The sequence below is a fragment of the Lontra canadensis genome, unplaced genomic scaffold (genome assembly GCF_010015895.1).
Source record: "Lontra canadensis isolate GAN:19392208 unplaced genomic scaffold, GSC_riverotter_1.0 scaffold103, whole genome shotgun sequence".
Taxonomy (NCBI): Eukaryota; Metazoa; Chordata; class Mammalia; order Carnivora; family Mustelidae; genus Lontra; species Lontra canadensis.
Window position 1 is genome coordinate 7,169,671 of NW_022631097.1, and position 71,580 is coordinate 7,241,250.

Below are 71,580 nucleotides of genomic sequence, written 5' to 3' on the forward strand. Positions count from 1 at the left end.
TCCCAGGAAAACTTGCCTGGTGTCTGCTCTATGGCTTATGAAATCCTCCTCGTACACATATTTTGAGTCTCACTTCCTTGCAAGCCAAGAACAGTGACCAACATGGGTACCCTTACTATCATAGTTACTTCAGCTTGACTTGGTAGAGTGAAGTAGTTTCCCAGTTCTCAATCCCAACAGATCTGATGAGGGCAATAAAATACTTCTGAACATAAACCCTAAGCACTGAACAAAAAATGCCCTCAAAAGGTGTACTTTGAGGCCTCCATGTTATAAGACTGCAGTTTTGATAACCATTAAAAGGACTTTCTATGAAAACAACAACTCTAGTAACTCCTATGTAATTGCACCAAATAACACAAAACAACCAATTAATGATACTGAATTTAAAAACAACTACAAGCCAACTCTTCCGTCAAATCTACATCTTCATGGCAGGAACTTGACCAAAGGAGGGATGCAGGACGCCAACACTGACACATTACGCTATTTTCAACAGAACTGAGCATTTCATAGACAGCAATTGGGAAAAAAGTAAAGTACTTATGCTTTCTGAAATAAAAATAACAAGGCCACCCTAACTGGCTTGGACCACCAAGCAATTAAAATATCGAATATCCTGTAAGCCTGGTTTCCAAACAAAAGCAATTCTACTGGTGATTTTGCTATGTTGCTATCTGAGAATATGCCTTGGTCTTTATGACTATAGTCATGTAAGTAAGTTGTCCATGGCCGGCACTAACACACTAGTATAAACTTGCAAACCTTGATAACTCTGTGGTTTATGTGATCAAATGTTTACTAGGTCCTCTATTTGGGGAGCCAATCCTTCTGAAGTCTGATTTCTCTGTTTTCTTTGCAAGTACTTTCCCTTTTAAAAATTGTGTCTCATTGGGGAGGGTATGTGCTATGGTGAGTGCTGTGAAGTGTGTAAACCTGGCGATTCACAGACCTGTACCCCTGGGGAAAAAAATATATGTTTATAAGAAATAAAATTTAAAAAAATTTAAAAAAAAATGAAAATTAAAAAATAAATAAATAAATAAATAATAAAAAAATTGTGTCTTGGAGCCCTCCTTGGCATTGTTCAGTCAGATGCTGCATTTGCTTCTTGGTCCTCTTTCTTGCTTAGTACTTCAAGCTCTCAGTGTGATGACGTTTTCTTTGTTCACAGCTCACCCACACACCTCATGTTTTGACTGGGAGTATTTTCATTGGCATTTTACACAGATTCATCCTGGATACTGTCCACAAATGAGCTCTTGGCTTCCTCCTAAAGCAGCAATCCATGGATATGTTCTCTCAGAAACATGTAAGAGGAAACAAAACCACACTTGTAATGTTTTTTGTTCTGTCTGAACCTAAGCAAAACCTTGCAGTTAGAATTAAGATAGTCATTAAATTAATGACTTATTTTAGCAATTTTTTTTTAAATCTGAAGGCTTCCTTATCAGTGGAAAAAAAAAAACACAGTATTTTCAACTTTATCAACACCTGTAATAATGAAAGATCTTGGGCCTATATGAGTCAGCAGTTTTCTCCCATTTGCTTTTTATTTTGGACAGAGTTTACTTGTCTTCTTAGGATGGCTGTGGCCAAACTGCAATATTTGTGGCTCCCTTGGGACAGATCTTCAAATTCTCACCCTTGCCTGGGGTCCTAGGACACAAGGTTGATGCAGATGCCCTAAGGTAGACACATTTTTGAATGTGTAGAGATGGAAACCGTTAGGGGCATCAAAAAATGAATTGGCTTTTAGGTCAAACCTGGAACATGTCCACCTTCTCCAAGTTTAGGTTCACGTAGAGAATGGTGCTGGGTTTAGATAACACAATTTCATATCCTTCTCTGAGGCTCACAACTCGGAATCCAAGCTCTGAAGACATAGGGAAGATTCCTTGACAATGGGCAGACTCCAAACACTTGTATCCCATTTCTATCCCACCCCAACATCTGACACCCCACATGTCTCAGAGAAAGTAAGACAACTAGTGGTTAGTGGATCCAAAATCATATCCCCATAAAATTTGAGCATATAGCATCAAATGCTTACCACAGGCATGAGCACCCTGGTCTCCGTCACCAGCCTCCCAAGGGCCATGTTAACCTGGGTCTTCTGTAGCTGAAAAATGTCAAGACACTGAGGACAAATGAATAGTCCATTCTGATTCTTTCTCACCAAATACTACAGGCAGGTGAAGCATAAGTTGTTTGCAAGATATCAAGCAGAGGTCTTCAAAAATAGTTAAGTAAAAGGAAGGGATAGATTCTTTTCTGAGTTTTCTGTTATGCTCACATAGAAGTTTGCCATCGTAAGGCCCCTGTTCAGGGATGTATTCTGGACTCCAACTCTGAAAAGGCTCACCAAGTGTCCCACTGCCAGGTTTTCCTGGACTTACTTATTCCAGGAGAACTGAAAGCACTTTGAGTGTGAAAAGCCTTTTGTCAGTCTGTATCACCAAGGCGTCAAGGCACCTTAGACAGAAACTATATGCACACATTATAGGACAGGGTTCTGAAAAGACTAAAAAGAGTTTTTAGTGTTGTTGTTGCTGTTGTTTGGCTCCGGGCATTAAAAGAAATCTTTGCCTAACCACTAGCTCACTAGTAAGCTAATGGGATAGAAACATAAGTGGCCACACAGAACAAAAAATATAGTTTAAGAATTAGTTCAGAAAAGTCATTTTAAAAAACAAGCAACAATAGTCACAGCAAACAGTAACAGCTCAGTTATGTCTTAGTGTGTATCTCTTAGATTTTATATTACTTGGGAGTTCATTGAGCTTCTTGGGTGAGAGCTTCATGTCTCTCATCAAATTTGGGAGTCTTGGCCCTTAGTTCTTCAAATGTTCTTTCTGATCCTTTCTCTTTCTTCTTACCTTCTGGGGATTCTGTGTATATTGGTATGTTTGATGGTATTCATATCATGGAGGGGGCAGTGATTTCTAAAGTTGCCACATTATAACATTCCAAATATCAAGTTTTCAATGAAAGATTATAAAATTACATGCAAAAGAAAGAAAGAACCATTCATAGGAAGAAATAAATTAATAGTTCTTGAGGAAGCCCAGACATTGGATTTAACATACAGAATTTAAATGAACTGTCTTAAATATGCTCAAATGGCTAAAGAAACCATTGGGGGGGGGGAACTAGGAGGATGATGTCTCACCAAGTGGAAAATATTAATAAAGACACAGAAATTAAAAAAAAAAATTCTGCAGTTCAAGAGTGCAATCACTGAAACGAAAAACTGACTAGAGAGTTTCATGAACTCATGACGGTTTCATGAATATTCTCCAAGTTCATAGCTAGTTATTTGCAGATGTAGCTCTTGAACACTCATATTCAACCCCAAGTAAGGAAGTTGTACTCTTTTGCCTTTCAACATGAAAATAATCCCCAATTTTCTTATGCTTCCTCTTATGCTTTTATGTTTATGCTTTCTTAGGCTTTATCTCTTTTTCAACTTGAACCAAATAGCCTTAATCCCCTGTTGTTTTAAGTCTTTAATTAAAATCAGAAAGATCTGAGTAGGCAGAAGAAAGAACCAGTAAATATGAGATTATCCAGCCTGAGGAGCATAAGGAAAAAAGAATGAAAAAAAATGGAGAGAGTCCATGAGACCTGTGGAATACCATTGAACATACCAATATACACAGAATAGGTATCCCCAGAAGCTAAGAAGAAAGAGAAAGGATCAGAAAGAAAATCTGAAGAAATAATGGCCAAGACTCCCAAATTTGATGAGAGACATGAAGTCTCACCCAAGAAGTTCAATGAACTCCAAGTAACATAAAATCCAAGAGATACATACTAAGACGTATCATAACCAAGTTATCAAAAGCCCAGGACTAAGAAAGAATCTTGAAAGCAGCAAGAGAGAGACAACTCCTCAGGTACAAGGGATTATCAATAAAAAAAATTAACAGCTGATTGCTCATGAGAAAAGATGCCATGTAAATCATAATCAAAAGAAGACTGGGTAGCTATACTAATATCAAATAAAGTAGAATTTTAAAAAAAGATTATTACAAAAGAAAAACAGACATTATATACTTATAAAAGCATCAAGCCATCAGGAAGATATAACAATTATATCTAATAAAAGATTCCCAATAAAAAAACCCCAAAATGTACAAGGACCTCCAGATATAAATTCTAATAAAATATCTTCAAAGCATATGAAGCACCTAATAAAAATGCCTAATAAGAGAGCCACAAGACATATGAAGCAAAAAACAGACAAAATTAAATGGAGAAATAGACAGTGCTATAATAATAGTTGGAGATTTCAATATACCATTTTCAATAATGGATAGAACAACTAGACAAAAGATCATCAATGAGGGGCGCCTGGGTGGCTCAGCGGGTTAAGCCTCTGCCTTCGGCTCAGGTCATGATCCCAGGGTCCTGGGATTGAGCCCCGCATTGGGCTCTCTGCTCAGCAGGGAACCTGCTTCCCTTCCTCTCTCTGCCTGCCTCTCTGCCTACTTGTGATCTGTCTGTCAAATAAATAAATAAATAAATCTTTAAAAAAAAAAAAAAAAAAGATCATCAATGAAATAGAAGACTTGAACAATGCTATAAACCAGCCAGAACAACCGACATATATAGAACACTCCATTCAAAAACAGTAGAATACACATTCTCTCAAGTGTACATAAAAAAATTCTCCAGAGTAGACTATATGTTAAGCCACAAAAGAAGTCTTAATAAATTTTAAAAGATTAAAATCAAACAAAGTATCTTATCTGATCATAATGGAATAAAACTTAAAATCAATAACAGAAGAAAATCTGAAAATTTTAAAATTACATGAAACATTTGGGTCAAAGAACAAATCACAAGACAAATTAGAAATTACTTTGAGGGGCGCCTGGGTGGCTCAGTGGGTTGAGCCTCTGCCTTCAGCTCGGGTCATGATCTCAGAGTCCTGGGATTGAGCCCCACATCGAGCTCTCTGCTCAGCAGGGTACCTGCTTCCCCCTCTCTCTCTGCCTGCCTCTCTGCCTACTTGTGATCTCTGTGTGTCAAATAAATAAATAAAATCTTAAAAAAAAAAAAAAGAAAGAAATTACTTCGAGACAAATGAAAATGACAACACAATATACCCCAAATTTATGGAATGAATTAATCAGCACCCAGAGGGGAATGTATAGCTGTGAATGCCTATCTTAAAAAAGAAAAAAGTTCTCAAATCAATAACCTAATTGCACACTTTAAGAAACTAGATAAATAAAAGCAAACTAGGGGCGCCTGGGTGGCTCAGTGGGTTAAGCCTCTGCCTTCGGCTCAGGTCATGATCCCAGGGTCCTGGGATCGAGTCCCACATCGGGCTGCTTGGCAGGGAGCCTGCTTCCTCCTCTCTTTCAGCCTGCCTCTTTGCCTACTTGTGATCTCTGTCTGTCAAATAAATAAATACAATCTTTTAAAAAAAATAATAAATAAATAAATAAATAAAAGCAAACTAAATCTAAAGCTGGAAGAAGAAGGGCGCCTGGGTGTCTCAGTGTGTAAAAGCCTCTACCTTCGTTCGGCTCAGGTCATAATCCCAGGGTCCGGGGATTGAGCCCTGCGTCAGGCTCCCTCTCTCTGCCTGCCTCTCTGCCTGCTTGTGACATCTGTCTGTCAAAAAAAAAAAAAAAAAAAAAAGCTGAAAGGAGAAAGGAAATAATAACAATTAGAGTGGAGATAAACCAAATAGAAAATAGAAAACAACAGGAAGAATCAAGGAAACCAAAGCCTAGTTCTTTAAAAAACGGTTCAACAAAAATGACAAATTTTTAAGCCAGAAGACCAAGAGAAAATGAGAGTAGACTCAGATTACTAAAATCAGAAATGAAAGTGGGGACCTAACTGCTGACACTGCAAGAATAAAAAGGATTAGAAAATACTATGAACAGCCACTCTGGGAAACAGTATGGAGGTTCCTCAAAAAGTTAAAAATAGACCTACCCTAGGACTCAGCAATTGTACTACTGGGTATTAATCCAAAAGATAACAACATAGTGATTCAAAGGGGCACCTGCACTCCAATGTTTATAGTAGCAATGCCCACAATAGCCAAACTATGGAAATAGCCCAGATGTCCACCAACAGATAAATATAAAAAATATGTGAGATTATATATATATATATGGAGAGAGAGAGAGAGAGAGAGAATATTACTCAGCCATCAAAAAGAATGAAACCTTGCCATTTGCAAAAACCTGGATAGAATTAGACGGTTTTATGCTAAGTGAAATAAATCAGAGAAAGACAAATACCATATGATTTCACTCATATGTGGAATTTAAGAAACAAAACAAATGAGCATAGGGGAAGGGAAGGAAAAATAAAATAAGATGAAAATTGAGAGGCAAACCATAAGGGACTCTGAACTCTGGGAAGCAAACTGAGAGTTGCTGGAGGGGAGGTGGGTCGGGGATGGGGTAACTGGGTGATGGGCATTAAGGAGAGCACTCGATGTAATGAGCACTGGGTATTATATGCAACTGATGAATCATTAAATTCTGCCTCTGAAACTACTAAAAAAAAATTATGAACAATCAGACTCTAGCAAAGTAGAGAACCCAGATGAAACTACCAAAACTGACTCAAGAAGAAATAGAGAATCTTAACGAATCTATAACAAGTGAAGAGATTTGATCAGTATTTAAGAGGTTTCCCAAAAAGAAAAGGCTAGGAACAGATGGCTCGTTTCACTGGTGAATTCTACCAAATATTTAAAAAAGAATTAACACCAATCCTTCCCAAAGTATTCCAAAAAATAGTACAGAACAGAACACTTGCTTATCCTTTTTATCAGGTAGCATTACCCTAATACCAAAGCCACACAGGGATATCACAAGACAGGGGCGCCTGGGTGGCTCAGCGGGTTAAGCCACTGCCTTCGGCTCAGGTCATGATCTCAGGATCCTGGGATCGAGCCCTGCATCGGGCTCTCTGCTCAGCGGGGAGCCTGCTTCACCCTCTCTCTCTGCCTGCCTCTCTGCCTACTTGTGATCTCTCTCTCTGTCAAATAAAAAAATAAAATTAAATTAAAAAAAAGGAAACTACAGACCAGTACCCTTTATGAATATAGATTCAAAAACTCAACAAACTACTAGAAAACAGAATCCAAACAGTCCTGGATTTCATTCATCCCAGGATTGCAAAAGTGGTTCAACATTTGAAAATGAATCAATAAGATATAGCACATAAATAGAATAAAGGGGGGAAAAAAACTTGATTATCTCAACTGACAAACAAAAAGTATCCAACACTATTCAGCATACTTTCATGATAAAAAAACTCATGAAAGTAGAAATAGAAGACAACTTCCTCAACACAGTAAAGGACATTTTAGAAAACCCTCAGCTAACATTATATACAGTGGTGAAAGTCTGAAGATTCCCCCTGTGATCAGGAGCAAGACAAAATTGCCCACTTTCCCCATCTTCTACTCAACATTGCACTAAAAGTCTTAGCCAAAGGAATGCAACAAGGAAAAGAAATAAAGGTATCCAAATAGGAAAGGAGCAAGTAAAACTACTCATAGATGACATCATCTTTTATACAGTATCTCATAAAGAATCCACACAAAAACGTTTCGAGCTAATGAATGACTTCAGCAAAGTTATGGGATTCCATACCAACATACAAGTTAGATGTATTTCTATGTCCCAGGAATGAACAATCCTAAAAGACAAAGTAAGGAAACAATTTCATTTATAAAACCATCAAAAAGAATAAAATATCTAGAAATAAATTTAATCATGGAGGTTCAAGATTTGCATGCCACAAAACTACAAAACATTCTTGAAAGAAATAAAAGCAGACCTAAATAAATGGAAAGTCATCTTGTGTTCATGAATTGGAAGATTTGACATTGTTAATATGGCAAAAATTCTCAAAGGGATCTACAAATGCAGTATGATTCTTATCAAAATTCCAACTGCCTTTTTCTCCAGAAACTGACAAGTTGATCCTAAAATCTTTAGGAAGTTTCAAGGGACTCTACATAGCCAAAATAATCATTAAAACTAAGGTCAAAGTTGAAAGACTCAGATTTTTCTGCTTCAAAACATAATGCAGGGGCGCCTGGGTGGCTCAGTGGGTTAAAGCCTCTGCCTTCAGCTCAAGTCATGATCTCAGGGTCCTGGGATCTAGCCCCGCACCAGGCTCTCTGCTCAGCAGGGAGCCTGCTTCTCCCTCTCCCTCTGCCTGCCTCTCTGCCTACTTGTGATCTCTGTCAAATAAATAAATAAAATATTAAAAAAAACATAATGCAAAGCCACAGTGATCAAAACAGTGTGGTACAGGTGTAAGGATAAACATGCATCAATGGAATAGAACTGAGCATCCAAATATAAGCCCAAACATCTCTGTCAACTGACTTTTGACATGAATGCCAAGATCATATAGTTGGGAAAAAAATCTCTCTTCAACAAATAGTGCTTGAACAATTAGATAGCTATTTGCAAAAAAATGAAATTGACTCCTACCTTACTTATACCACATGGAAAAATTATCACAAAATGTATTGAAATCCTCAGTGTAAGAGCTAAAACTATACAAGTATTAGAAAACATAAAGGCAAATCTTTGTGACCTTGGATTTGGCAATGGTTTCTTAGATACAAAACAAAAAGCACAGGCAATAACAGAAAAAAATAGATAAATTGGACCACATCAAAATTAAACTTTTCTGAATCTAAAAATACTATTAAGAAAGTGAAAAGACAGGTGGCGTTTGGTGACACTGACCATGCCCGCACTGTCACCTCCCACGAGGCACTGGCAGGTCGGGTGGAGTAGGCGGCCATGGGGAGCCTTGTGCGGCCTGCACAGACCGGTGGGAAGTTATTTTAGTTTATATGAAAGAGATGTTTCCTCATCTCTAAGGTTTACCAGAAATCTTGATTTGAAGACAATAAATGGATTTTGAACCAAACCACAAGAAAGACCAGAAGCTCCACCCTACACTTAGAGCTGCAGAGTGCCATTACACAAACCTATAAGTTGGGAGAGGAAGATCTTGATATCACCAGGTCGCTTCAAAAAGGAAGATGAGATCCCAGTGGCTATCTCGTTCAAGACAGTTGATGCTGCCAGGAACAAGATTTGGGGGAAGATCAGCTATGTAATGACTGCCCTGTGGCAGGACGCATCTTGGTGGTTACTGAGGGCAAGAAGGCTGTCATCAAAGGAAACGAGTCTTTAACAAGACTGAACTTGGAGCAGAAAACTTGCCTGAAAGAGGAAGCAGCCACAAAGGCCAAGACAGTAGCAGAGATATCCATGTTGGCTGGATTTTGAAAATGCAGGAATAACATTACAGCATTTAGCAGGATTAAAAAGAATATGGAATGAGGATCCATTTCAGGAAACAAGGCTTTGCACACACTTATAATTTCCCCATTTCTGCTCTGGAGATACACATACCTTTCCTTAAAGGGAAAAAAAGAAAGAAAGAAAGTGAAAGGACAACCCATGGATGGAAAGGGAGAAAATATTTTCAAATCATATATATCCAAAGTATGTGAGCACTTACCACCCAACAACGAAAAGACTAACAACCCAAATTTTAAAAACACGAAGGACTTGAATAGACATTTCTCCAACTAAGATATATATCCATGACCAATTAAGCCATGGGAAGATCTCCACAGCATCAGTCATTAGGGAAATGCAAACCAAAACCACAATGAGATACCATTTTATATCTTTAGCATGGATCTACCAAGAAAAAAATGGCAAATAATTGTTGGCCAGGATATAAAAATACATTGCTGGTGAAAGCATAAAATGACACCATTGCTGTGGAAAAGTTCGGTGGTTCCCCCAAAAATTAAACAAAGAAGTAACAAAAACCCCAGCAATTCCACTCCTATGTGAAATTCCAAAAGAACTGAAAACAGGAACTTGAACAGATTCTCATATGTCAATGTGAATTGCCGCAATATTTATGAGCCAAAAGGTGGGAGCAACCCCAATGTCCATCTGCTAATGAATGAATAAACAAAAATGGTACATCCATACAATGGGGTATTATTCAGCCATGAAAAGAACTGAAATTCTTACGTAGGAGGCAGCATGCATAGACCTTGAAAACATCATGCTAAGTGAAATAAGCCAGATCACAAAAGGACAAAAATTATACGATCCTATTTGTACCAGGCACCGGGAATAGTCAAATTCACAGAGACAGAGAGCAGAATGGTGGCTGGCAGGGGCTGGGGGGTGGGAGGAAATGGGAAGTTTCAATGGGGACAGAGTTTCAGTTTTGCAGGATGACAACATGCTGGAGATGGATGGTGATGACGGTTGCCCAACAATGTTAAATGTACTTAATGCCACTGAACTGTGCTCCTACAAATGCTTAAAATGGTAAATTTCATGTTGAGTATATTTCACGATCATAAAAAAATTATACCTTAGAATCTTCTTGAAAAACAGCTTCAAAAATATTTCAAGAATGACAATGCCAAGGACGCCTGGGTGTCTCAGTCATTCAGCATTTGCCTTTGGCTCAGGTCATGATCCCAGAGTCCTGGGATCAAGCCCCGCAATCCCATTGGGCTCCCTGCTCAGCGGGAAGCCTGCTTCTCCCTCTCGCACTCCCTCTGCTTGTGTTCCGTCTCTCACTGTCTCTCTGTTAAATACATAAATAAAATCTTAAAAAAAAAAAAAAAGAATGGCAATGTTGTTAGACTGAATATATAATTTTTGAGAGTAACCGCTTTTAAAAGTACAATGTTTATTTAAATGTACAATTCGGCTGCATTTAGTGTATTCAGGGTGTTGTACAACCATCACCCCTAAAAAACTACAATGTTTATTTAAATGTACACTTCAGGGGCACCTGGGTGGCTCAGTGGGTTAAAGCCTCTGTCTGCCTTGGGCTCAGGTCATCATCCCAAGGTCCTGGGATCAAGCCGCGCATGGCAGGGAGCCTGCTTCCTCCTCTCTCTCTGCCTGCCTCTCTGCCTACTTGTGATCTCTTGTGATCTCTGTCAAAAAAACACAAAAAACAAAAAACAAACAAAACAAAAAAAACTTTAAATGTACAATTCAGCTGCATTTAGTGTATGTACAACCATCACCACTATCTACTTCCAGAGCACCGCATCAACCCAAAAGGAAACCCTGTACTAGTTAAGTGGCCCCTGAAAATCCTTTTTATGCTTTCTGTCTCTGGATTTAGCTATTCTGGACATCTCATATGAATGGACTCGTACAATATAGGGCCTTTTGCGTCTGTCTTCTTCACTTAGCATAAAGTTTCTGAAGTTCATTCATGATGGAGCATGGATCAGTACTTCATTTCTTTTTCTTTTTCCTTTTTTCTTTTTGTCCGTTAAGGAGGGTGTTTACCTTTTTTATTTACCTTATTGTCAGACACATTATTTTGATAATTTTTAAAATGGTTTCTATGATCTATAATGGCTCCAACTACTGACTAATTGTTCCCTCACGAGCTTACTTCTTTTTCAAGATTCAATTTGAAATCTGATTCTTTTTTTTTTTAATGAAAAATTTTCAAACATACAGAAGGACTAGAATAATGACCACCTATATGCATTGCCTCATTTTAATAGTAACATCCTGCCATTGTTTCATCTGTTTTTCACCAAAGTTTTTGAAAGTAAATGAGGCAGAACATTTGGGTGATGTCCCAGTGTGTCCAAAGTTTCTGTTTCCTTACCTTCTCAGGGAAATCTCCTGACCTTCTTTTCTCCATTTACCTCACATAAAATGTCCAACACGAGTCCCTCATTCATCATTGACTCCTAGTCTCTCAGTAATCCCAGAAGAGATTCATATGTGATTGTTCCTAGGATTGCCTCCTTCTGAGAGCATATCCCCTTCATTCCACCCAGATTGTTCTCTCAGGAGCTACAGCTGTGGTACAACTTCACGCACACAGCTCTGCTGTGTCTGGTGGCCTAGAAGTCTGGTGGCCTAAGGAGCGCTTTCCTACTGATCTTGGACTTAGGGCCCAGAGGGTTGAAGTGGTTTTCCTTTAATTTGTGGTTCTGTATTTCATTTTCAACACAATGAAATACACATCTACATCCACACCAGAAATAAGAATATGTACCCATTTTACAAATTGTTAAACATACAAACACAATAAAAAACAATTAGCAAGCTGGAAAAATATCACCATACTGAAAAATTCAACATTTGTTATTTATATAGCAAATTCTTAAATATCTACCTAGCCCTAGAAATGTGTAGATCCTTTTGCTAGACCATATATTACTGAGTGAAAAGAATTTGTTCACAGTTTTGTAGCCTCTGATAAAATATACTTCTCAAGGGTAGGAACATAATCATGTAAATCAGGTAATAATTCAAAATGTGTTTGAGTACATGTGTCCCAAGAATGTTCTCTTACCTATTCCTAGAGCTTGATGCAGCCTCCTCTAGCAAGTCCTCCCTGATCTCCCAGACAAGGATCATGTGTTACTGATGTTCTCATAGTCTCGGCTGGTCATTCATGGTACAAAAAAAGATTATTGTTAAATAATCTAATGACTTGTTTAGTATCTGTTTCCCTGGAGAATACCTCATTTGCCTGAAGACAGACTTTGTTCCCCTCTCAGGAATGGGTCCCAGTATCAAGCAGGCACATAATTAAAGGCTTGGTAAAAGATTAATGAGTAAATATGTCACACTACAGAGAATTTTATAAATAACGGACTCCACAATTTTTTCTTTTTTTTTTTTTTTAAAGATTCATTTATTTATTTGACAGACAGAGATCACAAGTAGGCAGAGAGGCAGGCAGAGAGGGGGGTGGGGGAAGCAGGCTCCCTGCTGAGCAGAGAGCCATAACAGGACTCAATCCCAGGACCCTGAGATCATGACCCGAGCCGAAGGCAGAGGCTTTAACCCACTGAGCCACCCAGGCGCTCCAGACTCCACAATTTTTTTAAGTTGTCTTACTTCTGGTTTGTATAGAGAGTGAGAATGGAGAACGGGGTGTGCACTACTGAGGAAGGCATGAGCAAATGGAAGTTTCTAGCATTTGAGGCTTGCTTTCTCTCCCAGCTTCCAGTCAGATGTCAATTAGAGCAAAGTTTACTTTTTATTACATACAATCATAGTAATTTCTCATTTTGGTGTCCTGTGTTACAAAATCTTTAACGCTGTATGGTGACAGATGTTAACTAGACTGTTTGTGATCATTTCACAATGCATACAAAGACTGAATCATTATGTTGTGCACCTGAAACTAATATAATGTTACAAGTCAAATATACCTCAATATTTTTAAAAAAGAATTCAAGCTATAAGTCCCTCTATAAGCACTCTTTCATGGTATCTCATACATTTCGTAATATTTCATTTTCATTCATTTCAAAGTATTTTCTAATTTCTGTTGTGATTTCTTCTTTGACCAATTGGTAACTTTTGGTGTGTTATTTAATTTCCACATGATTATGATTTCCAGAATTTTCCTTGTGTTCTTCTGTGGACTGAGAACATACTTTGCATGATTTCAATTACTTTACATTTTTTGAACGTTGTTTTATGGCCGAGTATATGGTCTATCCTGGATAATGTTCTATGTCTACTCAAGAAGATGTCTATTTTGCTATTATTGTTTGAATGTCCTATAGGTGTCAGGTCTAGCTGACTGATAGTATTAAATGTTCTAAATGCTTGCTAATTTTGTCTGGTTGTTCTACCCACTATTGAGATGGGGTAATGAAGTCTCTATTATTTTTTGAATTGTCTGTTTCTCCTTTCAATTACCTTCTGTTCAATCAAACACCCCTGACCCAAGGTTGCTTAAACATGTCTGACACACTGTCCACAGGATCTTTGCACTTGCTATTCTTTCTGCTTGACACACTCTTCTCTCAGATACATGCATGACTCCCTTCCTCGAATTCTTCAGATCTTTGGGCAAATACCCTTCTCAGTGAGGTCTTCTCTAATCATTCTATTTTAAGTTGTAACATCTCACTTCCTCTTTCCTGCTTGATTTTTTTTTCTCCATAGCACTTGTCTCCATCTGCCATAATGTATATATAATAACATAATACTATAAATAGGGTACTCCTCAAAATCTTTCTCCTATTAGAATGTAAACTTCAAGAGCACAGGGATTTTGTCTGTTTTATTCCCCTGTATTCCAGCCCTAGATCAATGTTGCCACATAATAGGTGCTCAATGAATGTATACTCCATGAATGAATGAACAAATGCCCTGAGCATGGCTTGAGGAAACCAGTCAGCTGGGCAGCAGACTAAGTTGGATTCATTGTCAATTTCAAGTGGATCCTAGATATCAAATCATTCTATTACAAGACTCTGCAACTGTAAATGATCATTTCCTTAAAATTCCATTCATGTTATTAAAATTACCCATATTAACACTGATTTAGTTGGGTCAGCTTGTTGCTCCCTCCTATTTCCATCTTTTCCACCTGTCTCCAAATGTTTTTTGAGCCTTTACTACACTGTATGCTAAGCGCTGGATGCAAAGTGGTAAGCCTAGAGTGATGAAGTCCTTGCGCTTATGAAGCTTACATTATAGTTTTCTGAAATTGACTGTGCAAAAGTCAGCACACCCATCTCCGCAGTTTCAGTATTCCCCTAAACCAACTGAAATTAAGTAGAATTCTAACAAATGATTTCAACTGAACCTTATCAATTTCATGCACATAAATCAGCTTTCAATACTCCTGAAACCTAGCTTTAAGCACTACAGATACCTGAAAGCTAGTTCGAATAGGTGGCAATGGAATTGTATCTGTAGCATTTGAAAGCTGAGTGCAAATTAGCAGCATTAAACTGATGTCTGACAAAGGTTCTTCACATAATTTTATGTTTCAGTTACAAATCCCAGTGCTAGAACCTTTAAAAGCATTTGTATCAATTATTTTGCAAAAATACTTTGATGTCATTGTGGTTCATTATAATGGTTAAAGTTATTGTCAGCTCCCCCCAACCCTGCCCGAAAGCCTCTTTCAATAATTCCTGGCATAAATGAAACCATAGCCAGAGTAATTTTTCTAATGGCTAAAAATGTTTTAGTCTTTTGTCAGCAAGTACGGTAGTTAAAATACTTCAACCGCAGATTCTTATTATTGCATCAGAGAACAGCCAAGTACCTGAGTAATAGCTCAGAGGTTGAGACAGGACACTATGCCAGTCAGCAGAAAATTCTGAATCTCTCATAGGACAGAAGCCTAATTGCTCACCTATTTCATTTGACAACCAGAAAGACGGTTTCGAGAAAACTTTTGTGGGTTTCTTTTCAAAGTGTTTCCAAGATGAATTTTAACAAGCACAACCAAGTGCTAGTTCCCTACCTGATTTTCCATAAAATTTGACATGTTTGGCTAATAAGCAGTTGCACTGGCAATCTGGGGACATGACAGAGTAATAGTGAAGCAGAATCAGTTTAATTACGGGATAAATTAAAAATTGAAGACCGGCCACTCAAGGCAAGTCAGCAAAATTGTACCATGGCTTGTTCAGAATTTACAAAGTAAAATGGAAATAACCCCATGTGTCCGTGTTCTGGAATAACTCTGAAGAAGCAAGATTATGATGGGAACCTGCATATTTTAACCTGAGACCCACCCTAGTAGTATAATAGTCAAAGTTTGCTAAGAATGGAGATGAGTTCCAGAACTTACGGTGACATCCCTGGCTCTCCTCAGGGGTCAAGGCACACCCAGCAGTTGCTGAAGTAGGGGACTAGGACAGTATTCTTAAACTTTTTGGTCTTAGAACCCCTCTACCTCTTAAAAATGAATGGGGGCCAATTGGAACTTTTTGTTTATAAGAATTTTTGTCTATCGCTATTTACCATATTAGAAATTAAAATGAGCAATTTCTAAGAATATTCATCAATTTATTTAAAAATAGAAGCCTCATACATGATAACATGACATCTTTTTATGACAAATAACCGTATTTTCCACAGTAAACTTTTTTCATTACATTTCTTTTTCACTGCATCACTTGGTGAGAAGTGTGGCATTTTGTTACCTTTTGGGGATAATCTTAAGGTCTGCCTCAATCAAAAACAGCTGGACACTCATGTCTGCTTCTGCACTGAATCTACTGTCGTATATTATTTGTTTGAAGTACACGAAGAAAATCCAGTCTCTCACAGGTATGCTATAAGAGGGAGGAGCATTTTCATAACTTTTTCAGGTAATTGAGGCTAATCTTATTAGATACTACGTCAACACTCAACAAATGGCAGATTTTTTAAAAAAACAGTAGTTGCGGTGTGAATCTGAAATGCTATCGGTGACATTTTCACACTGGCACATTAAAATCTCTTGGTCTTACACTGCAAATGGTCTTTTCCCATTCCTTCCTTTGTAACATTATGTAACGGTCATCTGAAAATACGGCTCACTCAGGCAGATAATCTAAATGTTGACACATTTAATTACATAAAACCAACTCTACTTGTTCATATCACCAATGATCTAATCAGAAAGGTATCTTAGTTGTAGGAAGCTGTCAGGCTCACAGTGGTGGATACAAGTTTTCTAAAATGGTAATTTCTACTCAAAAGCTCAAGTTTTCATTGGCACTATTGTCAGCTGTTTCCCTTGGAGTAGTAAGAGTCTGGTTAAGTTCATGGATCAGAAAATGTCAGCCAAACATGCAACTCTGACTAGACACAGTTTATCTGTTGTTCTTCAAAGTACAAATAGTGTTCAGTGGCAAAAAGTGGTGGTGAGTTCAGCTTTCAATTCAAACAACAGAACAGGTGCTTTCCCTCCAGACAATTGTTGTACTGGTTTTATAGCAAAAATGTCTTATACGTGGTTCCCATTTTATGTCACATAATTTGTTAAAAAGATGTGTACTCAGGGATGGAGATCAATTAAAATTAATGATTTTTACTCCCCTTATCTAGCATATTATTAAGGGAACTGGCTTTTTTTCTTTTTTGACCCTAAGAGTGCATGGTGGTGAAAAGTACAATAACGACCAGTGCCACAGCCTTGATTCATAGTAAAACTCTAGGCTGTTTTTCCCATTATTGCTTTTGCATCATCAGAGTAATGTCGATGTAGTATCAAAGGCAAATAATGTCTCAACACTATTCTGAAAATAAATTTTGACCTCACACATCCCTTGCAAAGGTCTCAGAAACACCCAGGGGTCCACAGACCAGACTGTGAAAACACTTGGACTATGAGAGGAGAAGCTATAGAGGAAAGCAAGGGAGATGAGATGCTTTGTACGTACCAGTGTCAGTGCTGTACAAAATGGAAAAGATGTTCTACATTCATTATCTTGTGTGGGGTTATAAATATAAGCTCCTCCCAAATGATAACCTGTGTTTTCCCTTTAAGGACAAAGAAACAGACTTTAGGAAGAGACAGAATAAAGAATCTGGTCTGTCTGACTCCAAAACTCTTATTTCCTGCCCACCTCCACCCCGGTGGAAAAAGGTATCTTCTTTCTAGCTTTGATTTAGGGACCCTCTTGCAATGTGCCCACCCCTTCCCCATAATAAGCCACGTCCCCACACTATCTTCTAGCCTGTTTCCATGTCTGGGCCAGCCCTGGACTCTGCCAGTGAACTACTTCTCTTACTACCAGTTTTTTAAGCCAGAGGTAACAAGGACATGGCATAGGAGGTCTTTTTCTTCAGTGATCCCCCATTGGACATTAATAATCTTTGCTGTTCAGTAAGCCTGAAACTGGCCTCAGAAACATCTTAACTCAGGTCCAGGTAGCCATAATCAATCAATAAATCAATCAGAGCTAAAAAAAGACATGAAATTTATTTGTCAGCCCTCATCTCTAAATCATTATGAAGCATGTGCGCAGGAACAGAGCATGAACCTCCTCATTCGTTACAAAAACAAAATATAAGTTTGCCATGAAGAGATGTGGACAGCTCCAAGCGATGGAATTACCTAGAAACAATTAACATAATCATTCAGAGTAAGGATTTGTTGGCCCCAACTGATCAGTCTCCCTGAATTTACTACAAGTTCAACAGTCCACTAGATGTTTCTTACGTACCACAAAACTCTACATTGTATCGGTTTCCACTTTTCCAAATTGTGTTTTACAGTCTTAACATAATTGGGCTTCCATAAATCACTGCAATGGCTTTGCCAACCCGTACTGCAACACTTTCCTGTCTGCACACTTGATATCTGACTAGGTTCTTCCACAGGCTGCACTGGCCTTAACATCTAAGAGTGTTGAAGATATTTTAGAAGCTGGAGGAAAAAGCAGGATTTGGGAACAGAAAAATCTGGATGCAGACAATGAGGCCATTGTTTAGGGAGCTGAGATTCTATCTGAATGTCCACTCACATGGTCACAAGTCTGTTTATGCTTCACTATTTTCAGGTAGAAAATCAAACCGTGGAAGAGTGCAATCTTTCCCTCTTTGATTAAAAAAATAGATTTTATCTTGTTCATTACCCCACCCCCGGCTTCTGAGGATCTCAAATGAAAATTTTTATGGAAAAAAGATTATTTTATGTAATTATTCTTCACTATGTTTTTCAATTATTCATAGTATTTCAGTCCCCATTACTTATCATTACAATGACATTTCCCTGGAGACAAGAATTCTCATTACAGACTTTCTACACTAGAAATTCCTAATCAGTTCTCATTTGAAATTGTTCTCCTACCAGTCTACCAAGACAAAGGGCATATCAAAAGGAGTTGATTGATACTCCTATGGAGTTCCCCACCACAGCCTCACACAGAGAGGATGGATCCAGGTTTCCTTCTAGTTTAGAAAATCTGTCCTGCTGGAGTTAAACTGCCAATGTCCTCTGAAAACCAAAATAGAACAAAACATATACCTTATTAAAATCCCTTCCTTCATAGGAAGAAACACGAAAAGAGAAATAGAGATGTCACTTTAGCTTAATAACCAAAAGGTATGGGTTTTGTTTAGTATTTTATTCAAGCCTGCTACAAAAGTATTAATTTCCCTCATTTTAATAAGTCACATTCCTATTCATTTGTTGACCTTATTTTCTAAGGCTATTGGATGACTTTCATTTCTGAGTTTTTAAAATTGTCATTCACCTCTGTGCTCTAACAGAAGTTAAAATACCCTCTGCCTAAAATATTTTTGCCTAAAATACTCTTACTACTTGCTCTATGGTCAAAGAGTTACTCTTTCATCAAGTTCAGCCTCTCAGGGAAACTTTTTTTCTGTCCAGGGGTTCATCTCTCATCCATTCCCTTCCTCTAAGGTAGGTGCATGGCAACACCCGTGGAATGGCCATCCTGTTCATGTTCAGTGTCCTCTATTATACCATTTAGAATAGTGGAATGCACTCACTTCTGTCTTCCACCAAACTCTTTGTGGAGTCCTTGAGGGTGAGGGTCATGTTTTATTCATATTTATAGTCTCATCACTCAGGGCAGTAACCTGATGTAATCTAGACGCTAATAAATATTGAATGAATTTTGAATTTTCCTTCTTACCACATTTAATTTACTTCACATTTTTTCTTTTTAAGTTTCAATGCTTTTCTTATTATTTTTACACTAATGATCTCACAGTAGAGACAAACTGACTATTAGAGAGTCAGGGAACCACTCTGGTTTTCAGAGGTGTATGATAAGAGATAGTGACACAAACCGATTTTAAAAGCCTGTAGTAAAAGGCCTTACTCTCTTTAGAGGAAAATGTACTATAATGGGGGGGGGGGGTTCACTTTGAAAATCCATTTGGCAATTTTTTATGAAGTTAGACACACACCCACCTTACGGTTAAGCAATGTTAAATCTGGATATTTTCCCAATAGATTAAAACATATTCACAAAATGTTTACGACAGTTTCATTCATAGTATCAAAAAATTGCAAACAACCCAATTTCCATGAACAGAAGAATGTATACATAATTTGTAGTATATTCACATAGTGGAATACTACTTAGTATTAAAAAAGGAATTGAACTATTGGTACCTATGACATGATGGAATCTTAAAAACAGGCTGAACAAAAAGAGCCAGACAAACAAGAGTACACACTGTAAGGCCCCATTTATATGAAACTTAAGAATAGGCAAAATAAACCCACAATTATAAAAATCAAAATATTGGGCGGCTCTGATGAGGAAGAGGACCCGTTGAAAAGGTTGGAAAGGACAATCAGGGAATTTTCGATAGGGATGACAATGCCCTATACCTTTGTTGGAAATACTGGTTATAAAATTATAAAAGTTAGTCAAAAATTATCCACTTGGGATGTCTGGGTGGCTCAGTTGGTTAAGAGTCTGCCTTTGGTTTAGGTCATCATGATCCCAGGGTCCTGGGATGGAGTCCTGCATCAGGCTCCTTGCCCAGCCGGGAGCCTGCTTCTTCCTCTGCCTGCTGCTTCTCCTGCTTGTGTGCTTTCTCTCTCTCTGACAAATAAATAAAATTTTTAGAAAAAAATGTTTGGGGGAGCCTGGGTGGCTCGGTGGGTTAAAGCCTCTGCCTTCAGCTTGGGTCATGATCCCAGGGTCCTGGGATTGAGTCCCGTATCGGGCTCTCTGCTCGGCGGGGAGCCTGCTTCCCTCTCTCTCTCTGCCTACTTGTGATCTGTCAAATAAAATAAATAAAATCTTAAAAAAAAAAAAAAGAAACAAATGTTATAGTTAGGATCTGTACATTTTAGTGTGTATAATTAAAATATGTTTCTCTCATGTATACATACATACACGTCTATGTATATGTATGTATATATACATGTCTATGTATACGCATGTATAGACACATATATACACATCACACTAGGCTTCAAATATTTACTTATATTCAATTAAGTCAAGAAAAATGTACAAAGTCTAAAATGATGGGTCACAGCAAGGACACATTTAATTCTGGATTTGTTTATTATTTTTATTTTCTTAATTATGATTTTCTTAGGCTAAAAGTAATATGATTTTGGTTACACTTAGCCTGGACCAACTGATGAGTGGGTAAATAAAAGAATATGCTAAAAAACAGAACTACTTAGAATTGAATTTTTCCTATGACAAAGATTTTTTTTTAAGTTACCTAAAATAGAAGTAATTGCAAATATTTTGGTCACATTTGGATTTGCTTTATAACCTAAATATCTTTCTAAATTCCTAACCATGTAAATATATAAAGCAATGTAGTATGTTCATGTTTAGGAAACAAAAAGATGAGAAAGAATGAGCCATCTGAAAGGCAAGGGAAAAGTAGGCACAAAGCCCTTGAGGCTAGAAAGATCTGTTCAGGGTCAGGAAACTTCACAGAAGGCAGTGGGAGCTACAGTGAATTGGGGCAGGAACCAAGTGAACCTGAGAAGATAACCAAGAATTGGTTTATGCAGGACCTTGTAAACCAAGGTAATGAGTTTAGACTTTATTGTTAACAGAAAGTCTTTGGAAGACTTTAAGCAAAGTCATGACACAATCAGGTTTAGATTTTTTTTTTAATTTAATTTTTTCAGTGTTCCAAGATTCATTGTTTATGCACCACACCCAACGCTCCATGCAATATGTGCTCTCCTTAATACCCACCACCAGGCTCACTTATACCCCCCAAAACCCTCAGTTTGTTTCTCAGAGTCCACAGTCTTTCATGGTTTGTCTCTCTCTCTGATTTCCCCCAATTCACTTTTCCTTTCCTTCTCCTAATGTCCTCCACGTTATTCCTTATGCTTTGGCTACTATGTAGAAAATGCACAGAGCAGAAGAGAGAAAAAAGTGACCTTAATGGGTCCATTGCTAGTTCGAGCGAGAGATTCTAGTGGTGCTGGCAGAGATGGAAAGAGGCAGGCCATCTCTCAATACATTTTTGCAGGTGGAACTGGGACAAAATTTGCTGATGGCCTGGATATGGTAAGGGGGAAGGAAAACTTAAAAATGAAACCAAGGATTCTGGTTTATGTTATTTACTGACAAGGGAAACATTGGACTGAAAACCGGTATGGGAGTGGAAATCATAAGTTTTATTGTGGACACTAACTTTGAGATATTGAAGGGTATCCAAGAATAGTTGTTACTCTGAATAGTTTTGAGAAAAGTCCTGAATTTAAAAAATAAATCTGATAGTAAGCAGGATAAAGACAACATTTAAAATTATAGATATACATAGAATTCCCCAAGAAGAGAATGGAGAAATAGAAGAGCAGGGGAACTAGTTCCAAGTCCTGAGGTAGCCTATTATTTAGAAGACAAGAAGAGTAAAGAAAATCAGCAAAATAGGCTGTGAAGTGGTTAGAAAGGATAGTGTTTCAAGGAGGGAATGGCCAAAGGCTCTGAGAGGTGAAGAAAGACATGAAGAGAGAACCTTCTGGTTTTGGTAACGTGGAAGCTTTAGTGGCACAACCAGGGCAGAAATCAGATTAAACTGAAAACACAATAGGAGATAAGAAATAGTAATGTTCATGTATTAGGTTAACCATATGACCTTGCTGAAATCGGACAGTTTTTGTTGTACAAAAACAGCCATTTCAAATTATTCTTTTTTAAAAAGGTTGGTGGAAGAAAATATGGAGCAGTGTAGAAGGAAAGATGAGGTCAAGTAGAGCCAGGAAGGTGGAAGGAGAGAGTTGTGGGTTTTGGGTGGAAAGGCCAAAACGTGTTCATACAGGGATAAAAGTGAAGCAATTATCAGCTGAGAAAAAGGTGAAGAAAAGGGATGGAAGATTTGGTTATTGAAGAAAAAATGTGAGATAAACCTTACAGAGAGTAGGTAAGTAAACTAACTTGGGAACTGCAGTGGGGATGTTAGGCGCCACTTGAGAACTGTTGAGCATGAATGTGGCAGGGGGTTAAAGCTCAAATGCCACAGGGGCAAGACAAGGAAACAAGTGAAGTAGGCTCAGTGGTGATGAAACTCAAGAATATATATCCGATCTAAATGAGATGACCACTGGATTGCTACCACCCAAACTATCAATCCCATGTATGTCGCCACATCCCTTTTCAAGAGGAGCCAGAAATCTTGATTTTTATGTGACATATCTTAATTCTTAAAACTATGTGTTGAAGAAAACAGAGGTTGCTTTTACCCCAGGTAGTACATTTGTTAGGAGAGTGATAGGGAAGACTGACTTGAGTTAGTTGAGATGGAGTGACTGTAATAATGGCTACGAAAAATTAAGCCAGATAAAGAATATAGAAGCTAAAGGGAATTATTAGTTACAGTTAAGGAGGCGGAGTCAATGTACTAAAAGGAATTGATGAAGACTGGCTCCTGATTTCTCAAGTTCTTGAGAAAGTGAGCTCAAGGCTAAAGACTACAGTCACAGGATATTTAAAAATCAAAATTCTGGAGCCTATGCAGTTTTTAGAAATTACAAATCCAAATGCATCAGGAGAGTAAGTCAAATAAATGTGAAACATCAGTGGAGTAATATTATTTAAATTCAAACAGATTTTTTGTTGCTTAGCTTTTAGAAAATACGTCATAAAAATAACACAATGAGAAAAGCATCAGACGAATTCCAGTATTGGAACATGCTGTGAAATATCTGACCAGTACTCCTCAAACTGTCAAGCTTATCAAAAACAAGGCAAGTCTGAGGAAGCGCCACAGCATCAGAAGACATGATAATTACATATAATGCGGTATTCTGGATGGAATCCTAACAGAAAAAGAATATTAGGACGTCTGAATAAATGAAGGAAATCTGAATAAACAATGGATTTTAGTTATCAATAATGTACAAAATTGGTCCACTAACAGTAACAAATGTCCCATACTAATGTAAAATGTTAATAGGGGAAACTGGGTACCAGGTATACAGAAATTCTGTTACTATTTTCTCAAAAATTTTAAAAAATAAATCTTAACACTACTCTAAAAACATGCTTCTAAAAATACAAATCGGAATGCCTTGGCGGATCGGTCAGTTAGGTGTCGGCCTTTGGCTGGGGTCATGATCCTAGGGCCCTGGGATCGAATCCCCCATCAGGCTCCTTGCTCAGCAGGTAGCCTGCTTCTCCTCCTGCCTGCCGCTCCCCCGTTTGTGCTGTTTCTGACAAATAAATAGATAAAATCTTTAAAAGAAATACATATCAAAAAAGTGAATAAAACAAGGGCTACCTGTATTTCCTAATACTCAGCTTACTAACGGTCAAGATAGTAAAAACCTCTCTTATAGTTCCTTCTCTAGTGGACGTGAAATAGATTTCTAAATTCGATTTTTATCCTCTTTTATTTCTTGACGACTTCCACTACGTATGCACACACACCTAAACAACATATGGTACTGTTTCACATGTGTTAAGATTCTATGTATATAGATTGTCATACTATGTACGTTCTACGCCTTCCTCTTTTTGTCTCAAATTTCTGGGTCTAGTATTGATTTACTGACATATCCCATTATATGAACATCTCATTACTGTATTCTCTTCGGTGGATGTTGCTAATTTTCTGCTTTTACTGACAGTGGTGTTACGCACATCCTCATTTCCCTGTCAAAGTTTCTACCAGATATACACTTAGAAACAGAATACTAGGGTACAGTATTTAAAAATTTGCAGTTTTACTTTGTTTGCCAAACTGCTTTCAAAACGATGCAACATTTACGCACACACTAGCAAGAGCGTGGTATGTCTTGGCTCATAGGGAAAAAAGCTTTTGAAGACACAGAAAGCGGATAATATGCTTGCCTAATTAAAATTTCTATTTTGTGCCCACGTAATCATTTCTGCAAACAAACAGAGCAGTTAGAAGCCCCGCAAAACAATTAGACGCCGTCACACCAACCTCTCCCCGGCGCCCGGAGACGCCGACACAAGCGCTCTTCCGGCGAAGGCTCGACGCAAAGGCGAACGTCAGCACGCTTGGGACGTGGACGTCGTGATTGACGCCCTTGAAGGCCCCTTTCCGGGCTGTCCGGAAAGACCCAAGTGTCGTTTATAGCCTTTTTTTCACAAGAAAGAAAAATATTCTGCCAGCCTCCCCTTGTTCTCTGAGAAGATCCCCTTTCCCAGAGGAGTTGCTTTCTCCTGGCATTTCTTTCAGGCAGTGGTCCGGGCAGCCCGGAGGCCCTTGTAAGGCGCGAGCTGCGGCCCCGCCTCCTTCTTTTCGGCCGGAACCGCCATCTTCCAGGTAGGACTTGCGCGTGGCTCCTGGTGCCGCGTGTCCCACAGACTCGAGTACTGATCCTAAGGCCGCTGCGGTCGTGCATTCAGGTCCTAGAGAGACGGTCTAGTCTGTCCGGGGCCCACTGACCTAGGTGGTGGAGCTATGTTCGTCCAGAACAGGAGTGGCCTGGGCCGGGCGTCGGCCGGGGGCTGGGGACCGGACGGCAAGGCTGCGACCCTAAGAAGGGAGAGACCCGAGAAAAGCGAAGCCGAGTCACTGGGGGTGAGGCAATTCGGGTCAGTCTGAGAAAGAACTTGTTTTTCCTGTGTCCCCATGGCTTCAGCTTCAGTATTCTAGGTCTTCGGATAGGCTTTGTGCAGCCGCATGGCCCAGTGCTTTTCGAACTCTTCAGTACGGTGTTTTTGCTAGTCTTGTAAAGTCTAAACTTGTGATGCTGTTGGATAGGGGCTTATGGGGTAATAGGAATGATTTTACGGATGTAAAGACATGGACTTTAACCCGATGAGGCCTAGGGTTTGAAAACCTGGGCTCGTGGTCCCAGAACAGAGAGGATGCTTTTCATGATAAGAGCTGTAGACCATTTGGCTTTAATGTGTGAAATTAATCCTGTTTAAAGTTGGGGTCCCAGATCCCATTTGGACAAACGGAAAGTGCTTTCAGGCGCTTTCATGTTGCCACGAATACTGTTAACGCTGGGGTGGCATGGGAATAGCTAGGTGTTTCATTTGGAATCTTAGGGAGAAAGTCCTTGAATTGCCCTTTAATCACCCTTTTCTTTTTTTCTTCCTCATCCTTCCCCTTTCTCTTTTTCTTTAATTTCTTAATCTTGTTTGTAAGTGGTAGCTACCAGAGTTGAGCAAACTGCCGGTTGCATTTTACGGTGGGTCCTGTTACAGAATCCACAGCATTGCTGTGTCCTGCGTTAATTATTACTAGTGATTTGAGCCTGCAGAGCATCTCTCCTTGTTTATGAACTTGACACTTCGGTATGAGTTGACACAAATGTAGAGAATTTGAGGATCAAAGTAGAATATCTGCCACTTGATAGATGCTTAATTATCTTTTTAAAAAGTAATGGAAGCGTTTGTTGCATCAGTGATTTGGCTTTGGTGAGTTAGGTGAAACATTGTGTTTCCATACCTCTCAAGCTAATGACTAAGGTACTTTGGCGTCTCTCTTCTTTAAGAAATGTTGATAAAAGGGTACCTTGGTGGCTCAGGGCTTCTCCTCCTCCCTCTGCTGTTCCCCCTTCTTGTGCGCTCTCTCATTTTCCCTCAAATCTTTAAAAAAAAGAACTGTTAATAAGAGACTAAATTACGTTACAATCCAGTCCGGTTAAGCCTGATTTACATATATTTGCCTTGTGGTAGAAGTAATTTTCAGTAATGGTAGTTCTGCTCTTGAATGACCTAGAGCAATAAAACCTATTGTTTCAAACTTTTGAGAAACAGTGAAAGATTTGATGTGAGATGCCTGTATGTGAATTCTTAGATAATGATAATGAACTTACTGTGGTTCAGCAAATAGTCTAGAACTTCGTGAATGCTTTGTAGATTTTACCGCAGTTGATTAACTCCCATTTTGCGGATGAGGATCAGAGTTTAAATATAAATTTCCCAGGGGAGCAAGTGGCAGAATCTCAGTCAGAATTAGGTCAGAAGTTATAAAGCCTGTGTTTTTCCCCTTCAACTCTACATGTTTATTAGTGAGTGATGGAGTAAGTAGTCAGAAATAAATAGGAAGTGATTTGGATTCGTGACAGTTAACAGATGGTTGTGTAAGATACACTGTCACCAAAAAAGAAAAAAAAAGTCAGTAAGAGAAGGGGTTTAATCTACCGTATAAAAATGCAGGGCTGAGGGGTGCCTGGGTGGCTCAGTGGGTTAAAGCTTCTGCCTTCGGCTCTGGTCATGATCCCAGGGTCCTGGGATTGAGCCCTGCACTGGGCTCTGCTTATTGGGGAGCCTGCTTCCCCCTTTCTCTCTGCCTGCCTCTCTGCCTACTGTCAAATAAATAATAAATAAAATCTTTAAAAAAAAGACAGATGTCAGTTTTGCATTTGCATTTGACTGTTTTATACTTTCTGTTTTCAGTAATTTGCCAAAATGACCAACACAAAGGGAAAGAGGAGAGGTACCCGGTACATGTTCTCCAGGCCTTTTAGAAAACATGGTAAGTAAATTTACCCTCCTATGAGAGCAAACATGGCATACATTTATACATTGCATTCTTAATAGATGGCAGTAATTAACCAGCACTTCAAGATGTTTTTGTAATAAATAAAAAGCATAAATTTCATATAGTAGTTTCTTACAAACAAGATTTAAAAATAAAACTGTCAAAGATAAAATATGTTGAAAGCTAGTAAGCTTACATTTTTTTTTAATAAGGTAGACTTCAATCTTGATACTGACGATACTGATTTTTTTGGGTGCAGGAGTTGTTCCTTTGGCCACATACATGCGAATCTACAAGAAAGGTGATATTGTGGACATCAAGGTAAATTCTAAAATTAGGTGAATAACCTACAGAATAATATTAGAAGGTAGAAAAGTTTAATCTAATATTGGAATTCAAATGTGTGTTGCATCTGTTGGCTTTTTATTCTCCTGAATGGGAAAAATCTTTGGTCTGAATAAGAGCTCTTAAGTGTAGAATGGCTCATTTAACTCAGAAACCAGAGTCTCTGAAGTGCTATTCCAGAATCTAAGAATTTTCTCCTAACTTGTTTGTTAACGGGTTATGAAAAAAATGAGGAGTTTGTTGATAACAGAAAGGGATAATACTTTGGTGCAAAATGTAATTGTTGATGGAGACGGAGATGGAGATTGTTATTTTTTTAAATAAACAGTAAAAAGTTCTTTTGTGACCGGTATTTAAATGTATCCTGGTACTCTGGAGCTTAATGATGATTGTCTTTTTGATTGCTTGAAGCAGTGTGAAAAACACATTTCACCGGCTCTGAAGGCTCTTGAGTTACCATTTGAAAGAAAAAATTTGTAGACTATCTTAGTTACTTAAATAAGAGCCAGGATGTAAAAGGAAGGGGAAATGCTGGCATAACTTTCATCTCCTTTCTTAACAGGGAATGGGCACTGTTCAAAAGGGAATGCCCCACAAATGTTACCATGGCAAAACTGGAAGAGTCTACAATGTTACTCAGCATGCTGTTGGTATTGTTGTAAACAAACAAGTTAAGTAAGTAATGTCAGAGTTCTTTTTAGCAGATTAGTATTCCCTCATACCCCCTTTTCACTTTGCCAATTTGACTTATGTCTTTATTGGTCATTCAAGTGGGGCAAAGGAAACATCCTTTCAAAACTCAAGCAAACTGGGTGTTTGCCTTGTATCCTGTCAGAGGAAACACATTGAACTAGACTTAATGGAAAGTTTTATTAGGGTTTGGTATTAAGCAGTTCTAGTTTTCAAAGTATAAAAAGAAGTGTAAGTGGTAAATTCAGTTAGTGATTTGGTTTTGGCTTATGGTACTTCAAGGTCTGTCACCTCATCAAAAGGAGGCTTGAGGGGCACCTGGGTGGCTCAGTGGGTTAAAGCCTCTGCCTTCGGCTCAGGTCATGATCCCAGAGTCCTGGGATCATTTGCTCCGCTTCCGGCTCTCTGCTCAGCAGGGAACCTGTCCCCGCCCCGGCCTGCTTGTGATCTGTCAAATAAATAAATAAAATCTTTAAATAAAAGGGGGGGAGGCTTGAAAGTGGAGATGTTTGGTGACGTATGGGTGCACAGTCCATTAAGTATCTAACTCTTGGTTTCGGCTTGGCTTGTGGGATGGAGCCCCGAGTCAGGCTCCACAATCAGCATGGAGTCTGCTTAAGACTCTCCCTGCCCCCAATAAACCTTTTATTTTTAGAGAGACCGTCAGCAGCGTGGGGAGGGGCAGAGGGAGAAAAGAGACAATCTCCAGCATACACCCTGCTGAGTGTAGATCCCGAAAACGGCTCAGTCCCATGACACTGGGATGGTGACCTGAGCCAAAACCCAAGAGTGGGATGCTCAACGGCTGAGCCACCCAGGCACCCCAGTGAATAAATGTTTAAAAAAAAAAAAAAAGTGGAGGTGTTTGCTTCAAGTTTTCTTCTAGTACAATTAAAGATTATAAATTAGCCATCACCTTGCTGTGTAATCCTATTTGTAGGTAAAAGGTTTATGGTTTATTTAATAAATGAAATTGCCAAGTAAAATTGGACTTTGTTAAATTTTTGCTGAAGCATTTATAGTAATGTTGATTCTCCCCAGGGGCAAGATTCTTGCCAAGAGAATTAATGTCCGCATTGAGCATATTAAACATTCAAAGAGCCGAGATAGCTTCCTGAAGCGTGTAAAGGAAAATGATCAGAAAAAGAAGGAAGCCAAAGAGAAAGGTACTTGGGTTCAGCTGAAGCGTCAGGTGAGTGCTTGACAGATGGTTTTTGTTATTAATCTTCGGAATTTTAAAACTTGCTCAGTAGTAATTTCTTTTTCATATAAAGGCGAATGAATTAAGTATTTTATTTCTTTGTTTCTGAGAACACTTCAAAACAGATCACGTCCCTGTTGTAATTGTTCCCTTGGTGTTTTTTTTTTTTTTTTTTTCCCAATAGCCTGCTCCACCCAGAGAAGCACATTTCGTGAGAACCAATGGAAAGGAGCCCGAACTGCTGGAACCCATTCCCTATGAATTCATGGCATGATAAATATAAAGAAAATAAAAGACCTCAAGACTGTAAAATTGTTTCTCTTAATTGAGTAGAAGTGTAGTGTCCTTTCCCCAAAAAAATACTTAAAGCAAACTTTGTGTCCTAATTCTTTGGGTGATATCTTTATTCAAACTTAGTGGCTTTTTTTCTTGCTGAAAGATCTGAGGTGGTTTATCATAGAAAAGAACATACTCAGTTGGTTAGAAAACTGCCAGATATTACTTTAAAAATATTTATGGTTGGCAAATAGTCTCTCCAAATCCCAAAGAAAAAAATGTAAAAAATACGTGAAAGATTATCTGTTGCATTGCATTTAAGCTTAGGGAAAGTTGAGTCTTGGAATTGTATCCTGCCTTAAATAGCTGTTGTGAGGTTAAAGAACTTGCCTTTGAAGAGTACTATTTAAAAATAGATGGTTTAAAGCACTCTGTTTGGTTCCTCCTAAATTGTTTTCCTTATCATTTCCTGTTATGGTTTTCCTGTATGTTGCTCTGGCTCTTGGGAAAATTTTGGTTCTTGGAATTGCTTGCTTTCCCCAGTTCCTTTGTACTTGTATCTTTCCCTGAAATACCTATACTTTAAGTTGGTGAATTCCTGATAGTTCTTTGTTCACCTTGAGTGTCATAGGTGAACCTTCCCTGATAAAAGTAATTTATGGAGAGGAATGAATGGAAGTGCTTGGAATCAGAGAAGAGAAATTATGGTTTGGGATGGTAGAATAAATCCCTTATGCCTGTTCCCACTACAGGTGTGTTCATAATTTTTAAAAACTTGATCTTCACATTAGATCTGGGTTTAAAAAACTCTTAGTATGTCCTCCTGGGTCCTGGCACATAGTAAATATTTCTTTTATTTATTTTTAAAGATTTTATTTATTTGACAGAGATCACAAGTAGGCAGGGAGGCAGGCAGAGAGGGGGAAACAGGCTCCCCGCCAAGCAGAGAGCCCGACACAGGACTTGATTCCAGGACCCCGAGATCATGACCCAAGCTGAAGGCAGAGGCTTAACCCACTGAGCCACCCAGGCACCCAATAAGTATTTCATAATTTTTTTTTTTAAAGATTTTATTTATTTGACAGATCACAAGTAGGCAGAGAGAGGAGGAAGCAGGCTCCCTGCTGAGCAGAGAGCCTGATGGACGATGGATGCCGGGCTGGATCCCAAGACCCTGAGATCATGGCCTGAGCCAAAGGCAGAGGCTTAACCCTCTGAGCCACACAGGTGCCCCTTCATAAATGTTTTTTGAATTGAGGAAAGCACTGCCTTTTTTTCTTTTTTAACGTTTTTTGTTTTAGATTTTTGTTTTGTTTTGTTTTAGATTTTTAAAATTTATTTGAGAGAGGTAGCACAAGCTGGGAGAAGGAGAAGCTGGCTCCCTGCCAGCAGGGAACCTGATGGGCTCAGTCTCCGGACCCTGGGATCATGATCTGAGCCAAAGGCAAATGCTTAACCAGTTGAGCCACCCAAGTGCGCCAGACACATTTTCTAATTTCTGTATGTATGCTTAATTTTGTTTTCCTAGGACTTCACCAAACTAGAGTGATTTGGATTTTAAAGGTCTCAAAACAATTTTGTTCATGTGTAATTGAGATTTAATATTAAGTCTCCTACATGATGTAGAAAGATCGGGAAACCTCAAACTTTGTTCATTTTTCAGCAGTTCGTATTAACCTTACTGTTGACCCATGTAAAATGAGGGTATTGTCTATATGTGTATAGAGATTGGACCAAATGATTCCCAGAGGTCCTTTATGCACATAGGACCTGTGACTCCATATTCCTATGACACCAGATGACAATTGTGACAAAAGACATGGCAGAGGATCTGGTCCCTAAATTCAGGAGGGCTGGTGAAGGTGAATATTGAGATAAAAGGGCTGTAAATATAACTAGTTTAGGGGAGTTCTTAGGGCAGGTCACCATAAAGTGAACTCTTTCAACTGATGTATGGTGTGGCGATTTTCTAATGCACTATGAATGGCGATAGTGGTACTGTGAATGTACATAAACCATTTTTAGTATTGGAGTGCAGTCCGACTTGGTTTTGGCTTAGGTCTCAGTGTCATGAGGTCAGGCTTTGCTGTAGGCTCCAATGGTTGTCAAGTATGGTTCCTCACCTGACATCAACATTTTGGGGGAACTTGTTAAAGATGTGGGCCTACTAAACCAAATTCTAGGGATGAGCCCTACACTTCAGAACCTCTCTGGGTGACTGATGCTTGCTCAAGTTTGAGAACCACTGATCTATGTATTTAGTCATCTCTAATATACTTGAGACTCAAATTTCAGAACTCATGTTCTCTGAACCTCTATTTCCAGCTCCCTCTTGGGCAGCTCCATCTGGATATCCTGGAAATACACAGATTGGAGAAACAAATTGCATCAAACTCCCTAGCTTTGAGTAATGTGTGTGTGCTGATAAATTACGTGCCTGCCTTGAAGTGCAGGTCCTTTTAAATAATGAGAAATTGTTACAGATTGTAGAATTAGAAAAGAATCTCTTACTGTACAATTCCCTTTTCTACACTTGGTGAGGATGAAGAAAAATGTTCTAAATTTTAACCTTTCTGCCCAATTCATTTACCGTAAATGAAGGTAATGAAGTAAATGAAGGTGCATGGCTCCTTGAACTTTCGATTCTATCTTTTCTGATCTAGCCAGGTACATTTTGAGAACTTCTGTTTTTGTTGAGTTGAGCATGATCCCAAGGGCTGAATGAAATTAACATTCTCAATGTTGTGGCAGAAAAAAAACCAGTTTCATATCCACTGTATTCTCACTAGAGTCAACCTTTCCCTGTACTATGATAGGGGAAAAAAGTAGAAAAAAAAAACAATTTTGCTAAAACTTAGAAATAAAAGTTGATAAGAATGAAGTAGGTTTATCTTTTTGAGCACAAGAGAAATAAAACAATTAGATTTGGAATACACGTGTTTATCCCATCCCCACTTAAAAGGAAAACAGTTGGTATTGTTGATACAAAAGCTTTCCCAGAATCTGTGAGACAAGTTACTCGGTTATGAGTAATAGCAGTGAGGCAGCATCTGCAGCTCGTATTGCTGAGGCAGAAAGTGTTTACAGAGGAGTGAATAAGCGAAGGGTTTCTGTATTGTTCTTTCCAAACTGCAAATGTGTGTGGTGAGGATTAACTGACAGGCTAGCTCATAAAGCCCCAAGTGAGAAAAGCATAGAGAAAATGCTTTGATACCTACTTCCTTGCAAGATTGGGATTTATGGAAATCATTTGATTGGGAAAAGAATGCAGTGAGGTACTCTATTCTAAATGAGGTGATGGCCTAGCTCAAGTTGAGGATGTGATTGAACTTCTTGCTCCTGAGTGAGGAGGTTCAAAATAATTGCTTATGGAAGATGAATAAGGAAACAGTTCTAAGATCTAGAGAGCAAGATGATACTCTGTTCATTAAATGCTCATAACACTGACCCTATTACAGTCAGGGTTACCCTCATTAAGAGTTCAGTGGCTTTACATAACCTCTAGATAAATCCCTGAGCATATAATGCATTGCCATCCACAGTTTGGTCCCCAACTTTTTGGACCATCCACCCCATCCTTTCTAATGTTTGGTACTACTCATAGCTCCCCAGACTTGTATCATACTTCTACTTTGAGGATTTTGCTCATGCTGTTCCTTCAACTTGACATGCCATCTCCCACCTTCTGTTTCCACCTACCAAATATTACTCATGCTCAGAGACCAGGCCAATTCTTCCTGTAGCTTTCCCTGATTACCACCACCTCCCTCCCCCATTCAGATTTAATTCTTCCTATCCCAGCTCTGTTGGGAGTTGGCACCCCGACCTGCTTTGTCATTCCTTTTACATGACCAGAGTGTTTTCATCCTGCTTTCTGCATCAATGGAAAATGCCAAGATGAGAAATCAGAGGGGTTGGAGTGTCTCCTACGGAATGGCTCAGTGACTTCGGGTAAGTAACTAACCTTGTCTGAACCTCAATTTAGGAGATAGTTAACCCACTTTACAGGTTTAGATTAAAAAAGAAATGGAATTTTTTGACAAATTTATGAAGAATAATGAATTTTGGGGCACCTGGGTGGCTCAGTGGGTTGAGCCTCTGCCTTCAGCTTGGTCCTGGGATTGAGCCCCGCATCGGGCTCTCTGCTCAGCGGGGAGCCTGCTTCCCCCTCTTTCTGCCTGCCTCTCTGCCTACTTGTGATCTCTCTCTCTGTCAAATAAAATCTTTTAAAAAAATAATTAATTTCACTATGGAGATGTCTGTGAAGGCAGGCAGGAATGTCTTAGACCTTGTCATCCCCCTCAGTAGATGATTGGTAATAGAAAATTAGCTGTTCTTTGTATTCTGTACCAGCACTTAGAGGAGCCTTGCAGTGAGTAGATTTTCAGTAATTTTGACTGTTGAAATAAACTAGGGAGCTAGTAGGAAAGCACAATTTTTATTCTGGTGAAATTACCTAAAGGTAGTCTGTGAGTCTCCAGAAAGTTCATTGTTCAAGGATTTAGGATACACACAAAGAGTTGGTATTAGGAGGGGATGGATGGTGGAGAGGGGTTATTGAACCGGAGGAGGACCCTTGGCAGCTTTGCCTCAGGACTAGCAATCAAGCTTATTTAGCTGGTAAAGGGTTAATAACTTCCCAAGGCTGTTATTGGCAAATACCGAATTCTGCCCTTCATACTCATTCTGAACACCCACAGGATTTGTGTATCCATATCTGTGCCTACGCATTTCCATTATCATTTTAAAACCACTTCAGTATGCCTGTATTACATTGGTTGCAGTACACTTTTACATAACTCTGGACACAAAGAAATCCAAGATGAAATAGAACTCAAGCAGCAACAATTTAGGCAATACTATTTATAATGTTCAGTAACTGTTCAGTAACATACTGTCTATTAAAAGGTCATGGATTCTCTTGTCTATTTGCAAATGCAAAGAGCTTTCCAAGGGGAATAAAATAACATTTTGAGCTCTGAGCAAAGGTGCGAATGTGCATGCAAAATGGAATGTAATTATCAGTGGACAGAGAACAGTCGTAGGAATCTTACTTATTGGGTGATCTTAAACTAAAATGATCTTACTCCTGACAGGGAATGTAGGGTATGGAATGAGGTGTAGCGGTAAGTCCAAGATTGAGCCAAGAAAGTGCTCTCTTTTCCCTTGAGAGTTCTGCATTTTAATCCCAGGAGAGTGAAAGGTGTTTGTGGCAGAGTTGGGTGATTCCTGCTCAACGGTGATCTGTTCTTCTATTTCTTGATTTTTAATGGGGGAGCAAGTTGTCTGCTAGCTCCTGGGGAGGAGTTAGGGTTGTTTTAAGGTAGTGACAATCCCAGTCTTCTTTGCTAGTACTTGGATAAACTCTCAGCTTCTCGGTACTGGAGACTGAGAGGTAAGAGAAAGTCTGCTGGGTTCTGAGAATTATTTTATTTCATAATGGAGATGAATAGAGTCCCACTCTCCCTTGCTTTAGTGAGGACTTGGTGTTTGATGAAACGGGCCATTTTGTGTTCAAAGAGAGCCAAGAGCATCTGGGACCCAACGACTTGGGCCCCTATCACTGAAGAGCTGAAGGATCCCTGGAGCCTAATAGTTTCATGGTTGTTCTATAAATAGTAACTGTCTTTATGGTTCTCTCTCTCCTGTCAAGGAATGAGGTGCCCTGCTTTAAGTCTTTCCAGTTAAACTGAAGTTGAACAGAAGGGGATTGCCTTGTAAGCTGCCAAAAGTCAGTGCAACTGAAATACAGCAGTTCATCTCAGGACATTTCCTGGAACACTTTCTCTCGAGAGTAGGTTGCTCTCAAAACCAAGCTATTGGGATGATGGTTACACACATGACTCCTGTCTTTTCCAGTTCACACAGTGAAGACATCATTTATTCATTTATTCATTCAGAAAGTTGGTCAATGAACAAAGAACCACCTAAGTCCAGGGTGCCACTATGTGCTGGTGCTAAAGACACAAGCTAGAGTCTCTGCCCCTGGGCCCCTCCCCACCCCCGCTGAGACACTCTCGAAACAAATTTAACAGAAAGTGACAGTTGAGATCAGTGGTGCTAAGAGTGTCCTAAGAGGGAGAAACTGGGAGATAGAGGTGGGGATGGGTGATCGAAGAAAGCTTCCAAGAGAGGAGCAAATAAACAAGTCCTCATCTAGTCCTAGTCTACAGCGGGAGTCCTGAAGAATTCACCTGAGAGGTGAAGAGAGCAGTGGGGCTGGAAAAGGGGAGATGTCAAGGGGTGTAGGCAATAGAAATGGTGGAACTTGAAGTGAGAGTGGTTGGAGTCAAGGATGGCTCCTAGGTTGCTGGTCTGGAATTCTGAGTAGATGGAAACATGCGTTAGTGTAGCTGGTTGCTGAAAGTGGATTCCATTCTCTATCCCTCTCTGCATCCCACCCAGCCCTTTCTTTTTTCTTTAAAATATTTATTTCAGAGAGGTAGGTAGTGCAAGAGCCGGGAGGAGGGGAGGGGAGGACAGAAGGAGAGGAAGCAGACTTCCCACTGAGGGGTGAGCCCAAGGCAGGGCTCCATCTCCCAACCCAGAGATAATGACCTGAGCCCCTGAGCGGAGACCAAGAGCTCAATGCGTAACCGACTGAGCCACCCAGCCCTTTCAAAGGTGATTTCAGTGCCCTCCGCTGAGGAGTGGAGTGGATCCCTTCCCCTCTCCTTGAATTTGGGCTGGAATTGTGACTGCAGCAGAGGTTATGGTTTCCACCCTGGAGTAGGGCTCAAGAGGCCTTTTCACTCTGAAACCTGCTCAGCCACCAGGAGAGCAAACCTTAGCCAGCCAGTGTGTGTGGGTGGGTGGGTGGACTCAGACTTGTGAATCTGCCACTGCCCCTCCCCCATCACTGCTGACAGCTGGCCAGCTACCATCCCCCCTCTCCCAGCTCTTTGCAGATACATGAAAGGGCCCAGCCTAGGTCAACTGAGTCTAGCCTAGATTAGGATAACATAACCACTGACCTATAGAGGTAAGCAACTAAGGGGGATTGCTGTTTTAAGCCATTAAGTTTTGAGCAGTTTGCAGCAAAAGCTAACTAATACAACCAAGACAGAAAGCAATAAGGATGGGGCCCTCCATTAGGCAATTAGACATATGAGGCTGGTATACTGGAGGCCAGAAGCATGGAGTTCTAACCTGTAAGGATCAAATCCCAAGCCTTCTGCCATACTATGGTGGGCTCCCCAAACCCAAGACCAGGCCATTTTTCTCTTTTGTGTCCCCTTCTTCCACTACCCCATCCTTATCCTAAACTTCATTTTACACTTAGAAGTAAATACTTGGGGGCGTCTGGGTGGCTCAGTTGGTTAAGAGTCTGCCTTCGGCTCAGATCATGATCCCAGTGAGGTCCTGGGATGCAGCCCCTTATCAGGCTACCTGTTCAGTGGGAAGCCTGCTTCTCCCTCTCCGTCTCCCTCTCCCTCTCCCCTGCTTGTGTTGTCTCTGTTGCTGTGTCTCTCTGTCAAATAAATAAATAAATAAAATCTTAAAAAAAGTACGTGAATAATAAAAGCAAATGCATGACTCAAGTGCATAGGACAGTATTAATGACAGAGAATTAGTCCAAAGAGCCAAAGCTCCCAGAGGATGGAATGTGTATTGAGTGTTCACTAATGAGCGGATTAAACCAAGGCCAGCCTCTAGGGTCTGAGGTTGGAGGCTGAGCAGCAAACAATTACTGCCCCGAGGCTTCGCAAACCTGGAGCAAGGTCACAGTGACTGCAGTTCCCTTATACCGCTACTAATTCACGGCTTTACCCTCCTCCTTTTTCCTTAGTAATGTCACCCCTCAGCATCTTATGAAAATAAAAAGGGCAACAGACCCATCAGGAATTTATCCCTCCCATTGTTGCAGAAATATCCGACTGATGGCACTTTTTCCTCTTTCTTCCCTCCCGCAGCTCATAACTGATCTCGGGTTCACCCACTGGTCTAGTGACCCGGGCTAGTCTCTGCGGGGTGGAGGGGCCCCCAGGGCGGCGCCGGCACAGCCTGACCAGAGGCCTCCCACGCGCTCGCGGAACGGTGGCTGTCCTTCTGGGGCCCGGGGCGGAGCGCTGCAGGCGGTGAGGCTGTGCGCCCGCCCCCGGCGCCCGGCCACTCGGCTCTCCAGCGCCGGCCTTGCGGGCCCCAGCGGGAAGGGGCGGGAAGGGGCGGGAAGGGGGCGGGGCCGGAGGTGGCCGCCCCGCCCTCACGGCGCGCGCCCAGCCCTTTAAAAACCGCCCACCCTGACAGCTCGGTCGGCCGCTGCGGTCCCCGAGCACTGCTCGCGAGTTCCTCCGCTGCGCCTGAGGCCGGGCTCGGCGGGCTTGCGCTCTCGGTGGCGGGACCCGCTCGACAGACGCGCTCTCAATGCGGCCGCCAACCATGTCTGGGCACTGTTTGCTCGCGCCCATCCCCGAGTCCTCCTCCGACTGCCTCCTGCCCAAGGACATCAAGCTGGCCGTGCTGGGCGCCGGCCGGGTGGGGAAGAGCGGTGAGTACCCAGGGGGTTGCGCGGGGACGACCGGGCGTTGGGGAAGAGCCGGAGCTCTGGGCGGAGGGGAGGAGGCTGGAGCGCCAGGAAGAACCTGGAAGTTTCCGCGCCAGCCACGGCTCTCCCCCGCCAGCCCGCTTTCCCCGCTGCTTCCCCGGGGCGTCTACTCCTGGGCTCGCGCCTGACTTGCCCCCTGCAGGAGGAGGGGGACTGGCGCGGCAGGTGGATACCTGCGGTCACACCCGCCGCAAAACCCGTGGGAGACTGCCACGGCCGCACCCTTGGCTTTGCAGAGCCTTGCAACGTGGGCAATACCCGTTGTTCTGCGGTCCGGCGCCCTCTCCTTTTCCAAGAGAGCGTCCCGGCTTTACTGTTCTGTCCTAGTCCTTTAATTGATTTTCCTATTTTTCCTTTTCAGCAATGATCGTGCGCTTCCTGACCAAGAGATTCATCGGTGATTATGAACCGAATACAGGTTAGAATAATTTCGTGCTCTCTGCTTTTATGGCCGCATGCTCCGATTTTCTTTTTTCTGATACGTATGTAGGAATTTTAAAGCAAACTCTCCTTCATCCTTCAGGCAAATTGTATTCACGGCTGGTCTACATAGAGGGAGACCAGCTATCCCTGCAGATCCAGGACACCCCCGGGGGCATCCAGGTAAGGACAGCGGGAAGCAAAACAGCTCACCACCTCCCACACACCCGGGGGCTCCCCAGCAGGAGCAAGATGTGTAAACACACCTGTTTCGCATTTCCGTGAAGGCCGGGCTGTCCGCAGGGGGGCTGTTAGAAACCCTCCTGGTAGGGACAGGGTGAGTGGATGGTTAGACTGGCAGCTTCCTCCAGTCCAGCATCTCCAAAGGGGAGAGATAGTTAACAGTCTCTTTGCAGCTCTGGCTGAGACATCACTCACAATTTGCAGGGTTGGGGCTCACCGCTTTTTTCAGAGCGGGGCCATGAACCCATTAACCGAACTGTTGGTGGTGGGATTCCTGAGCCAGTCCTCTCCGCTAGCAAGGACAGCAAGAGTGCTTCTGTTTGTAACTGTTCCCTCAAGTCAGTTAATTGCAACCAGATAGCCCCCTGGCAAGCAGTCAGGAATTTAACTTGATTAACAAGTTATTAATTGCTCTCCCTTGGAGGGAGGAAAGGTCTTGTGGAAGAACAGAAAAAAGGAATTTGTTTCTGTAACATTCTCAAAAGGACATGCTAAAAATATTTTTATGGGCTTGGGAAAAGATATTTATCTTGGCTTATTTTCAAGGTTTTGTTTATTCTCAGTTCCCTAAAGATTGCGCCATTCTTCTTTGAAAGTTCTCACTGAAGTCCTTCTGCAGTCAGCCAGGGCTCGCCACAGAATACCCGCCAAGCAGGGGTTTAAGGATAATGCATTGGCAACAGCTGTAAAATAACCCAGGCAGGGAGCTTGCTCTTCCTGCATCCAAAGCCTCCTCCTGCAGAAGCTAGGTAGCGTCTGCAAACTGTATTTAAGATTTCTCTTTTGAATGTTTTTTTGCAAGCGTTGCTCTGATGTTATTTTGAGTCCTCTCCCACTGAGGGCTTCCTTGATCCAGACTCGTTTTGATCTTTCTCAGGTCCAAGACAACCTGACCCAGTTAGTTGATTCCCTGTCCAAGTGTGTGCAGTGGGCAGAGGGCTTTCTGCTGGTCTACTCCATCACAGACTACGACAGCTACCAGTCCATCCGCCCCCTTTACCACCACATCCGGAAGGTCCACCCTGACTCTAGGGCCCCTGTCATCATCGTGGGCAACAAAGGGGACCTTCTCCATGCCCGTCAGGTGCAAACGCATGATGGCATTCAACTGGCCAATGAACTGGGCAGCCTGTTCCTTGAAATTTCCACCAGTGAAAACTATGAGGACGTCTGTGATGTGTTTCAGCATCTCTGTAAAGAGGTGAGCAAGCTGCACAGCCTCAGCGGGGAGAGGAGGAGGGCCTCCATCATTCCCCGGCCGCGCTCTCCCAACATGCAAGACCTCAAGAGGCGCTTCAAACAGGCTCTGTCTTCCAAAGTGAAATCCCCCTCTGCACTGGGGTAAACCCATCTCACACCGACTTGGCTCCTTTTTACTGTGCATTTGTGCAGCTGAAAAAGACTGGGGACCTCCCTTTTTAATTGCACATTCAAAGTTTATTTTTATACAGACTATTGGTTTTCAAGTGTATGTGTATTTCTGAAAACCCAGTGATTGCCTAGAAGTTGGTAGAGATTTTTTTAAATAAAATGATTTTTTTTTTTTTACTGTAACTGCTAGCCACTTTTCCATTAAAGGCAAAATGGCAACATTGCTCCTTGTTTTCTAAATGTCTTTTTATAGAAATCAGACTTGCACCAGAGCCCAGAACGGCTCCATGCTTGCCCTCAGTCTGAACTCCTGTTGGTGTCTTGTGGTACTAGGGGGGCCGATGTAGAGGGAATCTGTTGTGGGAGAAAGGAAAGAATGTGGAAGAGAAAAGATTTGAGCAACTGCAGGATGTCTGTCAACTAGGGCACTTTGCCACCGGCATGAAATTGATACCATGTGATTTTCAAGGAAAGGGGTTCATAGTATGCTGGTGTTAACAAGTTGGAAACATGAATGGCTATTTTATTTATTGGTGCAAATGGAAGTCTACCCTCTCTACCTGCATTAGAAAACAGAAATTTTTCATGTCAATAAGTACACCCTACCTAGAGTTGCTTAAACATTCTCCTTCCCGGGGTGCCAGGGTGGCTCAGTCCCTTAAGTGTCGGACTCTTGATTTTGGCTCTGGTCATGATTTCAGGGTCGCGGGATTGAGCCCCACGTTGGAACCTGTATCGGGCTCCATGCTGGGCATGGAACCTGCTTAAGAGTCTCCCTCTCCCTGTGCTCCTCCCCCCTCCCCGCCCCCCAAATTCTCCTTCCTGCTCTTTCTCCCTGACCCTTGAATCCAACAGGGCACCTGATCTGTCAGTTCTCTCTCCTGTTTTTCTCTGAAACATCACTCTGCCAGAGTCCAGGCCTGTATAGCTCTCTTGCCCTGACTGGCAGGCAAGTGCAGGTGAGACCGGTTTCTTGGCCTCTGGACTCATACCCCTCTAATTCTTTCTTTAGACCAGAACAACCCACCTAAAACCAACCCTAATCATTTATTTCCCTGATTGAAAAACCTCAGCTGTGTTCCCCTTAGCCGCCGGATAAAATATAAATGAGGCATGGCGTCAAGATTCTTTACCACCTCAGGGTGCCTGGGTGGCTCTGGTTAAGCGTCTGCCTTCAGCTTAGATCATGATCCCAGGGTCCTGGGATCGAGTCCCGCATTGGGCTCCCTGCTCATCGGGAAGCCTGCTTCTCCCTCTCCTACTCCCCCTGCTTGTATTCCCTCTCTTGCTGTTAATCTCTCTCTCTCTCTGTCAAATAAATAAAATTTTAAAAACAAAAAGATTCTCTACCACCTCTCCAGCCTTATCATCCCCTCCAACAAACACACTCACACACGTTTACACAACACCTCACACAGTGGGGCTGAAGGCCCATTCAACAGAACAGTCTGCTGTTCTCCATATATGCCAGGCTCTTGCAGGCCTTCCTGCCTTCGCAGGAACTATTCCCTGTGCCTGCAATATTTTTCCTCTTATCTCCTAAAAGATCACTAACTCATTTTTCAAGACTCAAGTCATGTGCTCTGTTTAGCCCCCCAGGCTGCCCGCTCCGAGGCCTCCTCTACAGCATTTCTGGGACACTCGACCCATGTCCCGGGGCTAGTTGTCACCCCCGTTGGAAGGACCACTGCTCGTGGCTGTAACTGCACATCATTTTTTTTTTTTAAGATTTTATTTATTTGACAGAGACATAATGGGAGAGGGAGCACAAGCAAGGGGAGTGGGAGAGGGAGAACCAGGCTTCCCACCGAGCAGAGAGCCCGATGTGGGTCTCGATCCCAGGATCCTGGGATCATGACCTGATCCAAAGGCAGACACTTAATCACTGAGCCACCCAGGTGCCCCTGTAACTGCATTTCATGACTTTGTACCCAGGCTTCCGGCCTAGTGCTTGAACCCAGAGTGGTAGGTTTCCAGTAAAAATTCGATGAATAATATGATAGCTGAATTCGTTATTTTTTGGTGCCAAGGGACAGTAACAGGAGGTTGCATGAAACAACTTGTCACATCTGCAGAACAAGGACAAGAGATATTCTGAGTAGTTAAAGTACTTGATGAGCAGTGACAGAGAGGAAATGACACATATCTAGCTTCTGGCCATTGTGGACCATTACCCCCACCTTCCAAGGACACCTGTGTCCATGTTTATGCTGTTAACACCATTCTTCCCTATGGTTGATGAGTGTCTACCTGTGCAAAATGGCATAAAGGATTACAAAAATGAGATAATTCACGTTTAAAGCAGTGTCCAAATAATTAAGGAAAAATACGATTTTGAGTTCCATTATCTTTGAAAGAGTGCCTAATTCTTCTTCCTCAAAACAAAAGCAGTTCTTCCTATGATCAGCCATTCCCTCTGTTACCGTACATCTTAACTTTGTAGGAGAGGACAGGAAGCAACAGGCTGATGCAATCATTGCCACACCCCCAGCACGCCCAGACTGCCACCCAGTGCCCAGGGCTCCTTTGCCTCTAAGGAGTGGAGATCAGACATCCCATGGGAAAAGTCATCACGAAAAAGCTAAAAAGAACAATATAAGAGATGTCCCAAGGCAGCCTGTCATGAAGTTCCAAGTGACAATGGTAAGGACAGGAAGTACCCTTGAACTCTCCAGCAGGGAGCACAGTGGGGACCAGAGGGGTCAAAAGATGAGTCACAGGGCAGTTCCAAAGGGGTAGCAGCCTCTTGGGGCTCAGGCAGGCTGGAAGGCCAAGCAGAACGCACTCCCCATGGTATTTTTTCCTGTCCTCAGCATCACAAATAACTGACCTCCTCCGGGACCTCAAAGCTTCCTTTATTTCTGGTCCCCAGAACGGACCCAACATACATACTGGATCTCTGGTGTCAGAAGGACCCCAATTCCCTTTCCCCAGGCCTCCTGCTGATGGGGGTGTGGTGCATGGGATGCATCTGGAAGGAACCCTGGGATGGTAGCCCTGAAGATGGGACAGGGGAGCCTGGAGTTACCAGGAGGGAGTTAGGGTGGAAAGCTGTCAGATTTGCGGGTAGGAAAGAGGGTCTGAGGATTTGAGCTTGACTGGGTGCTGAGGACGCCCTTTGAGGAAGCTGAGCTCTGAGCCCACTTCCCCTTCCTGCAGAAGTGGGGTGGGCAGAGCCATCAGAGCCCTGGGTGGGTCACAGCTCATTGGGCAGGATATTGGAAAGGTGGGCAGGTGGGTAAGAATATCCCCACATCTTTATCACAGTTTCACCTTACCTCTGCAGTGTCATCCCCAGTGTCATCTCCATCCTCACGGCCCCTCCTCAGTCTGTGCCCCCTTCCCTGCCTCCTGCCTCTGTTTCTGAGACCACCCTACCCCCCACCCCTGTCTCCATCTCCACAGCCGCCACTCATCCTCCTTCTGGTCGAGGCTCTGTTCTAATTCTGTTCTGAAACTGCGGCATGATTTAATTAACATGCCTATGTGGTGTGATCCCAGAGATACAGATGAAACCCAAATGGCTAAACTGTACATCCTGCAACATTCTGTGCCTCCCATGCCCCTCACGAAAAGCAAACTCGAATAATGGGAAAATCAATCTATCATAGCATAAGAAAATAAACTTGTTTCGCTTGTGTCGAGGCAAAGGGCACAACGGAAGTTCTAAAGTTTATTAATATCTCTTTAGAGAACTGGATTAAAATAAATAGCTGTGGAAGGCGGCAGCAAACAATAGAGCAAATGGAAAAGACAAGATGACTGTTTAGTCATGAACTTGGGGCTCGAATAGCTTTTTTGTTCTGTGCATGTGTTGTAATTTCTACTTCTCACTATGCAATATTACTGATTCAGATTTACAATGTGATGATATTTTGTATGATTAATAATTTTTTCTTACCATTTGATCTGTCTCCAAAAGGTGGGATATTTTTAAAGACTTTGTTAAAATGAGTCTTAAGCTATCTTGACACTTAATAAGAAAGGCATGATAGGGGGCGCCTGGGTGGCTTAGTGGGTTAAAGCCTCTGCCTTCAGCTAGGGTCATGATCTCAGGGTCCTGGGATCGAGCCCTGCTTCAGGCTCTCCGCTCAGTGGGAGCCTGCTTCTTCCTCTCTCTCTGCCTGCCTCTCTACCCACTTGTGATCTCTCTCTCTGTCAAATTAAATAAATAAATAAATAAAATCTTAAAAAAAAGAGAAAGGGATGATATATAAAACTCAGACACCATGAAGTGAGCTAGGGGTTCGAGGAAAAAAATGACCCGATATAAGCAATGATTAGTTTGCAACAGCAAAAACAGAGCAGAAATTTGCTATCCTAGATAGCACAGCCAGCCCTCATGTCTGGATGCCCCCATGTTATTTGTCATTGTTCTTCTCCTCCTCCTTCTTCTTTTTAAAGATTTTATTCATTTATTAGAGAGAGAGCACACAAGCAGGACGAGTGGCAGGCTGAGGGAGAAGCCAGCTCCCCGGTGAGCTAGGAGCTGATGTGGGACTCGATCCTTGGACCCTGGGATCATGACCTGAGCCGAAGGCAGACACTCAAGTGACTGAGCCACTCAGGGGTCCCACCCCCATGTCGTTCTGCCTCAGGAGAGAGTGAGCTCCATAGGGGCTGGACAGGTCCTCAACCATCTTTGGCTCTACAGCACCTGCTGGAGTGTTCGCTATAAGACAGGATCCCCAGAAACATTTGCTAAGGCAAACTATTAGAAAACTCAAGGAGTCCGTCCCTCCAATCGCTTCTGTATGGCTGTGAGTGCAGAGCTGCGCATCTATGTGCGGAGTTCCCTTTGTCCGGCTAGCAGAGTTGGCTTTCCCATTCTCCACAGCAGGGCTGCTTGCACAAATAGGTATTATTGCTTTGGCTTATTATTGCTTCACATGTGTCTAAAGGCTGCCTCAATAGTGATTTGCTTGGTTTTGAACCATATTTGATGAGAATTTGCTTCCTACAAAGCTCTGTGCTAAATGTGATCAAGATAGCGCTCTCTTTCCAGAAATTCAGTCCTGTGGGAGTTCTGGGGGCTCGGCCTCGAGGACGGGATTCTGTGGGATGAAAGGCAAAGTACGATTCCGACCCAAATCTGGGGGTGTTGACAAAATCAGGGGAGGGGACAGATCACAGAGCTGAGCGGGGGGTGGGGGGGTGGAAGCAAATATTCCACACGGGGCAAAAGCACCCTTCCAAAGAAAATGACATTTCTTACTTTACAAACTAGAAAGGATTTTTTTTTTTTTGAACATTATTTGCTCAGATGAGGATGAATGAATTAAAACTGTAAAATATTTAACGCCACTTTTTTGGTTGGCATTCTTTGTTTAAACTGGAAGAACATTGTTAATAGCAATGTTTACTTACATAAACAAATTTTGCCTGGAAATACTAACATGTATTTATGACTGTGGAAAAACAGGGAAATTTCAGGAAGTCCTGCTGAGGAGACAGTCACTTGCCAGCTTTATGAAGGCAGCCGAGTGTGAGTTCCAGACTGAGATTAGGTTCAAGTCCCACTTTACCTGGGGCAAAGAGCACTATAAGTCTCCATCTCTGAAAATGGATGTAATACTGCTCATCAGGCAGAACTGTTGACAAAGCTGACACACAGAAGGTGTTCAGTAAGTAGTCGTTTTAAAAGTACCTTGGTACACTATGAAGCTGTTTTTGGAAAAAGAATGCTTTTCGAACTTGCTTGTATAGTCTAAAAATTATAGTCGTTGCTTGGCAAGATATGACTTTCTCCATGTCACATGTGAGAAAAAGAAAGTTTTCTGGGGAGCAGTTATTTCCTCACAGTTATTGATCCTTTACTTTGTGCTGGGCATTTTATTTTCTCAATAATATCTTTGGGGTAGAGCTATCCTCACTCCCATCTTTCAGACATGGAAACTGAGGCTCAGAGAAATCAGGCCATGGGCAAAAAGCACAGAAACCAGAAACCAGGAGGTCTGGCTCCAAGAATGGGAAAGGGCTCCCTTCAGCTCAGGACTCTTTCCCCTGGCCAGACATGAGCCTGCCAATGTCTTCTGGAGAACTTGTTAAAAAGGAAGATTCTGGGGCAGAGTCCCAGGGATTCTGTTGCTCTGTGTTCCAGCTGTGGAGGAGGAGTCGGCCTTCTAAAAAGCTCCCTGAGTGATACTGAGGCCGGATGCCTCATATTTGGAGCTTTCAGCAAGATCGCAGTCTGGGCTCCCCCATGCTTCCTGTTTATCCAGAGGAATGTCTGACTGGGAGGGGGAAAGGCAGGAGTGCCACACCAGAGGGGTGGGAGCCCCTGTGTCTGGCCCCGGGGGCTGGGGTGGGCTACTCTCACTGAGCTGCACCCAGGAGTCTTCAGCACATCTGGTAGAGTGCAGTCATCTTTGGCGGGGTTGGGGGGGCTGTCTCTCCCTGAGTCACTGCTTTGAAAGCCATTGGGGGGATGGGCAGTGGGCACTGTCTAAGTCAGTGGGGTCTGGGACATCCCCATCCTCCAGCTGCACTCTCCTCAGACTTTTCTCTGACCCACCCAGAGAAGCAGCCTCCACAGTGGCCCCCAGAATGTCAGGCATTCTCTTTTCTCCTGGAGCACCTGGCGAAGGAGGAGGGGGACAACCGAATGTCACTGTCCCCGAGGGGCTTTGGGAGCCGATGGCACACTACAGGGAGGGAAGGTGCCAGAGCAGAAGTTGCTGATGCACATCTAAGAGCTAAAGATGTCTCCCCAGTCCAACTCAGTGTGGTCCAGGGAATCTCCAGGAATTGAATGCTGTGTGTGTGTGTGTGTGTGTGTGTGTCTATGTGAGGGAGGTGGGGTGGGAAGAGAGAGGGAACAGGTTCAGGGTTTATAGAGAAAGGTCAATGAATTTCTCCAGATGGGGGGAATATGAGGATGCTACCATGGTGTCTGAGGGGCCTTTGCTGAGGGCCATGTGCTGGCTTTGTCATTTGTCGCATAATAAAATTCACACGGCAAATAGCTACCATAATTACTGAGTATGTGCTATTGTTCCATGTATTCCCATGTAATGTATTAGTTAGGGCTCTCCAGAGAAATAGAATCAACTGGAAAATTATATATATATAGGGGCACCTGGGTGGCTCAGTGGGTTAAGGCCTCTGCCTTCGGCTTGGGTCGTGATCCCAGAGTCCTGGGATCAAGCCCTGCGTAGGACTCTCTGCTTGGCAGGGAGACTGCTTCCTCCTCTCTCTCTGCCTGTCTCTCTGCCTACTTCTGATTTCTGTCTGTCAAATAAATAAATAAATAAATAAAAAAGAAAATTATATATATATATAAAGAGATTTGTTATAAGGAATTGGCTCACGTGATTATGGAGGCTGAGAAGTCCCAAGATGGAGACCCAGGAGAGCAGATGGTGAACTTCCAGTCTGAAAGCTGGCAGGCTCAGGATACGAGAAGAGCCAGTGATACAGTCTGACTTCAAAGGCAGGAGAAGATCCCAGCTCAAGGCACGCAAGCTGCGCGAACTCCTTTGAACTTGAGGGAGGGTCAGCCTTTCTATCTTATGCAGGAGCCTCTCAGATTGGATGAGACCCCTGCATATCAAGGAGGGCGGTCTGCTCGCCTTGCTTCACTGGGTCCAGTGTTGACCTCATGTAGGAACACTCTCACAGACACCCAGAATAACATTTGACCAAATCTCCCGGTAGCCCATGGCTTGGTCAAGTTGAAGGTCCACATAACCGTTATATACAATAAGAGTCTCAGCTGTATTATCTCACTGAATCTTCCCAAACAGCTCCAGCGGCTTATTGTTACCACCACCACTGGACAGAGCAGGAAAATGAGGCCTTGAGAGGTTCATTAACTTCCTTATCATCTCTCGGCTAATAAGGGACATGGGGGAGATCCCAGTCCATATCTCTCTGGAAGGCCACCAGACCGTATCGCGTCCCATGCCAATTGTCAGAGGTCATCTGGAAGCTGCTACCATTCTCCTAATCCACCATTTTGGCCTTGAAAAGTACATGGTGTCTTGGTCAAGGCTATCATTTACAAGCAATAGGAAAGGTTCTGCCTGGTTAATAAAAAAGGATTTTATTAAAGGGTTATTGAGGGGCTGCCTGGGTGGCTTAGTCAGTTAAACATCTGCCTTCAGCTCAGGTCATGACCTGAGGGTCCCAGGATCGAGCCCCACCTTGGCTCCCTGCTCATTGGTGAGTCTGCTTCTCCTTCTTCCTCTCCTCCCTGCTCTCTCTTGCTATCTCTCTCTCTCCCTCAAATAAATACATAAAATCATTTAAAAAAAAACATAAAAGGCTACTAAGTAGCTTGCAACATCAGCGGCTGAGCGGGAGAAACCCATCTGGTGCTGCACAGCGTTTTCAGCCTCTGCTGAAACCACGGCTGGCATTTTTGGCATCTGCCGTGGTGGATGGTCCCAGCCTCCCACCCAGCCCTGTAGGGCGCAGTCTTTCCCCGACACTGGAAAGGGGTTCAGAGACTGAGCAGGCAGAGAAGGTGGCAAAGGCCACTACACCCATCTAACAATGCCTGGATGACAGGAAGAGATGCCTGTCCTCCACTGCAGATGTGACACTGGCAAAGGCCAGATCTAAGGCACATCCCAGGGACTTGCTAAATACTAGACCCCGAGAATACGTATAAATCTGACATTGGGGAAACTGAGGTTCTCAGACATTAGGTAAACACCCAAATTATTAGCGAAGAGAGTTAGTATTAAGGGTGGAAACATGTTCCTCCCAAAAACCATATGCTGGACTCCTGGTACCTCAGAATGTGACCTTATTAGGAAATAGGGTCTTTACAGAGATAATCACATTAAAATCACATTTAGGATGAACCCAAATCAGTATGGCTGGTGTCCTTATGAAAGGGGGGAAATTTGGTGCCTGGCTGGCTAAGTCAGTAGAGCACACAACTCTCAATCTCAGGGTTGCGAGTTCAAGTCCCACATTAGGAATAGAGTTTACTTTAGGAAAAAAAATAGTTAAAAAGTGGGGGTATATTTGGACACAGATACAGATATGTGCAGAGGGAAGGTGACAGACAAGAAGAAATGCAGAGAGAAGTCCACAGGAGGACGAAGGCAGACATTGGGGTGATGTACCACATGCCAAGGAACTGCCAGAAGCTGGAGAGTGGCCGGGGACAGATTTTTCCATAGAATCTGGTGGGTGTGGCTCCATCCACAGCTTGACCTGCTCCTTCTAGCCTCCAGAAGCAGGAGACAGTCCATTTCGGTGGTTTAAGCCTCCTGGCTGGGGCGCTTGGCTGTGGCAGCCCAAACTGACTAGTTTGGTTAAAAAAACGACTGGGCCTATATTTGAGTCTGAACCTAAAGCCAGAGCTCTACCCACTGCACATCTTGCCCCAGGAATGGCAGCCCAGAGCAGAGGAAATGTGACCCTGTCTTCCATTCTTGACCTCTGTATCAGGATGTGGGCTTAGCCAACATGAAGTCCAAATGGCCCAGTGTGAGAGAATTTGCTTCCCCAAATATGTGGTTCAAGCTGGGTGTGCAGTTCTGCTCTGAGGTTCTGTTGGGGGCCCGGGCTCCCCACTCTGTCACTCTGTCTTTTCTAGTGTCACCCTATTTCTAGGGTCTAAGATAGCTCTCAGCCAGTTTGCAGCTAGAGAGCGCAAAGGCACTGGGAAGCACGAGACAAGGGGAGGCTCCTTCCCTTTAAGATGGAGACCCAAAAGTTGAGTCCTTCCCCTCCGCTCACCTTCCATGCTGGGACTGAGGGATGCTGTCTTCCACTGGGCAGCTTGCTCCCTGCTAAAAATTCTACTGCCATTTATTATTAAGGGGCAAGAGAATGGATATTGGAGACAACCAGCAGTCACTAGCACCGAACCCATCTCTAGACAGATTCATTGTCTTGGTTTTCACAAGTTTCCTTCATGTCTGGCTGACAAAGAAAGGGGAAGTTTGTCCCAGAATGGGTCTTCCCATCTAGGCCGGTTCTATAGCCTCTGGTCTCCTTGGGGCTGCCCACAAGATTAAAAACACCCCTTTTAATCTGGTGGGGAATGCATCTGAAAACCAACACAAGTTGTCTCCTTGGGTTTGTTCAAGCCCCTGAATGAAGAAAGATAGACTAGACAGTGGCTTGTGCGGGTCCTGGCTGAGCCTGGGTGACTCATTGTCCCCTCCCTGGTCTTTAAACTCCTCGGTTATAAATCGAGAGGTCTGCATTTCATTAGTGGTCCAAAAGTTCCAGCCTGCGGTAGGCTCACCTCGAGATGTGCACTGAAAATGCAGTCTCCTGGGCCCATTCCCAGACACACGGCCAAGGAAATCACCCAAGAAAAATGCCTAAAACCTATTGAGGGCTTGGCACCTGCCAAACGCTGTTCTGAAGAGTTTTTTGTGGATTAACTAATTTTATCCCACAAGGATCCTGTGCCATGTACTATTATTAGTACACTGGTACTAATTAGTGTTCCTAATACATTATTAACAGCATGTACTATTTAACATGCCCAGAGTGCAAACAGGGGCCCACCACTGCTGCAAGGCTTTTCCTAGGTCGAGCAGTTGGGAGAGACAGAGCTGTGATCCAGTCCCAGCCAACCTTGGCTGTGGGTCCCTGGGTCTCTGCTAAGACTTTCCCAAGAGGCTGTCATCAGCCACGACCCAGCCATTCTGCTGGTGGCTTAAATAAACAGTCTCCCTGATAGGACTCGCACTTTCGTAAAGAAGATAAGATAGACAAGCATCTCACAGAGTTCAGAGCAAACTCAGGCAGAAGCTACCCGAAAGGGATGAGCCATGGGCTCCTGGAGCAGACAGAATGGCCAGTGAAGGGGATTCCCGTCTTTCTGATGGAAGGGATTCAAACAAGCTCAGAGAGAAGGAGGCATTTGGAGTAGAAGCTTGTCCATACGTAGAACCTTAAAAAAAAAAAAAAAAAAAGAAACCACAAATGAACAAACAAAGGAAAAGCAGAATCAGACCAAAAACTCCAGAGAACACACTGAGGGTTGCCAAAGGGGAGGAGGGATGGGCAAAACGGGTGCAGGAGAGCGGGAGACACAGACTTCCGGTTGCGAGTAAGTCATGGGGATGAAAGGCACGGCACAGGGAATACAGTTGATGGTGGGCACAGGGAATACAGTTGATGGTGTTGTGATGGCGCTGTGTGGTGACAGAGGGGAGCTCCACTGGCGGGGAGCCCGGCGTAGCACACAGAGTTGTCCAATCACTCTGTCGTGCGCTTGAATCTAATATCACATTTTATGTCAACTGTATTTAAATAAATAAATAAAGTGCCATCTCCACTTTCCCTAATCATGGGGCGGCAGGAAGAGTGAGCAGCAAGTGTCGGGAGGCTCAAAGTCAGAGTTCACAGGATGCCTGGAGGTTTAGAGTGAGGGAGACAGGGGCGTGACAGGTGACCCAGCCTGTTTAGCATGGGGCAACTGGAGAAAAAGAAACATTCTTTACCAACGAGGGCACCCCAAGGGGGCTGGGTAGCGTGAGCAGTTGAGTTGAGGAGTTACGAAGATGCCCTCCATTCAGTAGATAAGGCAGCTCCCATGAGTGGAGTGGCCTTGGGAAGGTGTGCATCCTTGGGGAGTGGGCACTTCCACAGCCTTGGAGTGAGGGGTGGCCTTGTCCGTGAAGAGAGTCTTGGCCTTAGCTGAGAATTTAATGTTAATTTTTTTTCTTGTAAAGTCACTTAATTTTATGATAATCTACTAAGACTGACAAGAAGGGGGACCTTTGAATAATTACATTTCTCTCTTGCACAGGGCTTGTAGGTCACGGCTATGGGTGACTTGCCTCTTCTTTAAAACTGGTGGTTTAAAATGAGTTGTTTGGGTTCCTTCTGGGCAGCGCCTTCAGGAAACTGGTGGTTTTCTTCCTCTTTGGTTTTTCTGTTCTGGCTCCTTGTGGGGAGATGGGGTGGGACTGGGAACAAGAAGCCAGCAAGGGCCCGGGCACATCGGGTCTGTGTACAAGTGGCCTTGCCTGCTGGTTTTTGGCAACTCTCAGCCTCTTTTTAAGAAAAACTTAAAAGATAATTTTGGATTTACAGAAGTATTGTGAAGATGGTGTAGGTGCTGCCTTGGTGTCCTTTGTCTATTGCTATCCTGTTACATGCCTGCCGTGGTGCATTTTCAAACAACGCAGATGTATGAGCTTCCGGTAGCTCCTGTAACAAGTCACCCAAATGTGGAGCTTTGCAACAACCAGATGCATTCTGCTACAGTTCTGGAGGTCAGAACTGTGGCCTCGTAGCTCCTTCATTGCCTCAGTGGGCTCAGGTCAAGGTGTTAGCAGGGCCGTGTTCCTTCTGGGGGCTCTGGGGAGAATCCATTTGTCTCTTCCAGCTACTCAAGGCTGTCTGGGTTCCTTGGCTTGGGGTCTCCTTCCTTTTTTTTTTTTAATAGACTTAATTTCTGGGGAAGTTTTAGATTCATCATAAAATTGATTGGAAAGTACAGACATCTCTCATAAGCCTCCTGTCGCCACATATGGCCAGTCTCCCCCCTCTATCAACATCTGGCACCAAAGGGGCACATTTATTGCAACTGAAAAACCTGCACAGGTATGTCACTCAAGTCCGCTGGCGCTCACTCTTGGTGTCGTGCAGTCTACAGGGTTTGACAAATGCTTATGATGTGTATCCATTATTGCAGGATCATAACAGAATAGTTTCACTGCCTTAAAAAATTCTGTACGTCTCCCACCCATCCCTCCTGCTCTGTTAACCCCTGGCAACCTCTAATCTTTTTACTGTCTCTGTAAGTTTTTTTTATTTTTTAAGATTTTATTTGTTTATTGGAGAGAGCAAGTGAGCAGGAGCAGACAGAGGGAGATGGAGAGGGAGAAATAGACTCCCCATTCAGCAGAGCAGAGAGCCTGACATGGGGTTCCATCTCAGGACCCTGGGATCATGACCCAAGCTGAAGACAGAGACACTTAACGAACTGAGCCACCCAGGTGCCCCTCGGTAAGTTTTTTTACTCACGAACATCATAGAGTTGGAATCCTATAATCTGTAAGTTTTCTAGATTGGCTTCCTTCACTCAGTCATATGCATTTAAGGTTCCTCTGTGTCTTTTCATGGCCTGTTAGCTCATTTCTTTTTACTGCTGCCTGATTTTATTTACGCGTCTGGCAGTTAATGGGCCAGGGGTTGTTTCCACTTTGGGGCTGTTACAAATCTGCTGCTATGAACACACATGTATATGTTTTTGTCTGGACATATATGTTTCATTCCTCTTGGGTATATTCCTAGGAGTGCCATTTCTGAGTCACATGGTACTTCTGTTTAGCCCTCGGAGGACCTGCCAGACTATTCTCCAGAGCAGGGGCACCATTTTGCCTTCCCACCAGCAATGCGTGAGGGCTCCATTTTATCCCCATCCTTGCCAACACATGTGATTCTTAGTTAGATCCTTGGTTAGAGCCATTCTAGTGGGTGCGAAGTGGTTTCTCACTGTTATTTTGATAAGGGTCTAGTATCCAGTAATGTTTTTTATGGCATTTTGTTTCTCTCTAGCAGAAGACCCAATCACATAATGTATTCAATTATCATGTCTTAGCCTCCCTTACTCTAGCGCTAATATTCTTAGATTCCTTTCTTCCCAAGCCCAACGTTTACTGACGAAGGCATTTTTTAAAGAAAATAATCTACTTCGAGTAGCATTTTGAATTTTTAACACAACCTACCTGAACAGCATCACTGGATCGTTCCCACATGGTAGTGTCTCACTTTGACACAAAGCAGACAACTTGTTTTTTGTTTTGTTTTGTTTTGTCTTGTTTTTCATATGCCAGAAGGGAAACAAAAACATTGTACAAGTTTCCCGTGAGTGTATCTTGGGTGCACTGAAAGCTGGATGTCACGAACAAGAAAGAAGGAGCGGCCTGATAGACAGTTTTGGACAGGAAGCCCTTGCGTCCTTGAACAATCCAGCTGCACGGAAGAGTTAGGACAGGCTTCCCGGGAGCCTAATAAGTCCTCTCAAATTCCCCACAGAAGGGACCATTGTGCAGTCTAGAGAGCCCTTTCTTCATTGTCCTGCCCCTCAGCCTACATCAGAAAGCTGATGTGTCCACCCATGATTCTTTCAAGGGGTACTGGGGACAGGGCTGGGTTGCAGTAGGAACTAACTCCCATCTAAGGGGCCAATCCAAGTGTAAGCTTCTCTCAGCCATCACCCTGTCTGTGCTTTGAAAGGAAGTATCTGCATGAACTTGTATACCATTCTGTGAATGGTACATGGACAAGATCATTCAACTGGGGAGAGATTTAGATTCTCAAAGACAGGTGGTCAAGTCACTTTTCCCATACTGCCTTGCCAATCTGAATACCCACTAGAATGGTTGGAATCGAGGCATTAGACATTCCAACTGGCAGAGTACTTAGCTGTTTATAGTCAGAGGATCTTGTATGGTCACCATTTCCTTCCTCTCTGCACTCTTTCCTGGAAGCAAAAAGGACCTGCAGGCCTCCCATTTCCTACCCCTTTCCCTTGATCTCTGCAGGTTGACTGCAAGCCTGTGGGAGATGATGGACAGATGGTGAGGCGGGGTACCCTCTCTCAGGCATGATCAGATCTTACCTACCCATCTAGACTGGCAACCCATGCTCCCCTGTCACAATCCTCCTTCAGTTCCTATAAGACCTTATCTACTCATTGACCCTAAATATGGTTCGTCTTTCCTCTTCCCCAGCTTCAGTGCACATGTTCCTTCCACCTGGAATCCCTTCTGCTCATCCAGATCTTAGCCTGTTTGGAAGGGCAAACCCAAATGTCACTTCCTCCATGGACCCTCTGTAGACCTTTTACCCCTCCACCCTGAGCACCAAGCACATAGTAGATGCTGATCTATACGTGTTGAGTGAGAAAGTGAAGGAAGGAACAAAATGTTCATTGCCTCTGCTGCTTGGAGACACTGATTGGAGTGACAGAAGATTAGAGCACAGTGGTCTTGGGGGATATCCAGTCTATAGGATGTTGATTGTTGTCAGGTGTTGGGCTAAATCAATTCTACACTCTCTTATTCTATTTGTGCCAGGAAACTGGAGACAGATTTGCTGAATGAGGCTGCTTGGCCCTGATTCCTCTGTTTTATTCAGACAAGGATGGGGTCTTGCTGACACTGGGTTTGTTCAGGAATCAGAAATCTGATGTTTATAAATATTCTTTTGAATGGAAGCATCAGTTGTAGAGACTCTTTGTATAAATTCTTCCTGAAGAGTGTTGCGAGCTTGAGTATCACATGACTGTGGCAAAGGGCAAAACCAAACTTCTCAGATCCATTAAGACCCCCACCTTTCATGGTCAATGTCACTGGCAGCCATGCACACCTCCTGCTCCCACCCCCACTCCCCTACCACAGCCACCACATTGATTTGGATGGCTCAGAGAAGCAGCACTGCCCAGGATTGTGCTCAGTTTCTGTAGCTGTAGGTAATTGTACTGGGCACTTAGAGTGGGATGGTCAGGTTCTTCAGAAATGATGCCTTCTAGGGGTGCCTGGGTGGCTCAGTCAGTTAAGCACCTGCCTTAGTCTCAGGTCATGATCCCAGGGTCCTGGGATAGAGACCCACATAGGGCTCCCTGCTCAGTGGGGAGCCTACTTCTCCCTCTCCCAGTGCCCCTCCCCCTGCTCATGCATGTGCGCACAGGCTCTTTCTCACTCTCTTAAGTAAATAAATAAAATCCTTAAAAAAAAAAAGATACCTTCTGTTATGGACTGAATTATGTCCCTTCCAGATTCATATGTGGAAGTCTTAACCCCAGTACCTCAGAAATATGACTGTATTTAAAGATAAGGTCTTTAAAGAGGTATTTAAGTTAAATGAGGTCATGTGAGTGGGTCCTAATCCAATCTGACTGATTTCCTTGCAAGAAGAGGAAATCTGGACAGAAACATATACAGAGGAAGAGCCATGTGAGGACATTGGGAGAAAATGGCCATCTACAAGCCAAAGGGAGAGGCCTCAGCAGACACTAACCCAGCCAACACCTGGATCTCAAACTTTTAGCCTCCAGAACTATGAGAAAATAAATTTGTTATTTAAACCTCCCAGTCCATGGTGCTTTGTTATGGCAGCCCAAGCCAACTAATGCCCCCCTAATAGGTCTATGGTGGATAGTCACATACATGATGATCTTCTCAATAAGACAACATTCCATCATCCTCTGCCTGAAGAGCATAATCCGGAAGACTTCTTGTATGTGAAAACATCTCACTAGCTGTGAAGGGTTATACAAACCCAGTTTCTATACCTGTAGAGATCAGGAAATAATACTCTTCTTTATAATACCCTGTACTTGTCCTGGAGGGTAAGGCTCAATGTGGAGGCTGGAGAAATTCTAGTTGGCCAACTGAAAAGTGATTAACAGTGGGTGGAATGTTCACCACTAATGTTCTGTACTGCCTTGGGAGCTTTGGGTTGTGTAGGACAATCTACTTCCTTCTTGGGTGTGACCAACTGACACAGTCCTTCGCTGGAGTCTTAGACTGGAGTCTGTCTCCAGAGGATCCATGAAGAGAATTCCACCTTCATTCATGTCATAGCTCCAGCAGACCAAGGAAGAGGGCTGATGTTCAGTCACCGCATTTCTGTGGACAAAGTGTTCAGCCTGAATAAACTGTGTCCTCACCCTCAAAATGAGGATGTTGGATTAGAAGACTTCTACAATTTCTTCCAGCACTAGAATTTATGATTCTCTCCTTGTATCAGTTAGCATGCATTTGGCTATAAACTTGATTTCAGCTGCCTTTGGGCATGGAAATACTCACCATCTCATATAATAGCAAGCTCAGAGGGACCTGCCATTTCTTCATTCTGTCCTCAGTATCAACTTCATTCCAGTGCTGGTTCTCTTTTTGGTGGCAAGATGATGGCGGCTGAAGGCTATTGGGGGTTCATGTTAATCAAAAGAGTGAACATCTTTACTATACCATGGAATATACTTTTTCTTAGTCTGATTAGGCCAGTGGAGGACACATACCAAACTCTGATCCATGTGAAATGTCAAGGGGTGCTGATGGACTTGACTGAGTGGGATGTTGTGAATATGGGTGCGCTCCCATCGCTTGCTCTTTAAGTAGTCCAGAAGTATAGTCTCCTGGGGTCATTAATCAGAGTCCATCCAGGCCGAAGACCATGGGCTTCAGCTCCTCTGGCTCCGACACAACCTTGAGGTGTCATCTTGTAGAGAAAGCCCGGCTGGGGCCACTTTCCTGACTTTCTGTCCTGCCACTCTCCTCTCCATGCAGCTCCATATACTCCTTGCTGTTCCTGGCACATGCCAGACAAACTCTCGCCTCAGGGCCTTTGCCTTAGCTGTTCCCATGGCCCAAATGTTCTTCCTGGTAGTTTCTTTGGTTAACTCTCAAAAGTTACCTTCTCAATGAGATGAGTACTCTTCTTTACCAGTGTAACCTTCTTCCCTGACACTCCTACTACCCCTACTTCTGTCTTACTCTTTTTTCATAACATCTTTGCCTTCTAGCAGGCTATATAATTCACTCACTGATTATGCCTGTTGCTTATTGTCTGTTTGCCCTATAGATTCTTTCCCAGGGTGCCTGGGTGTCTCAGTTGGTTAAAGACTCCGACTCTTGATCTCAGCGTCATGAGTTCAGGCCCTGTGTTGGACTTCATGCTGGACATGGAGCTTACTTAAAAAAGAAAAATGAATAATTCCCTATTCACTGACATAGTCCTAACACAGTCCCCAGCCTAGAGCAATTATTGAGTAAATGTTCGGTGAAATAATGAAGGGATGCAGAGGAGAACATGATGTCTACACACTTTCCTTATGGGAAGGATGCCTATGTTCAGCCCAAAGGACTGTTTGTGTTTTGAAAGAAAGGGGCTGTATGTAACATTTAGCCATTAAACTTTTAATAATGGTCATGTGGTTTTCTTACACCTTTTTATATTTGCTTTTACTTTTACTCAGTTGAAAATGATCAATGCCTGACCCTCTAGCTCCTAGATTCTCAGCTGATTAAATACTCTCTGCCATCCATAGTCTTGACTAGCTTGTTTCATCATCCTAACATGCGTACTTCCCTGGGCATGGGGTGGGGGAGCCTCCAGACTGATGGAGCTGGACTCTGGGTCATTGACCCTCTTCTAGAAGCAGAAGGAGTTTCATATAAGTAATTGTCCTTGGTAAAGGTATAGCTTTCTAGGCCTTCCAAATATTTTTCATGGATACTACCTCACTCAGTCATCAAAGGAGCTCTGTGACTTAGGCAGAGTGAAGCTACTGTTTGCAGTTTTAGGAGGAAACTCAGCAAGATTACTTGCTTTGCCCAAGGTTGCATAAATCAGATATGGTAACACTGGGACCAGAACACCATTTTCATTACCCCTCCTCTGCTCTGTCCATGCCACCATGCTGCCTTGGGCAAACACCAAGAACTTTGTGCCATTAGCTGTTTTGTCAACAGTGTTAAATTGGCTCACCTGGTGATATAATATGATAATTATACTTATATATAGTATATACATATGTTGTATAGAGCCAGACACTCTTGGGAGAAATGCTTTACATGGAGTCACACCTCACACCCTTATAAGCTGAATTCTATTACTGTCATCCCATTTTACAGATGAGAAGACTGAGGTAGAGAGAAGTTAAATAATTTGCCCAAGGTTGCATGGTAAGAGGCAGACACAGAATTCAAACCTAGGTTGTCCTGCTCTAGACTACTCCCTTACTGCCAAGCGACACTACTTCTTATGATTAGCCTTTGTCTGTGGTCAGACACTTACATGGACCAGGAAGATCACTGCTTACCACCCAACTCTACTTATTGGTTGGGAGAGAGCATCTCAGGGCATTGGGGGAAGGAACGAGGGCTCTCTGTCTAGAATCAGACTCCTGGGCTGCTGTCCCTTCTGCCAGGGTTGTGGCTTAGTCCCCAGCAGTGGCCAGATGGTCAACAATAGTAAGGGGGAGTGGCCCGAGTTTCCTGTTTCCTCTTGCTCCTGAACAATCTGGTTCTGTGCTGAGAACAGAATCTTCCGACATGGCTGAGAGGCTCAGTTGACAAGGACGGTGATTCAGGCTGATTTCCTTGAGGTTTAGAATAGGCTGAGCACATCATAATGGTTCTGCCTGATCCTTCTTTTTGTGTGTCAGAGACAGCTGATCTGTTGAAGAGGTTTTGTTGAAGAGCTTGCAGAAACAGTTGCTAGTAGTTCCCTGGTTTTCTCTGCAGATTTGCATTCACCAGAGAGGACAGGTCTCTGTGTGGCTAGAGTCTCCAGACGGGACTCTAATGAGGAGAGTGGGAACGTGGGTTATGCCAGGAAAGCTTCTATTAAACAAATGACCGTAGGTAGAGGTCTTAGCAGAGAGAAGAGGCATGGATGTCGAGGTAACAGGCATCTTTCAAGCCCTTGGTCCTTACCAGCTCTATGACCCTCGTCAAGAGTAATAACAATAGCATTTACAGGCCACTCATTACACATCAGGCCTTATGCTAAGCATTTTACATATACTATCTCATTTAATCCTCACAACAATCTTGAGTGGCTGCCTCATTTTACAGATGAGAACAATGAGGCTGAGAATCAGGGAGGCTGAGTCATTTGCCCAAAGTCCTAAGTTTAATAAATAGCTGGGTTTTGAGTCAAAGTAGTTTCTGTTTCTGTTCTCCCTTTCCTGGGCTCCCTACCCACCCCACTTCCTTCTCTTTTTTTCTCCCAGCAAATGTTTATAGCATCTGATAAGGTGTTGAGAGCTTTAGAAACTTCTGGAGATGCAGCATTGAACAGACTCCTGCTTTACTTTCCCAAGTCATTTAAGCCTGTCCCAGCAGGACCCCACATGGAGAGTGTCCTCTGTGAGGCCCCCAAAAGTCTTCACTTGCCTTTTAGGTGCATTTAGAGGTGGGCATGTTGAGACTGAGAAGCCTGCAGGGCACATGGGCTGAGTTATTGGGGCCCTTGGTTACTCCTTTTGAAGCTTGGGGAGAGATTTGGGAGTGAATGCCTTTCCCCAGAATGGAGTGTGCAATGGGAGAACAGCCAAGGATGGAGTCAGGGTTGGTGGCAGAGCTATGGGAATTAATGGGTGGGTAAAGAGAAGCCCATGACAAGGCCAAGGAGGAACATCCAAGAGGTAGTGGGAGAGCCAGAGAAGTGCACTGTCCTGGAAGTCAAGGAAGGTTGGAGTGTCAAGTCATTGGGTGTGGTCAGTGGAGTCGTGTGTCAGCTGCCATCTGGCCGTTCTTCAGCAACATTTCTTTTTGGTTGTTGTTGATGTTTGCTAGTTGCTCCTCCTGGTTCTTTCAAAATTGTTTTTGGTTTTGATACAAAGTGAAAGGTAAATCTCCCTCCTAACTCTCTCTAGCCATGGGGACCCATTCCACTGAAGCCTATCCCCTTTAGCAGTTCCTTGTATATCCTTCCAGAGATGTTCTCTCCAGTTAATTTCTTTGAAGAAATTAACAAAATTGTTAACTTATGTACCAATTCACCTGCCTGACTGGATGGTGTTCAAGTCCCATTACCATAAAAATGCCCCCAATTCTAGTTTTTGTGATTTTTGCACCTTTCTTCATGTACTGTTTAAAATATTGCAAGTTTTATATGATTTTCAACCTAGAGTAGGTTTGGTGGTTTAAAAGAGTATGTTCCTTAACTGCTTGTTTCCAGTTATTTCCAGTGTATTGCATTCAGATCATGCTTGATTTGAGTCTTTTTTTTTTTTCCTCCTGAAATGTGGATTCATTTGAAAATGTCAAACAGTTTAGTGAGAAGAATGTACCTGTTGGGTAACTTTTGACTTCCAATTCAAACCAAAGATCTTATTGTAAACCCCGTGAGTAGTATCTTTTTGTATAGTTATAGAATTGTGTTCTCCTTTTTACCTTGGTGGGAGAGCAGTTCCCAAGTGTTCAAGTGTTTACAATGTTCAAAAAACCTTTCGAACAAATTAAATTCACCCAAGGAATAGTCATACCCCTTGAATCAGCACCTTGAAGACTTTGACCCAATAAATAATCTTCCCATTGGATTATAAATTGTCTTTTGCTAAAGGGCATTTCACAGTGCATGTTAGGATTCAATAAAGGGCAGAATGAGATATTGTGTGTGAGTTCCCTGATGCTTTGAGTCAGGGTGTCACTGTTCCTGAGCAAAACCAAAGAAACAAGGAAAACTGATATTAAGGTTTGTGGGCAAAATACCTTCCTCAGCCCCAAATCAATGCCTCTGGCAGGACCCCCTCAAGTACTTTAATTTTGGTAATAAAGTTTGAGGTAGGGGGCATTACTCTTGAGTTATTGGCTTTTTTTAAAGTAAACACTTCAAGATTCCTATATCTGAGAGTTCTGTCCTTCAAGAGTAGTTTTCAAAAAATAATACATCTTTCCCAAAGATGCTTGAATTCTCTAAAACGTTTTAAAACTCTTCTTTTATCGTTGCTCTCTGAGCCAGCTTACAAATGCATGATGAAATCAGTCTTGTTACTTTATATCTATGCCACATTTACATATCAAAATGGCATTTCCTTATCTGGGAATAAAATAAAGTTCCATCCTTAGTCATATCTTACACCAAAATAAACAACAAATGGGTAAAACATTAAATATTTAAAAAAAGAAACTATTAAAGGGTTTAAAAGAAATGACAGAAAATTATTTTTTGTTTTTGTTTTTAAATTTAATTTTATTTGAATTTAATTAATTAACATATAGCATATTATTCGTTTCAGAGGTAGAGTTCAATAGACAAAATTGTTTTAATAATTTCAGAATAAGAAAGGTCTTTCTAAGTATGACATAAAACATGATTCAGTCAGAATTCTCTAACACAACCAATAGAAGATATACATACACATAATATTATATATATATACACATACATTATAGAAATTGTATGTATGCACATAATGATATATATAATGTGTGTGTGTGTGTGTGTGTGTGTGTATCTGTGAAAGAGAGAGAGAAAGAGAATGAGACTTATTTAAGGAATTGGCTCATGTGATTGTGGGGATCTTCAAGTCCAAGTCCAAAATCTGTAGGGCAAGCCAACAGTCTAGACAGTCAGGTAAGAGCTGGTTTTAGCCCCAAGTCAGAAGACTGGAAACTCAGGGAGAGTTTCCATATTGGAGTCTTGAGGACAGTTTTTTCCTTTGGGGATCCTCAGTTTTGCTCTTAAGACCTTAACTGATTAGGGGCGCCTGGGTGGCTCAGTGGGTTAAAGCCTCTGCCTTCGGCTCAGGTCATGATCTCAGGGTCCTGGGATCGAGTCCCGCATTGGGCTCTCTGCTCAGCGGGGAGCCTGCTTCCTCCTCTCTCTCTCTGCCTGCCTCTCTGCCTACTTGTGATCTGTCTGTCAAAAAAAAAAAAAAAAAGACCTTAACTGATTAGATGAGGCCCACCCACATGCTGGAGGATAATCTATTCTACTCAAAGTCTACTGATTTAAATACTAAGCACACCTAAAAATACACTTTCATTTGCATTCACACAGATTATTCATAAAACAAAAACAAAACAAAAACAATACCCTTTTTTAAAAAAGGTTATTTATTTATTTGACAGAGAGAGCCCATAAGTGGGGGGAGCAGCAGAGGGAGAGGGGATAGAAGCAGGTTCCCTGCTGAGCAAGGAACCCAATGTGGGCTCAATCTCAGGACCCTGGGATCATGGCCGGAGCCAACGGCAGATGCCCAACCAAATGAGTCTCCCAGGTACCCCAACAATAGACTTCCACAGCAATGTCTAGACTAGTGTTTGAGCAAGCAACTTGGTACCATAGCCCAGCCAAGCTGACACATAAAATTTGCCATCACAACATGGAAGATGTAAAAGAAGGGACTAACAAACGTGATCAAAGACAGAGAACTGACAGCAGCCCTGTGTCACAAGACTTGGAATTCTTGGGGCGCCTGGATGGCTCAGTGGGTTAAGCCTCTGCCTTCAGCTCAGGTCATGGTCTTAGGGTCCTGGTATCGAGCCTGCTCCCCCTGCCACCCCACCTCTCTGCCTACTTATGATCTCTCTCTCTCTCTGTCAAATAAATAAATAAAATTAAATTTAAAAAGACTTACAATTCTTTTTTTTTTCAAGATTTTATTTATTTATTTGACAGAGAGAGAGAGAGATCACAAGTAGGCAGAGAGGCAGGCAGAGAAAGAGGCTCCTCGCTGAGCAGAGAGCCCGATGCGGGGCTTGATCCCAGGACCCTGAGATCATGACCTGAGCTGAAGTCAGAGGCTTAACCCACTGAGCCACCCAGGCATCCCAAGACTTACAATTCTTATACCAATTCTGGTACAACCTTGTCTACCCTCCTGAGTGGCCGCTTGAAATGAACCATGAACTTAGAAAATGCCATTCTTTCTAAAGGTGCTTTTCTTCTTTTTTTAAGATTTATTTATTTATTTGAGAAAGAGTGTCTGTGTGCAAGCAGGGGGTGGGGCAGAGGGAGAAGGGAAAGGGAAGCAGACTCCCACGACCCTGAGATCATGACCTCAGCTGAAACCAAGAGTCAGTCACTTAACCGACTGAGCTACACAAGCACCCCTTATCTGACAGTGTATTTAAAGAGGTGTTTTGAAAAGAAATTATTAAACTGAGAATGGAACCCGAGTGATTCTTCTGGCGTGAAATGATTGACATGTTCAGCACCTGGAGCTATTGCTACATCTTGGTCCCTGGGTCTGTTTGTGTTTTTGGAAGTTTTTTGAGTGAGGAACCTCTGCTAGTCAGATGTTACTTTGTATTTGATATTAACTTTTCATATCAACTCTAAGCTGATTTTTTTTTAAAGATTTTGTTTATTTATTTGGCAGACAGAGATCACAAGTTGGCAGAGAGGCAGGCAGAGAGAGAGAATGGAGGAAGCAGGCTCCCTGCTAAGCAGAGAGCCCGACATGGAGTTCTATCCCAGGACCCTGGGATCATGATCTGAGCCGAAGGCAGAGGCTTTAACCCACCGAGCCATCCAGGTACCCCTAAACTGATTTTTTTATTAAAAGAGTTTTTTCCCTTCTTTTTTAGTGACTCCATTTAATTGAATTAAAAAATCTTTCAATGAGAAAACGTCATGGTTTCTGTGGCTTTCCTTTATAATACTGAAGTAATAAGAATTTCTATTGGATATTTATTGCTATTTATGGCAAAAGGACTTAAAATAGCAAAACCATAGTGAACAAAACAGAAGTGATCATTCTGGCTTCAAATCGGAAAACTTCTGAAGGATATTTGGAAACGTTTTTCTTTGTGAGGTAGATTTGGATAAATCTTCTCTGAGAAGTTTGAAGACTTATTATGGACCTAAGGATATGCATATCTCTTAAAATGCCCGACTTCTCATGAAAGGAGTAGGAGGGAGCTGGTCTTGGCTTACACATGACAGATGGAGGAGCAGTGGGGACACCCAGCTGTCCCCCTGAGGTCATGCAGAATTCACCCTCCTGGGCCTAAGTGATCACACTCCACACTGGCGATAACATTTTTTTCTAGTTCTGAGTTGCTATCTTATTGATGGTGGACTTCTCAGAAGACCCTCCAATATAAAACTGTTACAGGGACACCTGCTGCTCAATCCATTAAGCATCTGCTTTGGGCTCAGGTCATGATCCCAGGGTCCTGGGATCGAGTCCTGTATCGGGATCCTTGCTCAGTGGGGAGACTGCTTCTCCTTTTGTCTGCTGTTTCCCCTGCTTGTGCCCTCTCTGACCAATAAATAAATAAAATCTTAAAAAAAAAAAGCTGTTACAAGTATTTATCTCTTGGGGGAGGGGGTGACTAGCAGAAGTTTTATTTTTTTAAATGAGGTGGGATTTGATTATACCGTTGTCTTTCTTCTAGAGAAGAATACTGACTGTCCTAGTCCATTTGTGAAGCATAATGTCCCCTTTGGGCGGCTGATTTTCACAAAGGAAGAATTACAATGGTGCTAATCATGATTGGGAAAATCGCAGTAATATGTAAGATAAAATATTACACAAAATGTGCTCTAAACCAAGAGAAAAGAAAGATGGATTGTAATCAGTGACAATGCCCCTTCCTTGCTAAGTACTGTCTCATCGCAGTGAAGGCCATGGACTGCGGGAGAGAAAGCGTTGAGCCTGCAGTGTTGGAAATCATGTGGAAGGGTGACGCAAACAGCTGGCCGATACTGAGGCCAGCAGCACCCCACAGAAATAGGAACCACAAGTGTGCGTATGTGTGTGTGTGCGCGTGAGGTCTCCTTCCTGCCTCATCTCCCAGCACCTGCTGCTGTTGGACTGTAAAGATGCTGGCAGATGCTCACCTCCACCCCTCCTCACCCTGAAGGAGAGGTAAACCCTCCAGAGCGAGGGGCCAGGCCAAAATCTGCAGGGCAAGCCAGCAGTCAAGAGAGGCAGGTACAGCCCAGATATCCTTCCGTAGGTGAATGCATACAATTAAGGATGCTCTAAAATTAAAACGTCCAGGCTGTAAAATGTTATTCAGCGATACAAAAGAAACAAGCTCTCAAGCCATAAAAAGACATGGAAGAATCTTGCATGCACGCTGCTAAGTGAAAGAGGCCAATCTGGAAAGGCTGCATGCAATGTGCTTCCAAGCATATGGCGTTCTGGAAAAGGCAAAACTATGGAGGCAGTGGAAAGATCCGTGGTTGCCAGGAATTTCAGGGAAGGGAGGGAGGTACGAACAGGTGGAGTACAGGACAGTTTTAGGGCTGGGAAACTCTTATGTTTCTTACTATACTGGGGGATACCTGTTCCTATCACTGTCAAAACCTATAGCATGTACAACATAGTGACCCCCTAATGTACATGATGGACCTCAGTTAATAACAATGCCTCAATATCGGCTCACCGATTGTAACAAATGTTCTACATGAATGTGAGACTGATTATAGGAGAAACTGTGTATGTGTGTTTGGTGGGGAGGATAAAAGGGTAAGTGGGAACTTCTGTCCTTCCCACTCAGCTTTCTTGGGTGTGTAGCCTTCAACCTCATGGTCCAGGATGGCTACCAAAGCACCAGCCATCTAAGTTGCAGGCAGCGGGAAGGAGCATCCCAGATGGCCTAGCTTTCATTAATTCATCTTTCTCAAAGTCCAACCCAAAATGTGCGCTTATAGCTCATTAGTCACAGGGTCATGCAGCTGCAGAGAAAGCTGGGAAAGGTAGTCTCCACTCTGGGAGCATTGACAGCCCTCGTGATAATTGGACTTCTGTCATTAAGGAAGAATGAGAGGATGGGTATTGGACAGCAACTCACTGTCTCTGCTTAAGGAAAGCACCACCATTCTGGGGGAGCTTAGGGTTTGGCCTTTTAAAAGGAAGCCCTGCAGCTTTTCAGTGAGTCTGCTTGGGGGGACACTGCTGGGTCATTCTCAGCCCAGAGGGATTCCAGAAGGAATCCCTGACGGGGTGGGGAGGACTGCTCTACTATGAAAAGGGTGGAGAAGGAATACTGCCTGCTCCATATATCTTCAAATAGAGACTCCCTGGCTGGCCCCCTGCCATCCCTGTTTGTACACCACTCACGCCAAGGGGAGAAGTGGGACCCGGCAAGCAAGGACTTGTGTAGTAGAATTAATGTCTTGGTGACGCACAGGCCTCCTCTTCTAACAAAGGGAAAACCCTGCTTGTGTGCCAGGTGGGGCTCGAGAGCCCAGGGGTAGCAGGATACAACTACCTGTTTTCGGCTCAGTGGGAAACACAAGCTTCCAAGGAGTGATCCTGTGAACTCCCAGGCTGGGCACCTTCCCTGCAAGACGATGAATCACAGGTCCCCCAGCAAAGGGTGGGAGCTTACTGGCACGGCTGATGGGTTTTCCATCTGACCACACTCACCGTGACCTTCTGGGTGCGTCAGATGCTCTGTTAATTGCTTTAATTGATCATCCAGCAGCAGAGGGCAGAGAAGCAGGTGGGGCTATGACACAGAAAGAGTGTGTGGAGGTCACTGAGACACTGGGTCTGAGTAAACCCATGATGCAGTCATTACATCTTTCTTTCAGCCTGTTAATGGGGCTATAACCCTCTATAACTATCCACTAACAGCCTGTCAATGTTGGAGCCAGCAGGACCTCTGAAATACCAGCCACATGGTCCGTGGGGGCATACTTAGGTGGTTGGCCCATGATTCAAACAGAATTGTCCTATAAATGGGAGGCCTACTTCTTTGCTCCAGGCCCCTTGGCTGACCTGACACAGGAGCCAGAGCCCAGGTAAATAAGATCAAACATTTCTTTTCTCTCTGTGTGTGAAGAAAGCACTTTCTTTAGAACCTGCTTAAATATTAAGTTAGTTAACAGGGTAGGGCCAGAGCCTCTCAAAAAATTGGTGGTCACAGCCATAGCCCAAGATTTAGAAATCACAGGAGAGCAGAGGAAATTGGTTATGTGGACAAGTCTTGTGTTATAATTAACTCTAAATCATAAATAACTTTTTTTTAAAGACTTTATTTATTTATTTGACAGGCAGAGATCACAAGTAGGCAGAGAGGCAGGCAGAGAGAGAGGAAGGGAAGCAGGCTCCCTCCGGAGCAGAGAGAGAGCCTGATGCAGGGCTCGATCCCAGGACCCTGGGATCATGACCTGAGCTGAAGGCAGAGGCTTTACCACTTAGCCACCCAGGTGTCCCAGCTTTTAAAGACATATTAAAAGTATCCATACTTGGCAGGCTGACCATAGGAATATATTTTTTTGTGTTTATAAAGTATCTCCAGGGAAGCATGGGGGGTTCAGTGGGTTAAGAGTCAGGTCGTGATCTCAGAGCCCTAGGATCAAATCCCACATCAGGGTCCCTGCTCAGTGCAGACTCTGCTTCTCCCTCTCCCTCTGCTCCTCCTCCCTGCTTGTACACGTCTCTCTCTCTCTCTCTCTCTCTCTCTCAAATAAATAAATAAAATCTTAACAACAACAACAAAAAAGTAACTCCCATCAGAAAGCATGCTCATCCGGCCTCTCAGTTAACAATGTTTACCCAGTCTTCGGACGCCCCTGGGCATGCGCAACATGTGGCTACTTCTTACCAGGCAGTACTTACCATTTCCTCAGAGGGCTCGCTTCAGGAAATGCCGGGGAAGTGAGTTGTAGACTCACAACCCAAATCAAAAAACAAATCAAAACGCACACAAAAGCCAAAAAAATCTCAAATCTATGCTTTGGGTGGCCCATGGTAGGCCTCCTCTCTGCATTTCTTCCTTTGATAGCTTCAGGGTGTTCCTCTTTGGAGCTTAATCAGCCTGGGCCTCCTCCCGCTGTGGTGTTTGTCTTTCCAGAGGCAGAGCAGACAGGTACCCAAGACAATGGGTTCAGTCTCAAGGTGGCACACGTGCATTCCACTTGGGTTATTTAAGGAACTCTCTGTTGCCATTGGAGCGCTTGTAAACATCTTGCAGAGAGAGAAGGGAAAAAAACACAAAAGGGTAAGAAATTTTGAAATGAATGAGAACCGAATGGCAAGATCACATAGCAACAGTTCTTGCTGTCAAATCATCTACTCCGCCCCAGGTTTTCCTTAACAAAATGATTTCCCTTTTTAGCATTCCAGATTGTCATTTTTTATCTTTCATTGTTCATTTTTTTTAAAGATTTTATTTATTTGTTTGACAGACGGAGATCACAAGTAGGCAGAGATACAGGCAGAGAGAGAGGAAGGGAAGCAGGCTTCCTGCTGAGCAGAGAGCCTGATGCGGGGCTCGATCCCAGGACCCTGGGATCATGACCTGAGCGGAAGGCAGAGGCCTTAACCCACTGAGCCACCCAGGTGCCCCTCATTGTTCATCTTAAATACAGGCAAAGCAGGAGGTTCTGTCTTTTCCCATTTGTCACTCACATCAAGTTGCATTTTATAGGGTCTTTTTGGAGGTTTGCATGAGGATAGCACTAATTTAGGATGATTCTCCAGGCCAATCCTGGAGTATGGATGCTGTCCTATGATGATTTAAACAAATGAAATTTTACAGGTTCATCTTCTTAAACAATTTTCTGACTGACTTCATTTTTTATAACTGCTTTATAACCCAAGCAGTTATTTAATTTACAGCAAACTTGAGCAGAAAGTGTAGAGAATCTCATATACTCCTTGGCTCTCAACACACATAGCCCCCTCCCCCTGACTATCAACATCTTGCACAGAAGGATACATTTGGTACAATTAATGAACCTACATTACATATGATCATTATCAACCAGTCCTTAGTTGACATTAGGGTTCACTCTTGGTGCCGTACATTCTCTGGGTTTTAACAAATGTGTAATGACATGTATCCCCCATTGTAGGATCATACGGCATAGTTTCACTGCCTTAAAAAATCCCCTGTGCTCTCCCTGTTCATCCCTCTCTCCCTCCTAACTCCTGGCAACCGCCAACCTTTCTACAGTCTCTATAGTTTTCCCTTTCCCAAAATATCATATAGCTGGAATCATACAGCACATAGCCTTTTACACTGGCTTCTCTCACTTGGTAATATGTATTTCAGGTTCCCTTGTGTCTTTTCATGGCTTAATAGCTCTTTTCTTTCCACTGCTGAATAATATTCCACTGTGGGGATGTACCACAGTTTGTTTCCTCATTCACTCGTGGAAGGACATCTTGACGGCTTCCAAGTTTCAGCAATTGTGGATAAATCTGCTATAAATGTCTATGTGCAGATTTTTGTATGGACAGAAGTTTTCAACTCCTTTGAGTAATACCAAGGGGAGCAATTGGAACATACAGTACAGCATGTTTAGTTTTATGAGAAGTCTCCAAACTGTCTTCTAAGTGGCCGTACCATTTTTGCATTCCCACCATTTTGCTATGACTGAGAGTTCTGGTTGTTCCACATCCTCGTCAGCATTTGGCGGTGTCAGTGATTTCAATTTTAGCCATTCTGATAGTGTGCAGGGACATTACACTTTTTCTCATTTGTATCTCCTTATTGACTTATGATGTTATTATTATGTTATATAATAATTGTCATATAATGCATAATTACTAATTACATATAATATATATTATAATATTATCTATAATATTATAAATATTATCTTATATTATAATATCTTATAATATCATAATATTATAGATAATATTATAATATATATTATAACTATATAATAATATAATATATAATAATATAGAAATATGTTATGTTATATAATATTATGTTATTATATCTTTGGTAAAGTGTCTATTCGGATCTTTTGCCCATTTTAAAATTGGGGTTTTTGTTTTCCTATTGTTGAGTTTCAAGCGTTCTTTGTATATTTTGGATATCAGTGGGGATCTGATATGTATTTGGTGATTATTTTCTCTAACTTTCCCTAAGTTTGTGACTTATTTTCTCATTCTCTTGACAGTGTCTTTGACAGAGCAGAAATTTTTAATTTTAATGAAGGATTCAACTTATCAATTGTTTTCACAGATTATGCCTTTGGTGTTGTATCTAAAATGAATGAAAAGTCATTGTCAAGCCCAAGGTCATCTAGAATCTCTACTATGTTATTTTCTAGGAGTTTTATAATTTTGCATTTTACACTTAGGTGTATGATCCATTTTGAGTTAATTTTTGTTAAGGGTTTAAGGTCTGTGTTTAGATTCCTTTCCCTCCCCACCCCCCCGGCACCATTTGTTGGAAAGACTGTCATTTCTATGCTGAATTGCCTTTGCTACTTTTTCAAAGAAGAGTTGACTTTATTTGTGTGAATCTGTTTCTGGCCTCTCCATTCTTTACCATTTTTCTATTTGTCTAATCCCACATGGTTTTGATTACTAACTACAGTTAGTAGTTACTTATTGTAACTCTTGAAGGTGATAATGTCAATCCTCCAAACTTGTTGTTCTCTTTAAACATTGTGTTGCCTATTCTAGGTCTTTTGCCTCTCCATATAAACTTTAGAATCAGCTCGTGATAGCCACAAAATAATCTTGTGGGATTTTGCTTGAGAATGCATTGCATGTAGTAAGTATGCATTTTTGTTCTATCTCTACCTACGAATAGAATTGTAGAGGAGTAGTAGTAGTAGATTGTAGAGTAAACATATGTTCGGGTTTGATTGGGTTTATGTTCAGTTTTCAAAAATGGTCTTGCAAATTTATACCCCTACCAGAAGTATGTGGGAGTTGTAGTTGTTCTGAATCCTGGCAATATTTAGTGTTTTCCTTTGAGCTACTTCAGCAGGTGTAAAATGACATCATATTATCATTTTAGTTGGTGTTTTTCTGATGATAATTAAAGTTGAGCACTTTTCTTCCTTCTTTCCTTTTTTTTTAAGATTTTTATTTATATATTTATTTGACAGAGAGAGAGAGAGCACGAGCATGTGAGTGTACAAGGAGGAGGAGCAGCAGGCAGAGG

General features: G+C 42.4%; 2 protein-coding genes and 2 non-coding genes across 4 annotated transcripts; all 4 read left to right on the forward strand.

Moving 5' to 3' along the window:
• The first annotated feature begins 24,954 nt into the window (after positions 1-24,954).
• On the forward strand, positions 24,955-29,759 carry RPL21 (ribosomal protein L21). Its single transcript, XM_032838168.1, has 6 exons — positions 24,955-25,046; positions 27,137-27,215; positions 27,481-27,542; positions 28,129-28,241; positions 29,298-29,448; positions 29,642-29,759. The coding sequence occupies exons 2-6, from the start codon at positions 27,149-27,151 to the stop codon at positions 29,729-29,731; spliced, it is 483 nt and encodes a 160-aa protein (XP_032694059.1). The 5' UTR covers positions 24,955-25,046; positions 27,137-27,148; the 3' UTR covers positions 29,732-29,759.
• Positions 27,943-28,013, forward strand: LOC116855511. Its single transcript, XR_004380368.1, has one exon. It is a non-coding gene; the product is annotated as a small nucleolar RNA SNORD102 (small nucleolar RNA).
• Positions 28,286-28,412, forward strand: LOC116855513. Its single transcript, XR_004380370.1, has one exon. It is a non-coding gene; the product is annotated as a small nucleolar RNA SNORA27 (small nucleolar RNA).
• Positions 29,760-38,033: 8,274 nt separating the features above from the next.
• On the forward strand, positions 38,034-40,536 carry RASL11A (RAS like family 11 member A). Its single transcript, XM_032838246.1, has 4 exons — positions 38,034-38,221; positions 38,640-38,696; positions 38,802-38,881; positions 39,819-40,536. The coding sequence occupies exons 1-4, from the start codon at positions 38,098-38,100 to the stop codon at positions 40,284-40,286; spliced, it is 729 nt and encodes a 242-aa protein (XP_032694137.1). The 5' UTR covers positions 38,034-38,097; the 3' UTR covers positions 40,287-40,536.
• The last annotated feature ends 31,044 nt before the right edge of the window (positions 40,537-71,580 follow it).

Bases quoted from the DNA above. Each gene is read 5' to 3' on its own strand.
- RASL11A (XM_032838246.1), top strand. From the start codon at position 38,098: ATGCGGCCGCCAACCATGTCTGGGCACTGTTTGCTCGCGCCCATCCCC. The intron at 38,697-38,801 runs GTTAGAATAATT...TTCATCCTTCAG, and splicing joins TGATTATGAACCGAATACAG to GCAAATTGTATTCACGGCTG. The intron at 38,882-39,818 runs GTAAGGACAGCG...GATCTTTCTCAG, and splicing joins ACACCCCCGGGGGCATCCAG to GTCCAAGACAACCTGACCCA.
- RPL21 (XM_032838168.1), top strand. From the start codon at position 27,149: ATGACCAACACAAAGGGAAAGAGGAGAGGTACCCGGTACATGTTCTCC. The intron at 27,543-28,128 runs GTAAATTCTAAA...CTTTCTTAACAG, and splicing joins GTGATATTGTGGACATCAAG to GGAATGGGCACTGTTCAAAA. The intron at 29,449-29,641 runs GTGAGTGCTTGA...TTTTCCCAATAG, and splicing joins GGGTTCAGCTGAAGCGTCAG to CCTGCTCCACCCAGAGAAGC.